Raw genomic sequence first — 68,803 nt, 5'->3', positions numbered from 1 at the left:
TTCCACCTATGTTGAGCAAGATGGCTGGAGATCATGGGAGCAGTTGCAAAGGTTGACCTGGAGCATTTGCTTTGAACCCAGAGAGAGCTCTGCTTTAAATCCTTACCTCTCCAAGAACCTTTGGTGGCTTGATTGTATTTTAAAGCTTGGCTTATTATTTTTGTGAAAGATTTGGCCTGCCGCTAGTCCTCATGGACGCCAAGGTGGGAGGCCACTAGGGAGGCAAGTAAGATGAGCCAGACTCAAAGATAAATCTGATAAAAGAGTTAAAAAAGAATCTGTTGTCAAGCCATTTAGTTTGGAGTAAAGTGTGACTGAATCAGTGTACCCAACGGAAATTGCCTGGGAGAACAGAAAATATTTTGGTCTCATGCTAAAATATTGTAATTTCAGCATTAGTCATTGCTCTGCTGGGAAAGTAAATCGGGTGCCCTCACGCAGAAGGCCCTCCAGGAAGCAAGTTTTGGCAACCATTCAAGGTGTTTATCCCGGGCCTGTGAATCGGCTCTCTCCCGGCTTCAAGCTGCAGACTCTGCAAAGCTGTTGAGCTGGTTTGAGAGGCCTTCCCCTCGTGACTGAAGCGCTTGAGATAAATATCTGCTCCATTGAGCCCGTTTTGGGGCTGCTCCGGAAGCTCCCAATCCCCCACCCGTTCCCTTTCTAATTCCAGAGGGTGCTGTTTGTGTCGGACCCCTGCAGCTTGGACATCAACGGGGTGGTTTTCGGCTTGACCTCTGCAGACCTGCTCTTCCACATGGGTGCCGAAGAAATCAGCAGGTATGTTACGAAAGCACCCGCCGTCGAGGGGCTGGGGGGAGTCCCTCTCGCCTCTCCCACCCCACAGAAGCTGGCGTCATGGGGGGTCCCATGACTGTGTGCTGGATGCTGACTTCCTGGTGATCGAGGTTGTGGCGCAAGCATTGCACAATCCCACTCGCTTTGCTTTTATCTCCTGCTAATCTCTAGATGGCAGACTGCATAAAACGGAGAATAGAATTTGTGTTGCAAAAGCAGAAACTGGGGATTGGGCAGGGGGAGCCCATGAAGAGCTAATGACTCACGCCTGACTCACGATCCCAAAGCGACAGTTTTTCACGGGAGGTAAATGTTCCCAGGGCTTTCCTGACGACAAGACAAACCCATTTCAACCCACTGCTGACTTTTGAGGCAGTCCGAAATTAGTCCTATTAGTCCTATTATTATTATCATTATTATCCCATTACTATTTTATTTATATTTCTAAACTGCCCAATAGCCAGAGCTCCCTGGGCAGCTTACAAAGGTCAAAACCTTAAAAAGACACTATAATGCAGAATATTAAAAAATGTATCCCAAACCAAAATAAAAGCATCAACAGGTTTTTATATATTGTTATCAGCTGGTATCAAAGGCCGAGGAATAGGGGAAAGTCTGAACTTGGCACCAAAATGTGGCAATGTTAGCCCCAGGTGAATTTCACAGCAGAGAAGGGTGAAGTACATTTGGGGGCTACCACCAAAAAGACCCTCTTCCTTCTTGCTGCTCGTTGACGCTCCCTCAAAGGGGAGGCCCTGGGCGGATCTTTTACGGATAGGCGCAGACTGGGAGAAGCTTTGGTCCCAACCTGGTCCTTTGCATTGTAAGCGCTTTGGGGCAAAGCACACGTTCTCTACCTTGTTGCTTCCGCAACCCTCAGATTTCTGCCCCGCATCACAGTAATCCAAATTCGACAACTCATGCTCCTTATGAAATGGGACATTTTTGGTATTGTACAAAATTTTCCCCCTTGTAAAGATGGGCAAGGAATTCTCAGCCCAATCACTGGAAAGGTTAGCCCAAGGTTCCTCTTGCTTGTGAAGCTTTGCCAAGTATCACACCCCCTGCACATGTTCAAAGAGATCTTTCACAGCCTTGAGGACTAGAATCTCAAGGTTTATTTTAATGGAAGAGGAGGATTCTTAGAACTTGGATTCTGGAACCGGTAGCATGCCAGCGTTTTTGCGCTACACTTACAAGCCTACATCTCTTGGGTGAAGCCCTTTGGCACACACAAAAAAAGTGGGAACTGCAGTGAAATGTTGCGGTGCAGCCTTGCTCGCGCTTCTTCAGACCTCCAGATTGTGTCGTTGTCCAGGCTGCTATAAATGGTAAGCAGTGTGAGCCGTTCCACATCCAGACTCAGTTTTCCATTTCCCCCCCGACTGATGCTCAGTATTCGGTGGGATCGGAGAGTTTTCGGTCCACGGGGTGCTGCTGCTTGTCATGGGGACCGTTGACCCCACGGATTTGAAAGGGTTTGTCTGCACGTCTGCAAATCGGCTCCAGCATGAAGGCACCTCTTGAAAAAGAAGGGAAAGGACCGTGCACGGCATCCCTTCCGAAGAACTCTGGGAAGGAAACGGCCTGTGATTTGGGGTCTTTGAGGCCAGCTGGTGCAAGCGGCTCGTGGCCTGTCACAAAACAATTAAGCTCGTTTCGGGTCTCGACAGGGATGCGTCACGTCCTCCGCCTTCCTCAGACACATCTGTCACTCCTTTCCTCTTTCACGGAGAGGCGGCTCCGCTTTGCCAGCCGCGGTCGTCACCTTTCCCCTCTCGCCGCAGGCAAAGGCTTTCACAGCTGCCCTTCCCTGCCCAGTTTCTTCCAACGGAGGGGCCGCTCTCCATCACCCTTCCCGTATCTGGAGCCTCCAGATGTGTGGGACTGCGAATCCCATCATCCCCAGCTGTGGCCTGACACATTTAATCCTTACGTTGGTGGGCCAGTTCTGGACTGCCATTCTTGCCTCTCCTGCCTTCTAATTTCATTTGTACAACGACCCTTTGAGGTAGGCCTGGAGGAAACCTGCTGGACTAACACGCCTGGGAAGAAAAGTGCAGGGGATGCGGCTTGCCCATTCCTCGTAAATTTAATTAATTAATCCTGTTTTAATTGATAAATGCCTTATGCGTTTTTCTAGTGGCTTTAATTATTCCCTTCAATTCCCCTCCTCCCCTTGGTATCTCTCCACCCAGTTCTTCCAGCGTCTTAGACCGCTTTTCCCGAATTCTCAAGCACATCTTGACCCAGAGGAGGTAAGCCGGTTGCTTAGGGCAGGGGAAGGGGCCACGCGGATGCCGACGTGCTCATTCGCACCTGTGCCTGCACTCTCCGAAAAGTCTTCACCAGGTGCGATTCATAGCCATGTTTCTTTTCCTCCCCTCGCCCCCAATTCTGAGTAGCTACTACCCGTTGTACCCTCCTGCAGAAGAGATGAACATTGATTTTGAACATTTCTACCAGTACACGCTACTCCCGGTCACGCCGGATATCTTGATCACGCCGTCGGACCTGAAATATTTCATCAAGGTGTGTGTGGACTGCGGGGGGGCGGAGGGTGAAGCTGCTTTGGAGCTGGCATGGGTTGTACACCCGAGCTGCATCCGCCCCCCACTGTGAATCAAGCCTCCATGTTTAGAGGCACTCTACCTCTGTGGGCTGGCATCCTGGCAAACCGATTAACTCTCTCGCCAGAGGCAGCTGCCTGTTGTGCGCTCCCCTCTGACAAAGCCGCAGTGTGTTGTTCACACGCTGCTGTTTTGTTCCTGCTTTTGGCGTGCTCAGCTTTTGTGCTTTTCTGTAGGACGTCCTTGGCTGTGTTTGTATCAACCCCGGCCGGCTAACCAAAGGCCAGGTAGGAGGCACCTACGGCCGTCTCTGCGTCCAGCGGAAGGTTTCCGACGGTGAGCGGAAAAGCCCCTGCGTCACTGCTGAGGTGGTCAAGATCTGAGCTGGAGCCCAGCCCCGGGCCGAATCACACCCTGGGGCTGGAGTGGGGAGGAATCCGCCCCAGTCTTTCCGGCTGCGGCTGTTTGGCATCTCGCCGTCCTCCTGGGCAGTCAGGACTGCTGGACACGCTTCTCCAAACATCTCTTGCAATTTGGGTGTGGGAGAAATGCATTTGCCGGTGTTAACGTTCTCATGGCAGCACACTTTGGTAAATAAAAAACCCCTTTGCTGCATCTTCATTCTTCTCTTAATCATTTTTGTGGGGTGGAGTAATCCCCCATCACTCCCAAGTTTTTAGTCTTCATGGGTTAAGAGATTCAAACGTGCATCTTCTGTTAATTGCATTGCACATAATTCTAATGATTAAATAAGTCTGCACAGTCCTGATTCGAGTACTATCGACAGTATTATTTGAAATTCCTGTGGAATCATTGCAATGAAGATACTGCGAACGCACAGGAGATCAGGTGTGGAAAGCTAAAACGTGCTTCCTTTTCCCTGAGGCAGCCTTGAAACCGGATCTGGCAGTGCGTGGGCTCCTGAGCAGCAAGATGCAATGATGGGCTCCCATTTGAATTGACTGGACAAGCTTATAGAGGAGAAGGCTCTCCATGGTACTAGTCCTCATGGCAATATACTACCTCCAGTCCCAGAGGCAGTACACCAATGCGTGGTTGCTGGCGAACATGGGTGAAAGGGTGCTGTTCCCCTCACGTCCTACTTGTCGGTTTCCTCGATAGCTGGTTGGTCTCGGTGTGGACGGAACGGGGACTGGATGGACATGGCCTGATCCTGCGGAGCTTTTCTCAAATTCTTAAAGTCACAATCCGGTGCACGGCTAGGCCAGAAAAATGCATATAAATCCTGGGAATGATGGGAATTGTAGGGACTTTTTTCTGCTCAAATGGGCATCGGGATTGTTATAAAGAATGGCACTGGGGTGCCTTAAGGAGGACGCGGCGTATCATGCTTCCTGCACATCTGTGCCGCGCCCAGCCCCTCTTCTTCCTTCCAGATGTTTTGCTGGGAACCGCAGGAAGGAATCGCCGCGCCCTTGCCCACACACGGGCTCCTGTGCAAGTTGATCTAAATTCCCCGCCCCGATGTTCAGCAAAGGGCCCACAAGGGTCAGGTTCTGCTGTCCAAGGGCCCCGAACCCCGCGTTGGCTGCCTCGCTCTGCTCAGCCATGGAACAAGTCTGTCTGTAGTTTTGTCCCCATATCCATGGGGCCAGAGAGAGCGAGATGCATGAGAAAGGCAAGATTTTCTCTGCTCGCTCGCTTGCAGAATCTAATTAGCATTCAAGGTCAAACTCTCCAGGCTGGAGAAAGCAGATGTCTAGGTTTTATTTTGTTTTTCCTTTAAACAAAGAACTACAGTTTGTGTTTTCTTCCTCGGGGAGAAAGAGACGGGTATTATCTGTGTTTATGTGTACGTTTCTGAATTATAATTATTATTAAATGCCTCAAAATGAGTCCTGTTGGCATTGCACAGACTAATTAAAAAGATGATACAATAATGTACCAATAAATCATGAAAACTCAGTACAGAATAAATCCCCAAATGGAGCATAGAAAAGTACAATATGGATTACAGAAGGTAATTTGTGGAATTGAAAGTCATTCTTTTTTAAATCTCTAGAGATCTTTTTGGGAGGGGAGTGAAGGTTCGTCTATTAACAAACCAGTTGCTTCTCTTTTAAAAACTAGAATGTTTTTCTCCTTCAGCCAAGGCTTCAGCAATTGCACCCTCTAAGGAAAGTAGGAGGGTGAGTGCCCAGCTCTGGCCAGGTTCACACCTAATGCCAAGCCATGCTTGGTAAACGATGGTTTATTGCAACTGCTGGGTACTCCCGTTTCAGGGTGGGCAGCAGCTCGAACAAGGCAGGGATAGGCCACGGTCCTGGGTTCAAGATGCCACAACAGGCCATCATTTAAACAAGCTGGACTTCGTAAGCCAGCAATAAACCATGGCTTCTATTTGCGGTCCGTAGCTGGTTAAGAAACAACGGTTTCTATTTGGCTTTCCAGGTCAGGCCAAGAGAGAACCTGGTCTGAAATAATAAACTGATTTGCTAAGCTTGCAGTGTTCCTACTAGGGTCAGCTCCTTCTGCAATGGACTAGAATCTTGCTTAGTTTGATGGGAAGGCCAACCTGAGGCTGACAGACCAACACACTCCACTGCCACCTCTCCGTGGTGCTGAACCTCATTTTGGCCTAGCCGTTCCACGCCGCGGATCTCCTTAAAAGTTCGAGTAGAAAGCGGGAGCGGCTGCACCACCCTGCTGGGACCAACAGCCTCCACTGAGACAGAATCGAAGCTCCGCAGGAGAACGCCTGCTTTCCGTGCACGGACTTGCACTTTAAATGCCCCGAAGGCTCTTTACGATTCCAAGGACTGCACCTGGAACGTTGTGCATGCAAAGTGAAACCATCTTTCAGAAGCCAGTCCAGCTCTTGCAAACGGTTCCCAGGGGAGTGGATCCAGGCATCTCCCACAGGGGTCAGTCCAAACCCCCTCGGACGTGAGAGTTGGAAAAACAGACCTTTCTGCATGAACAAACCCATTCCCTCTAGGGAATAGGCACGTGGAGCCATGTGGAGCCTCCACAGTTAAAGACAGTCTACCTTCACCCTGAGGGCACAAGGTGGGTGCTGTCAGTTGAATCTAGAAACACTTAATGGACATCTGCTCCGATCTCATTCTGTTAGATGAATCCACTCCTTTTTTCCTTCATCTTTTCCTTTATTCTAAAGGGACGGATTTCTTCGGGAAGGGAGATGGTGGGTTGGTAAAGAGTTGAAGAAAGATCTGCTGAAGATTGCTGCTACTTTCAGTTAAACCACAAACGTATCGCTTGAACCTGTTAAGACTGCGGGTGGAGAAGAGTGCTTGAAAGACGGCCCTCGGAGTTAATGGCACAATAAGCATCTATATAAAGTTTTCCTGCTGCATAAAACCAAAGTGCAAAACAAGTCTGATTGCTCTGCAGAAAACGTAATTGGGGCCCAGCCCTTTTCCTCTCCGTGTTTCTTTGGAAAGGAAGCTTTAAACATTTCTGTCTATTGTGCGAATCTGTGGGATTTCATTTTGCTGTGGGTGCAGGGTTCATCAGCATCTCAGTAGGCAGGGGTTTAAAGACGTTTAAAGTGTACAGACAGTGCTTGAGTTGGACATCTCGAGAGCTAAAACAGTCCGAAAGAATCTTGCCAGCCTCCAGGAAATACCCGAGTGGATCGCGCTTGGTCGCACTTCAGAGAAAGATATTCGCAAAAACCAGCACGCGGTTATATCTGGAAGGGGACTGACTTACTAAGCAGCTCCCCAAGATTGTTCTTTGGGGTGAGATGTGAGGCTAAATATGAGGGAATGACAAAGTTGGGCACCCCCTGTTGAACTTTCTGCAAACCCAGGACCCATCAACTGAACCCAAGTGCAAAACAGTGGATTAGAGCTTGGGGAGGCTCTTAAGATTTGTGAATCTCTGAGCACCTGCTCTGGTCAGGAATTCTGGGATCCCCACTCGACCTGGCGATGATGGGCACTGTAGTCCCTTGTGCCCAGAAGACTGCTTCGAGTCACCACAGCATTGCAAAGCTGGAAACTCAACTTTGGGTGTGCCTGGAGGTGCAGAAACCCATCTTGTTTTCCTTTAAAAGTGCACCTCTAGTCATGTTTAAAGAGGATAAACAGATTTTCTGTCTAAACCTGCATAGGATTGCACCAAGGACAACACATTGTCGGTGCCTCCGGTTCAGAAAACAAACCGAACAAGAAGCAATTCCTTTTACGAGGCAGACTGGGATCACAGCCCCAGGAATCTGGATGTTTGTTCATTAAAATGAGGCTAATTAAGGCCGTCTAATGAGCCAAGTGCAACTCCCCTGGTTGGTTTTGTAATTAAGGGCCCTCCTTTTCCTTGTTCCTTTTGGCTTTATTTCCTTGCCCTGTCCGGCATTGTGGAGTGTCTTGCAAATGTCCACCATTCAGGTACCTTTTTGGTATGCTGTGCCCCTGATGCACTGCAAAAAAGAGGGCAGAGAAATTTGCATGTGCTAATTGAGACGTTATCTGTGTGATTTTCAGAATAATTACTGTACTGAAAATAGAAATTCAGTACATCGCACCCTGGCGGGAGCATCGTGACTTGTATAATTATGGCTCAGGCTGTTGTCCAAGTTTGGCTAAGTCTGAAAAGCAAGTTGCCCAGTGTTGCTTCCCCTGTTATGTTAAGTCCTTGTGACATATCAGCCCTTTCCTCCAGGATGTCCAAGGCAGTCCAACTATTTTCTTTGTTCTCTCGTTTCCTTTCACAACGACCCTGCGAGGTAGGCTAGGCTGGGAATCCATGGCTGGTGCTACCCAATGAGGCTTGTGGCCAAGTGGGAATTAGAACCCAGGCCTCTGCAGACCAGCTGTCCAACCACTGTATCACACGGCTTGTTGGGAATCGACAGTGAACAAGGATTCTTGCTTTCTTGGCCTGCTCATGGCTTCCCAAGAAGAGCATCTCTTGGGCCATGGTGGGAAGAACAATACCGGACCAGGTGAGTTTTTGGTCCAAACCAGCATCCACCTGTGCTGTAAGAAACCCTCCCTTTTGCCCAATGATCCCTATTTATAATGGCCCCACTGGAACAAACGGTGGATCCCAAACTCTGGGCTTTATTTATGTATTTCTATACTGTCCCATTACAGACGTCTTGGGATGGTTTACAGCTCCATTAATGAAATAGAATAAAGAAAGAAAGAAGAATGGGAGTGGCACAGCATCTGATATTAAATATAAAGCCGCCAATTAAAACAAATTAACAATTAAAATATTGGGAGAATAAAAGGGGTTTTGCCTGACACCAAAAGGAAAGAAGCGTTGGTGCCAGGCGGACCTCTCTGGAGAGCATGTTCCGCTGTCGGGGTGCCACTGCAGAGAAGGCTGTTCTCTGGGTAATCACCCTCCCAATCTTTTTCAAGGAGGGCTCCCAGAGGAGGGCCTCTAAGCTCTGAGGGGCGGGCGCTCCTTCAGGAATCCAGGACCCAAGCCATTTAGGGCTTTAAACTAAAGAAAGAAACCAGGGGGAAAACAGCAGGAATTTTTCTGAGACCCACCAAGAGGATCTGGCAATCCAGAACCTCTCAATATCTCGCTCACTGCACACAGGCACTTCGCTGCCTCCACAGAAGCACATTTCCGTCCTGTTTCTCCACCGAGGCTACAGCGTTTAGGGTGCACCGAACTTCAGAACTGAGCAACGATGCGGCAGCATCCTTCCCCTTCGCTCTCTCTCTCCTCCTCCCCTCCCTGCCTTGGGGGTTTCTCTGAACTGCTGTCTCTGAAAGGCAGCCCTGAATTCCTTCGGCTGGACGTCATCCTTCCCTTTTAAGCCAGGGCTGCTTTGCATTAATTTCTGCAAGAGGCACTTGGGGCTGAAAACTCTGCCTGGATGATGCGCACCGCACCGCCAGGGGCTTCACGAGTGTTTGCAAGGTTTGGGCCCAGGTCTGTACAGATTAGGACACTGATCTGCATGTTCTCACTTATATCTGGACATACAAATATGGGAACTCCTGGTAGGATTGTGCTAAATGTTCCAGCACACACTTAGTTCATTGCGCAAACCATCTCAGATAAAACCAGATCTTCATTTAAGCTGACCCAGATTATCCCAAATTGACAGAATCAGAATTCTCCCTCCCTCTGAGTTGAAATGCCACGTGGGGGAATCCATTGGGAGCTGAAGCATGTGGGAAGGGGATAGCTAGGTCTTCTTCTCAAGCTGGAATCTCCTTTGAAAACTTCCTTCCAAGGCTGATAACTGACCGGAGCGCCTCACTTCCCCCCCTTGTTCAAACACACTGCATTGTTTTGTGCGTATTTGGCTGCACGATTGTGTTTGCTACAGCCAAGGGAGGGCTAGCACGAGGGGGAGCAAAGTGTTCCATGACGGATGGGCAGGAAAAGTGGGAGACAACTCAGATCCGCAGGCTGCGATCAGCAGGGTGTCTTCCCTGTGGGACAACTCAGATGCACCAGAACCAACCAGCCAATATCTCTTGTTCAGCACCAGAAAAGACCCCCTGCGGGTATTAAGGGGCAGGGGCAGGCAGCCATGTTGGATTCCCTGCCGCTCAAGTCCTTCGGCCCGGCCAGAAACGGCTCTGCTCAGCGGGATCGGAGGCCGACGTGTGTCCACACATGCAGCAGAGTGGACGCTTGTCACATTTTCTCCCTGGCTTGAGGGGACCCTTTCCCGTCATAAATGCCAAGCTGCTGAGATAACAGCAGAGACGTCAGAAGCCTGGCCCAAGACTAATCTGTCCGGCCCATCCCGAAGGTCAGCCCTTTCCCCCGCATCACCCAGACAGCCCCACCCCGGGGTAAAACTCTCCATCCCGGCCACAGCTGGATTCACAACAGGGGGAAAGGCAGTGCTTGGCCGCCAGCCAAAAGTCAGAGAGCGTAACATGAGTTTGTTTATTAATTAAACGGAACAACTCAGAAGAAAGAAAGTCTTTAGTCTTAAGACGTTTATCCTAACGTATGTACCCAGGGGCACAGAAATACCGACACTGCTGTGGGGGTTAAAGACCCCCTTATTCTTCCCACAAAATCATCCAAAGAGGGCTGGACTCCATACCCCTTTATTGGGGTGGGGGCCATGTTAAAGGATGCCTTGCGTTCTTTTTATTTTTTTATTTATTTTGAAAGCAAAACAACTATGATAAACAGAGCAAGCTGAAATAGACAAAACTGCCAAGGGAATTCGATACAGATCTAACCAGGACAACCAGCCCTCAGAATCTATCCATCAACACTCCATAAATATGTCACACACACACACACACACACACACAAAATCCTTAATCTATACAACAACAGATCCTCCAATCACTGCAGCTCCTGTGCAGCTTAAGGATTCTTTGCTACTGAGCAAGTCCAATGCTCATCTTTTCTCATCCAGTGAGTTTGGGCATTGTGACAACCCACCCTAGAAAGAAGCTGTGCATGATGGGTTGTTTGTGAAGCCACTGAGTGGATACCTGGAAGGACATTGCACAGGGGAGTGACATGTGCAAGTCCAACTAAAGAATTCATTGGAAAGAAAACAGGCATGGTGGGCATGTCATGAGAGGAGCCGGCTGGAGCCGGGGGGTCAGACTAGATGGCCCGGGAGACCCTTCTGACTCACTCTGTTCCCATGTTTCTGTGGGCTGTTGTTGAGACACAGGTTATCGTTTTATGGGACTTGAATGTGGCAGCTGCACCGAGAGCAACCGTGGTTGATTGTGGGTTGTTTGTGATTAACCAACCGTGGCTTGTTAGCACAACCGGGCTGGGCGAGGCCTGGTTAGCACAGCTGGTGAGGCCTCGCCAGGTGGGAGAAGTCCTCTCTCAGCCGCCCTGGCTGAGCCACACCTTGCAGGCCCTCCCTGGGCGTCTTCGGGGGAAAAGCTGCCGGCCAGCCCACAAGCCACTTGGAGGGGAGGCAGGTTCCCAAAGGGACCCCCACTCTCTTCCTGCCGCAACCCACAAGGACGATACTTCTTTACCTCCCAGGAAGCCGCCCTGCGTTTCCCACCCTCGTTTTTCAGACTTTCCTTAATCCATTCCTCCCTTCTCTAGCCTCTCAGATCTGGGATTTGGCCGTCATTCAAAAGAAGATCCGCTCCACTTTTCTTCGTCGTTGCTTTGTTTTGCTCCTCTTAAGCATCTCCTCCCTTTAGACCCTCACTTCTGTGTCCTTGACTCTAGGCCTTCTTATTCAAGGAGCCGGGCTCCGAGTGCCAGTCTCCTGGAGGACACAAGCGCTGGGTCTTCCAGGTCCCACAAAACTCTTCATCATCTTTTGCCATGGAAGGCTAACACCAGGGCCTCACGCCTGAGATAACTTGCCCAAAACGTTGCATTTGGTTCTTGCTGCAGGAGCACCAGCTCAGGAGTAGCTGCAGCTCTCTGTGTGTCTAAGCAACACAGATATTTTCCTTTTGTTGATCTACACCTAGAACTTTGCTTTCTAATTATCCTTTCTCTTCCCAGCCTCCCTGAACCGAAGCTGATAAAATCTACCTCACCTGAGGCGGGTTACATGTGTCTTACATCAAAAGGAGGAATCTTTGCTCTGAAGAGCATTTGTTTTTTCTTGGAAGAGTGGTGCCTCGCAGAGGACATTAATCAATATGGAGTCTCGCAGGATTCCATGTTGACAGATTATTAAAAATTATAGGCTTGGCTTGTTTTAGGCAGGGGAAAGACAAGGCCAAATAAGGATTTTGCATTTTTAAGTTGTGACTTGCACTCCTCTTACATTCAAAGGGAAACAGGATGGTGCATCCCGTTGTCTGCTTAAACTGGGCCAGAAACCCCAAAGAAAAAGTATTTCTCATTAATTTCTTTGCGGACATGATAGAAGTCAGATTAGAAGCACAGAATGAGTGATAACTGACCTCTGCCTTTAACAGAACAGATGACCAGTGAGGAGAAAATAGACTGAAGACTGAAGATAGACTGAAGTTTGTAGCAGTGTGCAAACTTTCAGACTTCACAGAAAGCCTCAGCAGGAGCCAGCACAAAAAGGGTGGTCGAAACTGCGTATGAATCAGTGCAACCGACTAACAGATGTTGTCCACCAGTGACTCCGTCAGCTTGTTTTTTGATGCTTCTCGGAGATTGCAAAATACGGAGGGGAAGGGGAAAACAGCCTCTTGGGAGTTTGCTTGTCGGAAACAGTGCAGGCTAGCAACTGAAAATGTTTGTATTGTTACTGTCAAGGGAGAATCTATTTCTGCGGCTAGCAAACCCTCCCAGATTGCAGATCTTAAGTTTGCAAACATGGACTGCAAATGACCCAAAATACTGAACATTCCTTCGGAGACACTGCGTGTGACAGCTCAGGCCGGACCGGACGGCAGCCTTGGAGGCTCGGAGAAGGAAATTCCCCTTGGATTGTCAGAGCTTGGGAAGTTCTAGGTTAAGAGAGGAACCTGGTGGGGCTGCAATATTTCACAGGAATCAGCCGCAGATGCCCGAGCTGGGGACCAAAACTGACTTTGGGGGAATTCTTGGGGGCTGCTTTCCATGGGTGGGTGGAGCCAAATGCAAAGGGGTGGGGCCAAGCCCTGCCTATTATAGCTTAAAGTTCTTACTGCTGTAAGTTACCTTTCGCAGAGGTATTTCATGTCTTGGGAAGGGTAAAAAACTGGGAAGGACTGGGGGGTGGTGCAGAGGGGATGGAGCTTTGTGGAAAAGCCCGAGATCAAACAAGGCACATGACTGAAGGCTCCCATCTCTGCCTTATGGGATGTCTTTCCCCATAAAGAGCATCTGGTCTATTTGAAAGGCTCCTGGTCTGTAGTTGATGGTATTATAAACAGTACATAAGTTACTTTTTTTCCTCATCTAATGAGATAAGCGAACAGACATTCCGAGGTCACCGGAGAGTTCCCTCAGATTAGCTTGGAGAAAGTTGAAAGTGCACTTAGAGGGGAAAAGACTAGTGTTAAAAACGCAGACGCAGCAATTCAAACGGCTAAAATTGGGCAGCCTTCTAGTTCCACTGATCTGTTTCTCAAATTGCTTGGGGAAAAGGCTCAGATGCGCCCACCTATATCTTTTATTCCATAAAAAAAAACAAAGGAAGCTGCAAAAAGTGTCAAAAGCAGTACCACCATAGTGCCTTTATTAGGACAAGGTTGCAAAATATTTTGCAAGGTTTTTGGTTCCCCAGAACGCTTCACCTAGCAAGACAGTGCGGGTGAGTGAGGTATAAGTCCCGGATTGGGTACAGTGTTAAGATAGAAAGTGGAGGAAGCTGCAGGCATTCAAACTGGGCTTGACCAGGTGCAGAGGGGGGGGTTCAGGTTGTGCTTGGGACCCTGCCGGGTGGGGGGGGGGCTGGGAAAAAGAAACAAAAACGCCCCCGATCTTCAAAAATCTCAAACTCCACAGTTCCCCATCTCCATCCTTAGAGGAAATGCATAGCACTGATCGCTGACTGAAACGGAGAACTGGAAGTGGAATTCAGTGGCTCCATGCTGCAACTTCTTGTGGCAGCTCTCCCTTGCTGCTTAACAGCTTGATCCTCCAAAGTCCGTAATCCGAAGCCAATACTCTGCAGGGAGGAAGTGATCCCCCAGAAAAGCAGTTGCCACACCTTGCCAGAGTGCTTCCTTGCTCTCCAAATGATATCATCCTTTCTAAATGAAGAAGTGTCTATATTAAACTTGCACGAGGGAGGGGCAGATAGCTGGCTTGTGGGCAGAAGCGGTATAAATTAGCAGATGCAATCCCGTGCATTTCTCCACTTTTTTTTTTTTTTTAGGCCTTTTTTTTCATTCCACTAGCGGCCATCGCCCCTGTTTGTGGGCCCTATTTTGTTTTTCTGTGCAACCCCAGCATCCATCCACTGGATGCAGCTGCAAAAATTTTGGAACAGTGCCCCAAAGCTCAGCACAGGAATTTGAGCAACAGAGCTCTCAGCTGCCTCCATCTCCCATCTCCGCAGCTGGATTTTTTTAAAAAGAGAGAGGGAGAGTTTGTGTCACTGTTGTTGCTTTAGAAATCAAAGGCTCGTGGGGTTCTACTGGAAATTGCCCAGAGAGTTACTGGGTTAATTCCACCCTCTGTGGAATTTGGATTTGCAGAGTTCTGCGCATTTCCAATTTCCTGTATCTTTTTTCTGGCTCTCCATCCTGACTGGTATTTCCTTGCTCCCTTGGCTCGGGGACTGCATGGAGATGCTACTTCCAGGCCATCAGAGAATGCTTAATATTGGATCCTTCTTTGTGTCTTGCTTGGTGGCCCTTTGTGACTTTATTGTTTTTCTTTTGACATGTTACTAGCAGGTTTTGACTTTTTTTTGGGAGGGGGGAGGAGGGAAGGAAAGTACAAACAAGGAAACGGAATGACATTCCACGGATGGAGCTGTCTTTCCCTGACAAGGGCAGGTAAAGATTCATATTCAGGTGGGTATACCTGTATCTGGTAATTCATAGTGAGGAATATACCAACGAACTGATCCATCCATTCACCAAATGTCCTAATGTGGGGTAAGAGACCCTCCCAGTCAGACCCGTTTACACGGCACTCCATTCCATTATACACCTCCAATGATCAATCATTTTTCTGCCCCTATTGGCCATCTTTAGGCCTTAAAAAAATTCTCACCTACATACTTTTATTTTCATTTTGGGTGGAGCTGCTCTTCTATGCACTTTGGATTCTCTGCAAGTCTGCTGACACCTTGCTCGGAGCAGGGGCCGTACCATTTGCAAGTTAATTTGGTAACATAAAGGATATTCCCATCATGCTCTCCTGTTGTGGGTCTTCTGCAGGAAGGCACAGTCGCCAAGCTAGAAGAGTGGAAATCCAACCCAGCAGGGCGAGGTTGGGCTCTTAAGTAAACAGCTTCTGGTATCAGGAAGGAAAATGTTGAAAGAATTTGCTCTGACCTTCTTTGTTGAAGGAGAGAGAGAGAGAGACTGAAACATGCAGGAATTAAAGGAGCCAGCCGAGATACATGGCTTGTGGTTTGGCCTGGCTTCTTTGCCGGACTCTGATGCCATTTCCCTCACCCTCCAGGCCCTTTCACTGCCCGGACTCTCTGTCGCACTTGGCTTGCTAACTCCGAGGAAAACGCAACACAGCTCGGTTTGGGGGGGGGGGGGAGGGAGATGCTTTCCCAGAGAAGCAAAATAGAGGGTCCACCATGGTTTAGTGTTATGCATTGGAGACTGTGGTTATTAGTACCTTGGTATGCCAAGAAGCGATGGCAACGGACAGCAATGGACAGCATCCACTGCAGATGTAAAATATGTGGCATTTTAATGAGAGCTGTTTCTTTCCCAGTGCAAAGAGAAGCTTAACACCTTCATAATCTCTTTTATGGGTCCGATGAAGGAGGCAGAAGAGGAATTGATCAAATACTCTTTTTACTGCAGTCTGGGACATGTTCAGGGAGAAATCCCACAGGCTTCAGTAGAATTGACTTACATGTAAGCAGGGACAGCCCCAGAAACTAATGCATCTTCCTCCCGTCTTCCTTCCCTCCCCACACCTTTCTTGATGGAAATGTCAACCCCCTGGGCTGTGCAACAATGCACATTCTGGATTTTAATTTGCACTATTTGTATTTATTATTTATTGCATGGAAGCCATCCCGAGGCTCTTGCCATGGGACGGGATACAAAAATTCTAAATAAATAAATAAATTCTGAGCTAAGCAGAATTAGGAAAGGAATTGGAAACAACACCTCTAGGATCCAACCTCCCTTATGCAAATATTTGGGGCATTGGCACTCACAATACTGGGTGGAGCTGGGCTCACTGCACCAAAACAGGATTTGTGCATGAGAATGCAGAAACGGGTGATGAAGGCACTGGGGCTCTGGAAGAGGGAAGACTCTGGTGTCTGACCCTGTCGCATAGGAAAAGGGGGATTTGGGGAGGCGTATGCAAAATGTGAAGAAAGTGGAGAGAGGGATTTTTCTCCCTCTGTCCTCACAGTAGAACTCAAAGGGGAGCCATGGGAGATTTGGGACAGAGAAAAGGCAAGAGGGACCCTCCATTTGGAAGGCTGAAAAGGGGACTGGGCAGACCTACGGCCAAAAGTTTATTTATCTATTTTAGACATTTTTATCCCATCTATATCCAAGATGGCTCTCAAGACTGCTTACAAAATCAAAGCGTAACAGCACATTAAAAATATATTTCCAATCTATAAAAATAAGCAGTAAAAACAATTCTATAACGGCATCATTCAACTGTTAAAATGCTGAGTAAATGGAAAGGTTTTGGCCTAGTGTCACCCCAACCCCCCCCTTTCTGGGGAGCAGAGCACACAACTGGGGTGTGAGGATAGAAACGGCCCCTTTCTGGGTAGGGAATCGCTGGGGAACATGGGCTGTCGCCCTCCTGTCCAGCATGTGGGTTTGCTGGTCGCCCACTGCGTGAACAGGATGCTGGACTTAATCAGTTCACTGATCACAGACTTGATGGACTCTGGTCATTCATGGCCGTCCTCATGCCAGCTCCCTTCCTAACTCGAAAGACAGATAGCGAGCAACTTGAGCTGCAAAACTGTAACTGCTGCTGCAGACATATTCTTTTGTGCATTTATTAAATTGGTGTGGAAGCCGCCTGACCTTCTGTACGGATGCCTCTTTCACACATGAGATCCCGAAAGCTCATAGCCTATCCCTTAATTGCCTTCACAACAACCCTGTGAGGGTGGTCTGGCCGAAAAAACCGCAGGGACTCGAAGGCCACCCAGGGTGCTGCCTGGCTGGGCTGCAACAGCTGAATCGGCGTTTCCCACTCCGGAATCCAAGGCCCCTTCGCTCCTCAGCTTATCACTTAAACGGATAATAACACAATGCGGCGCACACACACCTGCAAGAAAATAAGCCCCCGAAAACCGCGTAGCAGAAAGCATCATTCGAAAAAAATGCAGGCATTTAAGAACGGAAACAGTGCGCAGGGGCTGAACAGGAACAATCCAGCTTTACAATGTACAATGATTTATTGAAGCCAGAAAGCGTTTGGAATTGTACTACAAGGGACCCCTTTGGGAAGTGGAATGCCCCTTCTTTACATAGTGTAGTGGTTAAGAGTCTGGGATTGGGAGATCCGGGCTCAAGTCCCCCTCGCTGGGAGACTTTGGGCCAGTCACAGACTCTGGGCCTGGCCTGCCTCGCAGGGTTGTTGTGTGGAAAGGGGGAGAATGATGTAGGTTGTTGTGAGCTTCTTGCAGAAGGAAGGTGTGATGCAATACGTTAATATTTAACTTCCAAATGAGCAAACACCAGTAAAACAATACTCTGATCCCAAAAGCAACATTGTACATAATTGTTGTAAATATACAATTGCATATACAACATTTGTAAAGTAAATCCACGAATCCTTGGGTTTGCTTCTAGGAAAAAAGTGGGATAGAAATGCCACCTAATTATAATTTATTTGGGCAGGCATTTGGTGCCTGAAACGAAGTATCGTAACACAGGAGCAATGCCTTTTTCAAAGGAGACTTGTTAACACTGAAGTTTGTTTACTTCTGCCTTGCCAATATATTTACCGGAATGGGCTTTGGATTTTTCCAAAGGAGGTGTAGGAAATGCAATCTGTGCATGCACAGGGTTCCTTTACGGGATTATATATTGCCTAAAACGCACTTTCATGAGAAGAGCCGAACCCTGAGCCCCCTGCAGGAGGAATTCTTTGAATTAAGGTTTGAAAGGGCTTGCGGTGCAGCCGAAGTGGCTTGTGCCATAATCCATCAACTCGCAGCCTTATCTGAACCCAAGGCCAGCTTGGGGGTGCCAGTTTCAATGCGATCGCATTGATTCCCCCTTGCAAGAACAACCGGGGGGGGGGGAATCAGCAGGCAAAACCAGCATCTCCTCCAGAGGTGCAGGACAAGATCCTCCGGCTCCTGCCAAAGCCGGGGCAGGAACGGGCCGCACGCAGGACTTCCTCCAGGCTCTCTGCACACGCGCAGGAGCCTCCGCTCTCGATCCCAAGCTTGAGGCTCGCCCGCTTCGGGAAGTTGCGACGTGCCGGGCGGGGTGGGAGGGGCGGGGGGGGATAGACGCAGCTCGCGGGAGGGGAGGCGGGGCCTCGACGCCGTCGCCGCCTCGGATTGGCTAGCGAGGCGGGGGCGGGGCCCGGGGGCGAGGGTGGCTAGCGAGGCGAGGCTGCGGTGGCTCGTCAGTCGCCGCAGGGGAAGCAGCCGCGGATCCGGGCCGGGCCGGGCCGGGCGGCGCCGGGTGAGTCCCTGCCTTGCGAGGGGGAAGGCGCCTGCCGCGGGAATAACAGGCTCGGGGGCGCGCGGGAAGGCCCCCTCCTCGCTGGGGGGCCACGGCAGCCCTGGCGCGGGTGGGCTGCCGGGGCGCACGCCCCGAAGAGGTGCCGGGGCTCGGGGCTCCCTCCCCGTCCCCGTCCCCGTGGGTGCCGTTTCCTTGCGAAGGGAAGGACAGGGCAGGCGAGGGTGGGCGAAGCGCTTCGCACGTGCTCAGAAGCCCCGCCGAAGATCCAACTCCCTGCCTCGCGCTCCTGCCCCCTCCGGCGCTACAGCGACCTCTTCGCGTTCACACGCGCACCCGCGATCACGCTCCGCTCTGCATGCGTGGACCCTTCAGAAGGCGCCGGGGTGGAAAGGGGGGTGTTTGGGGCGACCCCGCCTGCGGCTCTTTGGAGACCTGGGGACTCGGGCTTTTCGCGAACAGTATGTTTATTTCCGTGCGTGTGTACCTGCTACTGGTGCGGGGAGGGGAGGATCAAGCGAAGCGTGCCCTAAGCTTGGCTTCCGAACCTGTTTTTGTGATTTCTCCTTCCCCGACGCCCCCTTGTGAAATGAGGGACCAACCCCTCTAGGTCTGCCATAACACTCGAGGGGTTTTGGGATTCAGTGCGCCCCCCACCCGAAAGCTCCTGGACCCCGATGTGCAGCAGGACAGGGTTGCCAACTGACCCCTCCCGGCCATGCTCTCGTGCCTCTCGCTAGCTGCTCGTTTTGCTGGGACCTGAGGCTGAGCACCATTCAGTTCAATGGGCTGTCCTTCCCGGGGAAGTGCCTGGAGGACTACAAATGGTGGCTGAAGGTAATCTTCGGAAGCTCATCCTGGCACACGGCGCTCGGGAGATAGACTGCTTTTGAATCTGGAGGTTCTACTTGGCAGAGCTTTCTTGCTGTGGTTTTAACATACTGGGGAGGCGGGAGGGATTGCAAAGAAGGAAATAGCCGGGGTAGGAAAAATGCTAACCTGGGCTGGACATGGAAAGGGGGGGGGGTCCCTGAAAGATCGTAAACCCAGGGTCTAAAATTACCCAGCTGGACAGGCCTCTCCCCCTGCAGGAATTTTAACTAGCCCTGCTCACGTCACAATGTCGGCACATCCTGGGACAGGGATAGCCATAAGTTAATGATTTGCTGTGTCCCCCCCCCCCCGAATCTGCTGCCAATCCCCTCTTTTCGGTGCAATTTCTGTTTACACATATATCACAATGTTGCCTCTTTCTGAACTACAAAAAGCCCCAAATGCGTTAATCTTTCCTTCTAGGGATGGCGCTTCAGGGATTTTTTGGGTCGTTCCACCTTCCTCCCCCCTTTCTGCACTTTCCTGGTGGTCCCCGTCCCTTGGGGTGCTTTGCTAGCGTGCCTGTTCTTGGGAGGGTGCAAGAGCAGGCCGGCCTGGGCCCCGGTGACTTGGCAACCTTTCCTTCTGGACTTGACCCCTGGATCCGCGCTGCTTTCGGGGCGGTGATGTCCAGGGATGAGTCCCTGGGCCGCCTGTTCAAGCCAAGCTCTCCCTGGGAAAACAAGCACCCAAACAAAGCGGCCATCCCGGAGAGATCAACCGGCCATCTGGTGACCAGACATGCCTTCTCCCATCTGTCGTGGGCTGCGTTTCCACACCCCCTATATATGGGGAGAGAAACCTGGCCGCGAGTCCGGGGTGGGGTGTGGATCTTGGACCTTTTACAAGCAGGGTGTGGAGGGCGGCGAGGCTGCATCCAGGCGCTCAGGCCAGCAATGATAAACTCTTGACTGCTCAAGTTAGAGACTGGCGTCACTGCACCGCTGCACGGGTGCCCCTCCCCAGCCGTCGCCGGCGGGCCTATATAAAGCTCCCCCCCCCCCGTGCCCCCCCTTCCTTCCCCCCCAGAGGTATTCTCTCGGGGCTGTGTATTCCTTGACCTGCCCAGCGCAAACGACACTGCCTTTTGGTTTGGACACTTTCCCTCTCGGCCCGGCATCGTGGCTTCAGGGTGGCTGGGGGATTTGGGGGGGGTGCTTATTAACTTTTGACAGACCCCCCCACCCCACCCCAGCCTTGGAGGGGAGCTATCTTTGGCTGTGAGGGTCTGTGAAATGGGATATGGAGAGCCTAGTGGAGGAAAAATGAGGCAGGCTGCTGAAATGGCACTGCTGGTGGGGAGGGGGCTGCCTCCCGACGTGTGGGCCGCGCTCTGGGAGATCTCAGTGTGCATGATGGCAACAGCAAATGGAGCATAAGCAGAGATCTGCTTCATCACGATGCATTTCTGCCTGCAAAAAGGGGCTCCTCCTCCACTGCCCTTCACAGATAGTTGGCCTACACGTCCCCGCATTCCCTGACCACTGGCCGGGAGGGGGGGGGCGCCACTGATGGGAATTGTAGGGCCAAGCATTTGGAGGGCCACAAGTCCCCCCCCATAGATCAAGTTGGGGTTTTTGTCACCATTTTTGCAAATGCGCGAGGGACCAAGGCAGATTGCTTTCTGGGAGGTTCTAGTCAGTTCCCGGAAGAGGCAGGATTCGAACCTGGACCCGTGAGTCATCTGTGTCCGACACCTGTGCCTGAGAGTGACCGGACAGTGTGTGTGGGTCCCAGCTTGCATGGGAAGGTCCCCCGTCCGATTCCTGGCACCTCCATTTTTAGAAGGCACTTACAGGAAAAGGGACAGCAGAGGCCTGCTCTCCAGAAGCACAGATTTTTGATCCATTTGTAATAAAATAACCCAGTGTGTCCTCGCGGGGAAACCCGGGTTCAAGTCTCTCCTCAGCCGTGAAGCACGGTGGGTGACTTTGGGGCAGTCACTGACTCTCAGCCTAACCAACCTCGCAGGGTTGTTGTGAGGATAAACCGGAGAGGAGGAGTTTGGAAGTCCAAAATATTTTGTGCTCCACTTCTAGTTTCACAAGGAATCTTTCCAGGATTAGTATGAATTGATTATATGCCTGCCCTGCCCTTTTCCCTTCCAACAAACCCAAGACAGCTCCACATAAACCTCTTCCTCCACTTCTCTATTTTATCCTCAGAACAACCCTGCAGGGTGGGCTCAGCCTGAGAGTCCAAAGCAACCCAGTGGCGGGGGGCATCGTGGCTGCGTCACACCGAGTCTCTAACTGGTCTATGTCTATTTAGGACTTTCTAGGAAGACCCCGCAGCGCTTTTTCCCCCGGAGGGTGTCCTGCCCTCTTTGGAGGAGGTCTGGGTCAAATCCTCAGCATGTGCCAGTGGCTCTGAGCCCGGAGGCCTCGCTTTCTGGAACGGGCCGTGCGCGAGCGTTGCCTTTTTGTGGCAGTTGCTAACAAGGCCGTTTCCCCTTCCAAATCCTTCCTTTCCTGCAACACACTCCGGCTGGCCCGCGCCCGTCGAGCGGCTGCTGGCGACACCTGCTCCGTCAGCAGGACACGGAGCCAAAGCCGCGGGGGCTCAGCACGCTCAGCGCCCAGACAAAGGCCGCTTCGTGCTCCAGCGTAGTGCTGGCAGGAGGGCCGCCCGCCCGGAATCCACTGCCAAGCGCTCGGCTGAGTCAGGCGGGGTTATTTATCGATTTTGTAATCGCGTGCGTGTCGCAACCTTGTTTTTCCACTTGCGAGGAGCCCGAGGTGGGTACGGAGCTTCCCTTCCGCCGCCTTTCCCTTTTATCCTCGCCACAATCCCACACGGAGGGCTGGATCTTCCCAGAATTCAGCCGGTGCTTTTCACGGGACTCAAGCCCGTTTCTCCCTCGCCTCAGCTCCAAATCTCAGCCACGATGGCACACTGGCCCTCCGGTGGGAATTGTTCCCGGCTCCAGGCTTGGGATCCCTTGAAGAAAACCTCATGCCCTGCTGGATACTCTTTGTAAGAGAAAGGAAATAGGACCCCTGACCACAGCAGTCATTAGAGGCCCTTGACCTTCATGTCCTGCATGAAGCAGGGGCCAGGACCCAAAGGTCTTATGGGCCCCTTCCAACTTTTCCAGTCCTCCTGGAGATCAAACCTGAGATTTTCTGCATGCAAAGCATGCCACTGAGCTTACGTCCTTCTCCCGCCTTAAAAAAAAGCAAGATTCTGGTCCTCGTGGTTCTGTATGGGGCTGATTTATATAAGAACACAGGACGCTCTCTTGTGACCTTGGTCCATCTGGCACAGTGGTGCTGGCACAGACTGGCAGTAACTTTTTAGGGTTTTAGGCAGATTTTCCAGCCCCACCAGGAGATGCCGGGAATCGAATGGGACCTTTTAGGAAGGGGCTGTATCCCCGGGCTGTGGTGCCTGCCAGTTGTGGCTGGACTGGGCTGTCGACTCACCCACATTTTGCTGGTGACATTACTTTTGCGAGCCAGTTCAGGTGACAGAGCGTGCTGTTTCTTGTCTTTTCTCCCTGGCAGCTGTCAGCAAGATGTCCACCACCAAAGTACCGATCTACCTGAAAAGGGGAAGCCGGCGAGGCAAGAAGGAAAAGCTCCGGGACATCCTCTCCTCGGACATGATCAGTCCGCCCCTGGGGGACTTCCGGCACACCATCCACATCGGGAACGGCGGAGAGAACGACATGTTTGGCGACATTTCTTTCCTGCAAGGGAAATTCCACCTGCTGCCTCGGTCGGAGAGCCAGCTGGACGCTCCCGGCGATGGACATTACGTAGTGCCCTTTGAGTTCTCGCGGACTTCCACCATCTCCGGCTATGAGGCGCCATCTTTGGATGTCCCCTCCCCTCTGCTCAAGAACGCCATCTCTTTGCCGGTCATTGGAGGGCTGCAGGCGCTGACCTTGCCTTCCGCCCAAGCCCCACCGAAACCTCCCCGGCTGCATCTTGATGACCGGGCCGCTGCCCAAGCGACAGACCCTGTGCGAGAGCTGGCCCCGGGCAGCCGGACGTTGGAGCCCCTCGGGGCCCCCAACGGCAAGTGTGCGGCCCCCCTGAATGGGTTCGCCAAGGAAGAGAACCAAGACGGGGCTTTCCTGTCGCACGCCGGCTCCCTGCTGTCCCTGCACGTGGACTTGGGGCCGTCGATCCTGGACGACGTCCTCCAGGTGATGGAGAAGCACCAAACCGGAGACGAGGCTGCTCCGTTGCAGGATTCCAGCCGGAGGCAACTACTGACGTGACGAGGCGGGTGCTTGGTGGACTTGGGAAGCACCGTGTTTTTTAGTTCGGAGTTCGTTGCTGTTCACTGGACCGCTTAAATTGGGTGATCATGGTCCAGGTGTGCGTAGGTTGGGCATCCTTGACGGCTGATTCCCAAATGATGTAATTCTTTCTGCATCTTCAAAAAGCAGGCTATGAACCGCAGTTTCTTCTCCCACTGGGCCAAGAATTCTTGACACTGGGGAGGGGTCCCCTCTCTCACGTTATTGGAAAGCTGTCCACTGTCCCCTTCCCGACCCGACTGAGCCTCGTATAGAAACCAAGCAAGAAATGCGAACACATCTGTGAGTTGCCGCTTGCTGATGGGAGTCTCAAGGTCGTGGACGGCACGGAAAGTTTGTGCGGGCATCCAGGACGAAGTGGATCCTCTGCACAAGCGGGATTTTGCTTCCGCCATGCAACTTCTGGGCTTTGCATATTTAGTGGGAGAACAGTTTAGTGCAAAGCTGCCCCAAGCCGAAAGCTTCAAAGCCATCCCGGGTTAGAAGAAACTGCCCCTCTGTGGGAACCCTGTCCGGACGTTGGATCATACAGAGAAGCGTGGCTAGGATGTCCATTTTTAAGCTTGTAACATGGCCGTAGTATTTATTGTTGTTGTTGTTGTTGTTGTTACTACATTTCATTTAATTAAGAGTAATTAATCAGAGAGAGTTACATGGGAAGAGGTTCCTAAAAGTCACCAGGGTGTCGGGCTGCAGGCAAACCTTGCCTTCCGGGGGTCCCAGTCTGCCTTTCCATAGGACACCAAATTCACACGCCTCCCCTCTTCCTGTCCACCAAACACCGGGTGGATTTCCGGCTTCCCCGGAACAGTTTCTCCTGCTCTAAATGGTTGAAATGTCTCTCCCAAGACTTGGACGCTGCTGCAGAAGCCTTGGTTGTGTGGCTCTTTTGCCCGTGGCTCTACCGGCACGTGGCCCCCAAGAGCCGACAAGGTTCTGCACCCCGGGGGGAGATGTTAGCTGTGGCGGCCACGGTTGCAGCCTAGGCTGGTATGCTTCGGAAGCCCCCTTTGCATAAATCCAGTTCTTTGTTCTCCTAGACCAGTACTGCCTGGCCTTCCAGCACCTGGCACCTGATCCCTGTTTAACTGCAGATTCCTGGGCCGTTCTCCCTTCAAGCGACGCTCTGGAGCATGGGAAGAGTGCCACGCAGAGGCGTCACCCAATAAATATTGCTCTTCGTAATGTGATTTCGTCGTCTTTCATTCACGGAATCCGGCAGGCCACCGAATGGGCAGCGTGAAAGGGGGAGCAGACGAAGGGGTGATGGGGGCCGGTTGCCTGCCGCGTGGCCTCCGGGACTGGTGGCAACATGCCAGGGGACTGGTGCGTGGTGGCTGGAATGGGGAGGCCCATGTCGGAATCCCCACTAGGCCACCGAGCTTGCTGGGAGACCAGGCCAGTCACTCACTCTGATCCCAACCCACCTCACAGGGCTGTTGTGCCAGTAAAGAGGCAAGGAAGGAGGGTTGTGGGCGCTTTGGGCTCCTGGGGGTGCAGGTAACAAGGACGCCCCAGTGACGCCGCTAATTTTAGGCTCTGGTTTAAATGATCTGATAGGGGACCCCTTTTAATGGCTGCAAATACTACTTCTGTTGTGAAGCCCCCAATTCACTCTTCTCTTCTTGCCCCTCCAACATGGCCACTCCGTATTATACAACAACTTTGATTTTCCTGGTATTTGTTCAAACCTCAGTAATACAACTGTTTGCTACATCATCACCACCACCACCACCACCACCTTCTCTTGAGCATGGACAGTCTTGCATTTAATACGCCCTGATATTTGAAGCACCATCATAACTTCAGGTGTGAAATGGTGCTTGTATCTGATCACCTGTTATTTGGGTTGGGGGGGTATTTGGGGGCCCTGGATTTTGGCCACTCCTGCCCCAGGATAGTTGCATCCTAAATTTAGATTGGAAGGGGATGGGCAGGAAAAGACAACGGGATGGAGGGAGAGGAAGAGGAGGAGGAATAAGCACAGCTATATGGGATTGACACCAGAGATCTGTTTTTTAAAAAACGTGTAACCGCTGCAGTGTGATCCAGCCTTAGTCCTATTTGGCTCCCCATCTGTTGGATGGCAAATGGGGTGACCTCTGGCCATTGGCCAGACTGGCTGGGGATGATGAGACATCTAGTTCAGCCACATTTATGGAACAAAACCTGAGAAAGACTAAGCCTTAAAAAAAAGGCACGGATTTCCCCAAATCTTCTCTGCTTTCACCCTTACGTTGGGAGGAAGACACAAGAGGAGCCAACTGTTTACTGAAAAAGCAGGTTTTGCGTGATTTCGTATGGGTATGGAGGTAGATAATGCTACAGTACTCGTTTGCAAAATTTCTTGTCCTGCAATCTTATTTTTGAAACCTTAAAGTCTGTCTGCTTTATAACCAGGAAGGACTAAGGAGCTCTACTTATGTAGTTCCAACTCTTAAAAAAAACCCCAAACTTGCATTTTACTTTTATTTTCAGCCAGTGTCGGCTCCCAAAGCAAAGCCTTGGGACCCCTCTGAAACCGAGTCTTTCCTTCCCATGTGCTTTTCTAGCCCCCTCGTTTTCCAGCCGCATTCAGCTCCCTGTTTCGATAGAACAAATGCAAGGCTCAATTCTGGAACAAGCAGCATTGTGTCGGAGGCAGAAACCGCTCTGTTACAGATCAGCATCTCTCTATAATCCTGTTCCAGCCTACGTGGCCATGGAGATGAAAAACGTTGGTTTCCACGGATTTGCTCCTTGTCAAAGTCAAACACACAAACGCATTTGAACTCCAGGAGAAATCCTGGGCCCCCCGTTCTCGCTTCCCTACAATGTTGATTACAAAGAAGCGGCGTTGTTTCTTTGTAACGGCCCGTTTTTCAGTTTCTCTCACATGCATTTTTTATGCCTCAAGTTCTTTTTGCCCCAAAAATCACAATGTTGCAAACTGCATACTTTCCTTTGTCCCTGTTTAATTAGTATTCCCCTTGTTTTAACTGGATGCTGTTTTACTTTTATTTTGTTGTTGTTATCGTGAACTGTCCCAAGACGTCTGTGATGGGACAGTTTCCAAAGTTTTAAGCAAATAAAATAAATAAATTATATTTCATTTCGATACCTCCCAACAACCAAAGTTCTTTGGCCAGTTTTAGCCGAATCCTAAATATATTTGCCAAGACTTAAGCACCACTTCACTTCCTCCTCTGGATTGCATTTATTTATTCATTTTTATTTATTAGCTTTATATCCCACTTTTTTTTTCTTTGAAAGTTTCAAGGCAGTTTATATCATCCTCTTTTTCCTGCTCTCAGTCTTATTCCCACAACAACCACCCTGTGAGGGAGGCTGGGCTGAGAGTCTGGGACTGGCCCAACCAGGGCCTCGAACTGGATTGCCCGAGTCTCAGCCTCTTAACCCCGGCACCACTCTGGCTGTCAAGGCTTGGCGTGGTCAGGACAAGAAAGAGCTTCTACACTGCCCCCTTCATGCTTCCCTAACTTTCTGCACATGCAAGGCCTCCCTGTCCTGACGCAGCTTGGGGTTTTGGGGAGTCCCCATGCCACCCCGTAGTCCATACCAGCTCTTGATTAATCCAACAACAAGCTCTCCGTGGGTCCCTCTCCCCGTGCCATGGCATTCACATTCTCAAAAAGCAGGTGAGCAGGCTTGCAGGCTAGGGGTTTGCTTTGCTTCAGCTCAGCAGGCATCTCCTAGCTAAATGGAACCTCCAGTCTGAGAGGCAGTCTACCTTCAAATATCAGTTTGAGAGTTTATGTCCTTGAGCACTGAGTGTGCATTGACACAGGTGGAAATGGCTTTTCTCGGCTGAATTGCCATGCAGGTAAGAGGCAAGGTAACTGGAAGGGGAAAGTCTGAATGCTCCTTTTCTTCAGCCAGAAACTGCACACATACGTCCACCCACCGTTCCCCTTGTTAATTAAGCTTGTGGCGGGGGGATCTGTTGGTTTGGGGTGATCTGAGTCAGAGTACAATTGAATGGAAGAATTTATTTAATCTGAAATGATCCGGGTGAAAAGTTAATTGGCCAGGTTTGCCTCCTGTGAAATTTAAAGAAATCTACACATGATTTCCAAATGTGCTAATGCAGAGATAAATAGGAAAATGCCGGTTTTATGAAGCTCGGTGTCCTGTGGACCAGGGCCCCAGATGTGATGTGCCACATCTGGACTTCCCAGGAACATCCATCTGGCTGTTGTCAGAGACTCAGCGAGTCTTTTCTAGCAGGGCAAATTATGGTTTCCAGATGTTTTGATCTACAACTCCCATCAGCCTTAACCAGTGGAGCCAAGGAGAAGAGATCATGTAAGTCACAGGCCAAAACATCTGGTGGTCCAGATGCTGCCAGCCCTTGCTGTAAAGGAAGTTATAAGAAAACAGAGCGAAGTGTTGCAGTGGGAAAAAAGGATTTTGCCTTCTTTTTCCTTTTCAAGATGCCAAAAAAGCATCCAGTTGCAGCTGGGCTGCAAGAAAACCTGTGCCATGGAATCTATCCCTAATGGAGCAATCCTCTCTTACCCAAAGAATTTTGCTCTTAACTAATGGACAGTTCCAGGAAATATCCAGAGCTAAATTAATGCACTTGGTTTCCACTCTCAAGCTGCTTTTTGGGTTTGCCAATATACTTCCCACATATATACACACAGCAGTTTAATGTTTCCCACCTACTCACCCTCCATTCAGGCAGACGTGACAATGCTAGATGAGTTTTTAATGCCCTCCCTGCAAAAGACGAAAAAAGAAAAACGACAGAAAGCCTTGAGGTTGCTGTAGGAATGAAAGCACTGGTACGCATTAATAGATGCTTTTTGGGAAGGACCTACTGGCTACTTTGCGAGGCTTTTGTGAAGACATAATAAGACAGGGACACGTGCATTGCAGGAATGCTGTATACATTAAGAGCCTATTTAGACGCCCTGAACCTGAGCACTGTTTCCTTGGTGCCAGCCCATATTGCCTTAGGTGGCTCTTTCCCAATTTGGAGAACTGTAGTGCGAAACATCTGGATGGCTGCTGTAAGTCTGCCAGATACTTTGGCTGGCATCTTCCCTTGAATCCAGCCAACATACGGTCAGGAATTCTGGGAGCTGATATGCCAACATGGAGGAGCTCAGAGAGCTGTCCTTGGTCCAGGACTTGAGAACTGTGTTTCCCTCCGATCCTCCGTTCACTTCACTTCACTATCGTGGCTTCAGTCCAGGACACTAGCCTCGCTCTTCCCCCTTGCCTTCAATCCAATCCTTCCTCCGTTCGCTGCCCCCAACCCTTTTCCCAGCCACAAAACATGTTGGGAATACGAGCCACCATGAACCTTTCTTTCCCCTGGCATCTCCATCACTCAGTTATCCACCTGCCCCCACAAAGCCTTTGCTAGTCCGTAAGCAAGTAGCTTTGGGACATGGAGCGCCAGTCCAAAAAAGTGTGCATGTCTATGTGGGTAGTAATAGGTAAATAAATCCTATTATTAATAATACAATTCCCCCAGACCATTTCTTCTCCCCTGTTCCTTGCATTCTCAGAACTCGAGTCTGAACATTTCAACATTCTGTTTTGACCTTTTTTTTAAAAAAGAGTTGTTATCCCCAGATGACTTAATTTGGGCTCCCAGACTTTGCTGGGATGACAACTTGAATATGTTTAATCAGACGGGGTTGGAGACACTGTCACACAGCAGCCCATTAAGGCTGGTGCCCCTAATCTCTAGGGAAGCCTCCGCGGCTGCGACAGATGGCTGACCAACTTCTGCCAGGGCTGCTCCAGAAGGGGAAAGCTGCCTGTCTCCCAAGCTGATCTCTGTCAGGGCTGGGAACTGTCTCCTGTCATTCCGCCAGAATCTGCTTCCCTGCCATTTCCACCCTGGGCAGCAATGAGGATGGGCCTGCTCTGTCTAACACTTTTCAGCCTTGCCTCCCCCCGCTCTTTTCTCTCCTGGGCTCTTGGCACCCAGACCTTTCGCCCATGGCTTCCAGACTCATCACCAGGTCAGGCCAAGGGTAGGCACGATCGGGCAACTGCAACGGCCCCAACCACCACCACCTGCTTTTCGCTGCCTCTCGCCCTGGTCCGGTGCTGGTGAGGAAGAGGAAACACGACCTGCTGCTTGCGCTCTGCCAGTCCAGCAAAGAAGCGGTGCAGTGATGCAGCAGCGGGGCGAGGGGCCTGTCCGGGGGGACAGGAGCCCTGAATCCCTGGGAAGCCCCTGCTCCAGCTGCATGCAAGACAAGTGCCCTTTCGGTCAGCTTTTGGGCTTCTCGGCTCTCTTTTCGCTGAGATCCAAGGCCCCTCATCGCCCGCGCCCCTACACCCCCTTTTGCAGATGGGGTGTCCTTTTGCAGGCGGGCGTCTTGCTGACTTCAGAGCGGTTGCCGATGAACACAAGTACCTTTGTCCGTTTTTGGTCCTCTGAGCCTGCAGCTGTGATCCTCCCACGCCCTTGCGCTGGCTTGCAAGTGCCAATGCGTTGTGAGTTCTGTTGTATGAGCGCTGTAAGCCGCCCGGAGTCGTGCAGTGTTTGGACGGGTTAGAAATACCCAGATACAATAAATAAAAATAAATAAAATAAATGTGCTGGTGCTTACTGTCTTGTAGACCTTTTGCTGCTGTTATGACTGGGTTTTCGAAGGATGCATTTTCTTGGGTGCATTTTGCTGCCCTATGCTGCTTTGAGAGAGGCCCTCTCTTGAAAGCCGGCCAATAAATATTTTAAATGAGGGAACAAACTTTACTAGACACAAAAATATCTGCATTTGCCACAGAAAGCGCGTCGCTTCGCCTTCGACCGTGTGCGCAACTTCCCCGCCAATACGAGCCAATACGACGCATGCGCACTTGGCTGCCTCGTTCCTCCACGCATGCGCAATATGAGTGCATGGCTCTCTCAAGCGGAGCCCCGCCTCTACCCCCTTTTTTTTTCCTCCTTCGCGCGTGCGCCGTTACGATGCTTGACCGCGGAGGTGGCGGGAAGCGCGTGGGAGCAACTGGTGTCGTTTCACTGCGCGTGAGCGGCGAGGGTGGCCGCGGTGCGCATGCGCCACGGCGTGGGCCAGCTCAGAATGTTTATGCAGACCAGACGCCCGGCTGAGCCCGAACCGGCTTTGCGGCGCATGCGCGATCGAGCCGTCCGCGGCCCCAGGCGGCAGAGGGGAAGATGGCGGCGGTGGTACAGAATGTGGTAAAGCTGTGAGTGGAACTCTACCTCTTTCCCCCCCTCCCCCCCGTTCGGTTCTAATGGTACAGCCCGAACCGCTGGGAAGCGCGCGCAGGAGGGTTGCCGGGGAGAGTCCATTCCGCTCGCGGGGGTGGTGGTAGTGGGGGAGAACAGAAGGCGAGGGGCGGCTATGAGGATCTTTCCTTCCTTCCTTTTTTTTCCTCTTCATTGTTCAGGAGTGAAGTTTTTTTTAAAAAACAAACAAAAATAGGAAAGCAGAAAACCGCGCTTCTCCACTGCCAGGGGCGGGGACAAGTGGGCTGGACGAGGGGGAGGAAAAGTGTCCCCCCCTTATTAAAGTTTCGAAAGTGGGGTCCGTGGGTGGGATTGCCCCCCCTCAAGAACCCCAAAGTGGGGGAAGAGAGGATGAAAAAGATGAAAGGCCACCCCCCCACACACAAAATTCAAAGATAAAGGGGAGGAGGGATGATAGATCCCAGCCCCAATTATGCGGGTCCTGGGGGGGAAGAGAAGCCCTCCTTCATAAAATACCAGAAACGGGGGGGGGGGACAATGTCAATAATGAAATTTTGCAGAGGAGGGGTGAGAAGAGAGAGATCAGGAAGGAAAATTGGGGGTGGGGGCAAGGACAGGAAGGAAAAATGCCCCTCCCTGCAAGCTAGAGATGTAATGGCAGGGGGGAGCGTGAGACCCCCAGTGATGTCCTCGGATAAAGCAAGTGGATGGATGGGTGGGGGTGAATTTTGCTCCCACTGGCTCAAAGAGAGGAGTGGAAAGAGACACCGTTTTCTTGTTCTTTATGGAGATCTATATATAGAGGGAAGGATGAAGTTAAGGAAATGGGGGGGGGACATGGGGAGGGGGAAGCCTGCCTTTGAAAAAGTAGGGATCGTCTAAGCAGGGGTGAGAATGACTCGCTGTACAATGTATTGCATCAGGACCCCAGAGAAAGCAAAGGCAAGAGAGTACGGATGAATTTCCCAGTTTACTTCCTAAATGATCTTTGGGGACTCTAGAAAGAGGAAAAACATCTCTGATCCACAGAATGGGATGGAGACAAAATATTCCAGTCCCCTCCTGCTTCCTCTGGGAAGAGGGAAGGCAGCAGAGAGACCCTGAGCAATGAAATGGGATTGATGGGGGTGGGTAGCTGGGACAGAGGAGCTAGAGAGAAACTTGAGATATTTTTCCTCCCTTCTCCCAGGATCTGGAAAAAATGGGGGCTGAAAAGGCATTGACCCCATCTTAAGTAGATGGGTGCGTTCAAGAGAGAATGAAAGGGCCTTTGAGCAGGGAACAGGATGGAGATGGGAGTGAGGAAGCCATTCCAGAAGGCTTTAACAGGAATTTGGGGCTGCGGGTGTGGGGAGAGAGAGAATGAGTCCAGTTTGAGCACAAAGGATGAAGATTGGAAAGATGCATGATGCCCCATACTGGTCAGGAGTGCTGCTGGAGGAGCTGGACAGAGAAGGGTGTTCGCCCTTACAGCTCCCACAGTGATGAAAAGGAGATGAGAGAGGCTGACTTTCCCGGGGTGAACAGGGTCTCATGCAGAACTGTAAAATTGTCCTCTCCTTCCTAGAGATCTCAGCAAGTGCGTGTGTTACAATATCAGGTTCTAATTGGAATGAGGAGTCATTGTCTATTATTTCAGGGTTCAAGGAAAAAGCTGATTAAGGGTTTGTTGGGGGGCAGACATTTCTTGCAATACCTCTTTACACTGACTGGTGGGTGGGTCATTTTCTTTCTGGATCACTGTTCTCTAAATTCCTTGTAGCTGTTTCAATGGATGATATAATGTCAAAATGAATATAAAACAGTGTAAACAAAGCAGGCTTCCAATTTAATTACCTAATTTTCTCCCCCTTGCCTTTTTTCTGGCAGCAGAGATAGAACATTATTTCCCTAAGCAAGCTGATGCCCACTAGTTACTGTCCCCCCCCCCGCTACTTTGTGTGGCAAGATTTAAACACTGAAATTACTGTAATTATAGCCTGTTCAATTAAGGAGACTTCATCGTTGCCGCACCACGGGTTTTTAAAGAACAAGAATAAAAATGCAAGCCACGTGTTTTTTCCCCTTTCCCCTCCACTCTGAGAACTTTGTATTTGAGTCTTTTTTAACTAATGGGATTATTAAATAGAATTTGATGTGTTCTTCATAGATTGAATGTAAAATGCCAGCTCCATGGATGCCCCTTTTGTTCCAGGAAGGAAAGCCTAAAACTAGATCTGTAACCAGGATTTCGAGACTGTCGCTTTAAAACGTTTCAATATGACAACAGCTTGGTATGGGGCTGGCGCTTAAATGCGCTGGAATACTTTCTGTAGCCCCAATTCAATTCAGCCCCATTTCCGAGCACTCACTGCTGTCTTTCTAAGCCTGAAAATTGCTGCTCGTGTCAATAAAAGAAAGCATTCCAGAGATGTGCTGCCCAGCAATTTGGTACAGAGAAAATGGGAGAAAGATGCTGCTGCATTCGTGTCCTGCTTGTGGATTTCCCTTCAGTATCTGCTTGGCCGCTGTGGGGGCAGAATGCTGGGTCTCGGCCTGATCGAGCGCGTCTTTTCTTACATGCTTGTGAGGCAGGCCCCCCGGCCTCCGAAATGCCTCTGTGCCGTGGTGAATCTGCACGATACAGAAGCCCGTGGGCTGTTGTGTACCAGAGGCTGGGTGCACTCCCTTCTGGATGCCCACCACTTCCACCTTTTCTCAGCGACCCACCGCCGACTCCTTAATAGGTTGCCATGTGTGTTGTCCAGACCCAGAGTGCTGGCCGTGTTTAAAGCGGGGCGGGGGGGGGGCATGACTTAGTGATTAATCCAGCACCAAGCCATTGGAAACTGCAGTGCTCTTTCTCACCCGTGTCTGACAACCCATGGGTTGTTTAACCCATGGGCTGTCATGTCATGTGAACCAGGTCGCTGGTTCTCCAAAAAATGGCCCCAGCAGGGCAAAGCCTTCCTCTGACACATGTCAATTGCAGTCGAGCGGACCTGATGTTCTCCTGGTGGGCGTACCCTTGAAAAGTGCCCTGACGCTGCAGCCACTGCACAGCGTCGTGTCCAAACCTCTCCAGCGCGGAGAGATTGCTAGTCATTTCCTCTGCTCATTTCAAGCTGCTTTCAGCTCTTAGGACCTGCCTACCAGAATGGTGGTTATTCCACTTCTGCGCCTGTTCCCGTATGAACCTGTTCTGTTATTAAGACCATCAGCAGGGGCCCTTTTAAAGCTGCCCTTGCTTGCTGCGGGTTGTGTGTGAGGCGTGTGCGAAAGGCGTTTGTGCTACACATTTCAGCTTGTTCCCACTCTGTATTCAGGGAGCAGATCAGGGCACCTCTTTCCAACTTGCCGTGCTAATCTGCTAGGGGTTTTAGTGTTATTTTTAATGTTTATCTACGTTTGTATTTTATTGTGGTTCTTTTCCCCAAACTTTTTCCAATCTATCATGTTTTGCCTTTTATGACTGTAGAAATACAGTCATAAAAATATTTCACCATCCTTCTCTCTCCCCTTCTATCTCCAGCCTTGGTGAACAGTACTATAAAGATGCGATGGAGCAGTGCCACAACTACAATGCCCGGCTGTGTGCCGAGAGGAGTGTTCGCTTGCCCTTCTTGGACTCGCAGACCGGAGTGGCCCAGAGTAACTGTTACATCTGGATGGAAAAGCGGCACCGGGGGCCAGGTGAGGTGCACACGCAGCTTCGGGAAACCAGGGGCTTCTGGAACACGGGTGGGTCTCCTTGTGTGGGGTTCGGTTTGCCGCAAGGGTCTTGAGTCGTGCATCCGTTTCTCTTGCTCTCGGCTCGCTCTCTAGTAGCTCTTCTGTGCACGAGGGAGGTGCCCAGAGGATGTATTAGTGGGTGCTCTGAAAACATCAGTTAGTAGAAAATACAGAGACAAGCGTATCGACTGGAATTGGCTGTCTTTGCGGGTGTGAAATGGTCTTCCTGGGCTTGTTTGAGAATGTTGGCTTTAACCAAGCAGTTCATGTTTTGGACAAGAATTCTCATTGTTTCTGGCCGGCCTGATCAGCGATGAGGGGTGAAGGAAGCTTCGGCCAAACCATCAGAATAGCCACAGCTTGTCTCCTCCTGGCTTAGGATCTCAGTGTTTGAAGGAGCACTTGGCCTGCACATTCCTACCTGTGCTCTGAAATTATCCCTGGTACACCTGCATATTGAGAATTGGCAGGTAGCTCCTTATGAAACGCCTTTTCCTTGGTAGCCCATCTCTGTCCCGTTCTGGAATGTCTTTTCTAGGGATGTTTGCCTGGGACCGAGCAAAGCTTTTAATTCTCTCAGGTTTTATAACTGCAATATTCACTCTGCTGCTTGAATGTAAAGCAAATGTTCCCTCCATGGGTAGCCCTTTTGAGCACTGTTGTTCAGTCTTGTTTATGTTTTAGTCAGTGCTGTTTGAAATTCTTTATCACAAAGATTTGTATACAACTTTACAGTAACATTTTTTAAGTGGTTAACGTAAGAATGTTCCAATTCAATACAATACTGTAAACACTATTTAACCAATGGAGTTTTCTGTGGTTGGCTGGCTCAGATCTCATGGAAGGCTTTCCCAAAGAGGGAAGCAGTCTGGAAGTCCAAACTTTCAATGCCAGCGTGCCCCGAGCAGGACTGAAAGGTGGGTTGTCCATTCCTCAACAGTTCTCTTTCTGAGGAGTGCAAAGTCTGGGCAGGGATGTGAGAGGCAAGGAAATCCTTACAACAAAATTAAGTCTGGGGCTGCTTTTGGTTTTTCTTAATTGATTTTATTCCGCTGGGTGTGTCACCCTCGGAATTCTGCTTATAAAGCGAGTCACAGGTTAAGTATCTTTGTTACATGGAGCCCTTTGCTCCGTGTACGAACCCCCCTCTCTGATGCTCTGCTGGACCGCCTGGCCATAGCGTGGACCGTAGGGACTAGAAATGTTCTTTCCCTCTCCAGACAAAGAGGAGTGGAGAAGTGCTCATTCTGAGCTGCAGTTATATTCCTGTTTCTCTGATGCTTTTTCTAACTGCTGCCCTGGTTTCCCTCCATCTCTTGGAAGGTTTGGCATCCGGTCAGCTCTACTCCTACCCAGCTCGGCGCTGGAGGAAAAAACGCCGTGCTCACCCACCTGAGGATCCGAGGCTTTCCTTCCCTTCCATTAAGCCAGGTAAGCGCTGCCTGTCTCTTGAGCGACGGGGAGTTCGGTCTGGGACGGTCTGGCCTGGCCTGGCCTCAGGGTTGCAGGGTGGACTGCACAGTGGCGCCGTTCGGAAGAGCATCTTCCGATCGGCTGAGGCGTTTGGCTGGCAGGTGCGAGTCCTGAGCCGCACGGTGCAGCCTCAGTAAATTTCCAGGCAAAGGCACCTGCTTTGCCTTGCAAACGCTGTAACACTTACGGTCCTAAATATTTCAAAAGCTGGCTCCTCACCTTCACCCCATTTCTCTGGCATGCACACAGAGGTCTGGTTTGCGCTGCACTGCACACCTGGCTCACAGTGTGTTGCTTGCCTAAGGGTTCTGTGGGGGTAGTTTTACCCCCAAAATACCCTTGCGGGCAGGGTTTGCACGGGTGCTGAATATTCCAGATGGTGCCTGGCACGCGTCACAGCCCGTTGGGGTTCAACAACCCACAGTGACCCTGGCATGTCATGCCTGCCATGTCACACACACGGTAATCAGGAGGGGAATTCTGCAGTTTGTTTGTTTGTTTGTTCATCGGTTTATATCCTGCCTTTTTCCTACAAAGGGCTCGGGGCAGCTTACATCGTTCTCCTCCTCCATCTTATCCCCACAATAACAACCCTGTGAGGTAGGCTGGGCTGAGAGTCTGTGACTGGCCCAGAGTCACCCAGTCGGCTCCATGGCTGAGCGGGGACTCGAACCCAGATCGCCTGAGTCCCAGTCCCACGCTCTTAACCACTGCACCACGCTGCCTTTCAGTTAAGATGCTCCGACTGCCTGGACTGGCAGGACAGTGTTATATAACGTTTTGCTTGGCAGTCACAGACTAGGGGACCTTCCGTGCGGCAAGTGAGTTGGCGGAAGAGGAAGGATGGACCTCTGAGTTTCCTCGCAAGCTGTGCGGAAAGGGACTTCCTGTGCAGCCAGCGTGGAAGCTCAGGGGGCTGTCGGGACGTTATCTAATGCACACTTCCCCAGTCAGTACGTGCTTGATTAGGTTCCCTTCCGTAATGGCACGGACCTGGGTTTTGTGAAGATGCTCATCAAACAAACAAACGTACATTAGGAAAAGAAGCACACAAAAAGGTTATCGCACAAGATCAAACCGCTCTCGAATTAAAGGCCGGTTAGGCAAAGGTGGGGTCCAACAGCACCTTGGCTCAGGAAATCCACGCAAGAATCTGCACCCGTGTAATGTGGCCTGGTGGGACGATTGCAAGCTGAAGGGGAAGTGTGGTGGAACACACGGACAGCTTGAGCAATGAGGCCTGGTAAAGGATGTGCCCCCACATGTCTCTGAGAGCTGGTCTTCCCCTCCTGGGCCCTCAGCCTCACATAGCAGGCGAGTAAACATGTGTGCAGGCGAGCTAGGGGGATCCGTGCAGAGAGCATCCCGTCCCTCGATTGGGTCGGGAAAGGAGCAGAGCAGGTGGCCCCGCACAGAACAGCACGCCTCGCGAAAGCCCGGGCGCCAGTAGGCCCTGCCTTGCGCTCGCTGCCGCAGCCATGCGTGGCTTCCCCTCCGGATTCTCCTCCTGCAGACACCGAGCAGACCCTAAAGAAGGAGGGCCTGATCTCTCAGGACGGCAGCAGTCTGGAGGCCCTCCTGTGGACGGACCCCCTTGAGAAGCGCAGCCTGCCCGACCCCCGCACGGACGAGGACAGCCTGGGCGAGTTCCCCGTCACCAACAGCCGAGCGCGGAAGGTATGGCGAGGGAAGCTGGTCTCCCCTGCAGTCGGAAGAGGGCGCTCTGTGGCGAAGCGTGCCCGGACCCTCTGCCGAGACGCCCATGCTGCGAACTCGCTGCTGCTCTACTCTGCTCCTGTGGCGGAGAGAAGTGGTCGATAATGTTTTGGACATCCCCCCGCCGTGTTGTTTTAATGCTAGGCATGCCCAGTTCATCCCACTGCTTCCCAGGTTGTTTGGGTTTCTGATCAGTTTCTTTAGCCTTCTTTCTTTCCTTCCCCATCTCACTTTTTAGCTGCAAACCATTGTTTTAGCTCTTGGCAACCTTCTTTCCCATCCGGGTGAAATGCAGTTGCTTTCCAACAGCCACAGGCGAGCAGAGAAGAAGTATAGCGACACTCTGGTTTCCATCATCACTTCTGGCTCAAACAGCTGCCGAATCTTGTCATGTGTGCCGGCCAACTTGCAGTGTCGATGCCAATAGCCTAGTAAGGCAGCTGAAGGAGGAACGCGGTTGGCTTGTTTTCCAGAATCCAGGAAAGCAGAATGCTGCGAGTGTGTCTGAGAAAGAAATGTTGCTTGAAGAGAGCGGGGGGGAGAGAGAGAACGACGGAGCGTGCTTCATATGGCATGTAGCTGAATCTTTTGAACTGGCTGTCCAGAGACGTGCTGGCTATCAGTGTAGGCAGCTTTATAAGGCAGTTGGCCAGGTTCCCGGAGGATCAGGCCCTCCACACCTCCTTGTCCTGAGTCCGTGTGGATGTGTTGAAATAGTGAACCTGTGAGGAAAGCATCTGGGATCGTTTATCTTGGAAGAAAAGCGAGAAAAGGAGGTATACAAATTATGCACAAGCTGGGGGAACCCTCACTGGGTTCTTGTGAGTCCTGGAACCCGGTGGGGTCATTCCATGAAGCTGGCCAGTGGGAGACTCGCAACAGATAAAAGAAAATACTACCGCACACAGTACACCATCAGAGTACGGAAGATGGAGTGAGGGTCGCCCATTTGGCCAGTGTTAAAAGAGTATGGGATAACTCAATGGGGAAGTCGCTAGTCCTCATGACTTTATGCTACCTCTAGTATCAGAGTCACTAGTCCTATGGACACCAGTTGCTGGGGAACATGGGCAGTGCAGTGGCACTTTAAATCCTTTGTAGCCTTGAGCTTTTCTAACTCTCCTTCTGACTGCCTTGTGGCTTGAGAGATCTGCAGGGAGAATCAAGATACAGTGACAGCTTGCCACTGATCTGCCACTGGGAATGCCCCCTATCCAAACCCTAATTTCCTTCTTCCCTAGTTTTCTGAACTGACTTGCTTTCTCTGCTCCCCCGCACCCCCGGTTTAGCGAATCCTGGAGCCCGAGGATTTCTTGGATGACCTGGATGATGAGGACTACGAAGAAGACACACCAAAGCGTCGGGGCAAAGGCAAGGCCAAGGTACCGTCTGCATCCCGGGGCTTAAAACCCCCCTGTTCTGTGTGCCCCCACTTTCGCCTCAAGGGTGCTCTGGGTGGCGTTTCCCCCCCCATGAGATTAGCGTGTTTGCTATTTGCCTTGTTGGCATGGGCGCCCTTCTCCTCCCCACTGTTAAGTCGACGGAGCATTCTCGCTCCCTTGATTTTAACAGAGGTATGGGAAAGCGAGCCACCTGGGGAGATGGGGGGCAGCGGAGGTGAGCAGATGGCATTCACCTTGGCAGATGGTAGCTCACCTGTGGGAAAGACCGTGCCGATTCCTCCCCCAGGCAACCGGCTCGTTGTTTGTTTGGTATGTTACCTCCAACAAGGTTCTTGTCTCGGTCTTTACAATCCAGGTTGGGTGAGACCAAATGTGCTTCATTGGGCTGTGTTATATATAGATGCAACCCAGGTACCCAAGGAAAGTGGTAATTCGATTATATATTTGGAAATAAAATACTGGTGCCATATCTGCCTGGCATAAAAAAATTGGTGTTTTATGAATAATAATGGAGGAATCTTCTGAGAAACTTGTTCATCTGTGTAAAATATTTTACCCCGCTTTTCAGTGAAAAGTCTCCCAGAATGGCTTGCAGAAATCAGTAATTAGACACACAAAATGATGACCGTCATCTTTCGCTGTGGGGCAGTATTGGACAGCTTTGTGATCTTTTTTAATCCTTGCTTGCAGAAGGAAGTAACCTCTGCACTTGACTAGTGAGAACTTCTTTGTAATGTACTTAAATCACTGTCACACACTATTTCAGTGGTGAAAATAGAAATGGCAGTTGTTGGTTTTGGCTGTGTCGGGTAGAAACAGCATATGCTGTTCTAGATATCACTAATGGTACATAGCGTAAACCACAACCACCAAGGGCTAGATATAAGACCCTGTCTGTGAATCATCCTGGGATAGGCTTGTCATTTAAACCAGCAAGGCAGGTTCACATGTGGCTTCACACGACCACACTTTTCCCAACTTCCTGCTTTCTGGGCTCTTAGGGGAAAGGAGTCGGGAGCGCCCGGAAAAAGCTGGATGCAGCCATTTTGGAAGAAAGAGACAAACCCTACGCCTGCGACAGTGAGTAAGAAGGAGAGCTTTGCTGTGGGACCGAGCTGCCGTGAGCAGAATATGTTTGCTTTTGCTACATGGGCAGGTGGGGGGGGGGGGGGGGTGAATTCCCAGGCCTCTGACGAGCCTTCCCGCAGTTTCTTTGTCCCTTCCTTTTTCTTGGAACTTCTTTGAGGCTGAGATGCTGCGGTCTGTTTTCAGAGGGAGAGTTGCCTGGTCATGAGATGCTAAGCAGATAAAATAATGCCTTTTCTTTACCCAGCTTAAAAGCATGCAGGCCTTTGAGTTTCACTGAGCTCTTAGTTCTCTCCGGTGAACAGCTCTGTGAAAGCACAAAAGCTTGCATGCTTCCACATCATGGTAAGATGTCCCTCGGAGAGAATAGTGCCAACTTTCTCATCTCCTGTGGGGCAAACAAACCTGGCGTCTTCACCCTGGCACCAGAGACCCTTTAACTGGAGAAGCTGGGGCTGTGATGTGTTTAAGGGGGTATCCTAGAGCAGAACTCCAGCCCTGCCTCGTACTTTGGCAGAGCCCGGAACTGGATGGGCGCACGCACACAGCACCGAAGGGGCAACTGCTTTGCCTGGATCTGGTTCTACGGATAGATGGCGAGGGCACCTTGCTCCACCTCCGATGCAGTGTGCCGCTTCCTTCTCCAGCTCCGCGTGAATGTCCTTCTTTTGGCCTCGGAGCTATTCCCTTTGTTCCAATCTGGACACTTAAAGCCCATGCAAACTCAGGAATCAGCAAAAAAAAAAAAAAGTTTGGGAGGACAATTGGCAAGAATTTTCAAAACAGCGAATAATGAGTTTTTGAAATTACTTTTCTTTCTCTTCTCCTTGACTGTCCTGCAAGAATTTTATTCTCCCCCTTTAATTTAAAATAACACCGATTAGCATTTTTCTTTTCTCCCTTTTAATCGCTCTATATAGCTGACCGTGTGCATGTTATGTGTGTGACCTATAGAGCGTGTTCACCTTTCTCTCATTATTCTCTTTCTGTATTTCAGATAGTTACAAACAAAAGCATACCTCGAAACCTCCTGACCGAGGTAGTCCATTCTCTCTGTCTGCTATTTTATTTCCTCCTGACTTTGTTCTTCTGAAATGTTAGTTTTAAAAACTCTTTTTGGGGAAAAAAAGTGGGTTTCCATGCAGGGCACAAAACACCCCTTCTCTCCTATGATATGCAGTTTGGGTTTTGAGTGTATGCACATGTGTTGTGTCTTGGGAATCTCAGTATATGGATTGGAACCACCTTTTGGACAGATTCTCTGAAGTTCTGTGGGGAAGGCGAAAATCAAAGGTTCCCCCTTTTTCAGGGCGAGAGGGGGCAGATTCTGAGGGGAGAATCTGCCCTCTCTAGCCCTGTCGCTTGGATGCTTACCTAGAGTTTTACAGATTTTGTTAAAGCGATTTAATAGGCACGGGTTCAGTTTCGTCATCTGCCCATCGACAGGAGCAGATTTCTCAGTTTCCTGGATTTGCCGTTGTGGTGGAAAGTGTTCATTTACATGATGGTGCACTTCTGAAAATGTGCAGATCCCTCCAAAACATTCGCACTTCAGTCTAGGAAGAAAATGTGCATTCTTGGTCTGTTTTTCTTCTACTTCGTGTTTTTGTACGATGAAGTTTGCACACTGTTCAGGAAAGTAGAAACTTGCCCAAGAGTTCACCGAATCCCTTGGACCCAGAAAAGGCTGTTCTATGGCAAAATCCCCTGGTTTTATTTATTTAGTTTATTTATTTAGGATATTTTTACCCGATACAGTCCAGTTGTCTCAGGACGGCTTACAATATAAACAAACAGTAAATACAAAGAATCAAGAATACTTGAATACAGAGGAACTCAAAATCCTTTGAAACTATCGCAGTTCTCTCATGCCTTCCTTACTCACCATGTCCAGAAATCGTCATCATTTACTTTCTCCAGCCTTTGGGGCAGAATGGGAGTGGGGTGCTACCATTCGCCGCCGTTCCAGACAGCCTCGCCTTCCTCCAAGTGATTCTGTCCCATCCCCTCCTGTGTTTCTCTCCCACCCACCCCTCGGCCAGCCACCTGCCATTCCATCTCCTCTGAGCATGTTCATTCTCACTGGTCCAGCTTTCGCGGGGGTCCTCAACTTAAAAAACGTTCTTCTTAAGACCTTGCTTCCCTGATCGTCTCCCAGCTTCGGAAACTAAAGGCCAGTTACATGTTCCCATCCTTTGCATCAGCAACAGGCAACGTAGAGCCCTGTTTTAACCAGTATCTCCCATCATCCTGCACCTTTGGCTCTGCTGGCTAAGGTGGATGGGGTTGTTTGTGAGGACTGGAGGGCTTCTGATGCCCAGAGGTTAACTGCTTCGCCTTCCTGGGCCCCGTTGCAGCGCTAGCCAAGGTGACTGGACATCAGGAGGGGGCTGGTATTGCCAGTCTCCTTGGACAGGAATGGAGGGGAGACCCCCGAGTTGCCTCCTTTCGCCTTCCTCCGCTGGGGTAATGTATTAACACAGCCCCTGAGTTCCAAAGGCCTTGGACCTTTGCAAGCTCTGTTAATAATAGGCCAAAGCCCACGTCTTCTGTTTTCTCTAGCCCTTGTACCATGCCTCTGAACTCTTTGCTCGAAACCTGCTTCTTCTCAGGCTCCCCTCGGCCAAGGGCAAATGCTGCACAACCTCAGTAAATCTTATTTCTCCTTATTTTTAACGCCTCTTCAAGCCAAGTCAGAGTGTCGAGAAAGGCCCTTCGCAAGTATCATTCCAGGCTCGTGGGCATTACGCCCAAAGAATGCTCCTTTTTGCCTGGGATGTTTCTGGGGAGAGAATACCAGGAGTGCTAGGCATCTGAAAGCGGCTGATGTTCCTTGTGCCGTATACGTAGCCTGTGTCGCTGCCCCAGCCACTACACAGCCAGAAAAGCAGGGGAACCGGAGAGGAGGGTGTTTCTCACAGCAGGAAGATTATTTTTTAAAACAACCTCCCCAAGCGTGGTTTGGACATCTCGGCCCTGGAATGTGGCCCCAGCTGCCCCTCCGAGCTCATCCTTGACCCATGTCTAGGCTAAACCCTGAGCCTGTTTCGTCCAAGTCATCCTCCCCTTCTGTTTTTCCGCAGCTCTTACTCTCTGGCTCTTCTGAAGCATCTTAGGCTTGCACGTTGACCTCAAAAGTCCTCTTGACCAACCTTCTGCTGGTGATCAGTTGTCACGGTATCCTTGCTAGGTGGCCAGCCGTATCCCCGTTCCGAAGTACGGCGATGTTCCTTCACATAGCTTACAAATGCCTAAATCAGTGCTTTTGAAAGAAAAGAATGCCAGTATCCAGTCAGAAGCTTCACATTAAATGGCTCCCTTTCTCCAGAAATCCAGATTTTGGCCCAGCCTGCGCACACGGTCCGCAGTGTCCCTCTCACAGATATTGTGGGCTTAATTTGTCTTAGGGATATATAATAACAATATAAAGGTTTTTGGAAAACGTTGCCTGCGGCATTTACGCGTGCTGATTCACAGCACCCTGTCCTACAATTAAATGTGAATATTCTTTGGAAGCGGGTCTGTTTTTGATCACTGTCTTGCCTTTGTCGTCTTCCACTGCCAAAGTCAGGAAAACCTTCCATATACTTGACAGTAATCTTCTGAACTTTCAGCAGCTCTTTGATTTCTCTTCCTTTGGATTGACAGCGCTGTTTTAAAATGTCGGCTTTGAAGTGAACTGGGCATCTTTTAAACACTCCTTCGTGGGGGAAGAGGCACGGTGCCTGGCTGTGCTCCGTTCGAGATACCGCAGGGCTGCACCTGCCCCCTGAAAGGGCCCTGAGGCAACCGTTGCAAAGGGACCAAGAAATTAGTTCAAGCGTCTCTGAGCGCCCCTTCCCCTCAAACTCAGATACTCCCAGTCCTGGAGGGACAGACGTGCTCCTCAGACAGGTGCCCTGGGATACCTGCTGTTGCAGCGGGTGGTTGTGCTGCCGAGTTGTCAGCTAGTAGGAGGTGATGCCTTAGGGAAATAGGAAGTAGCCCTTACGGCAAGCTGGGCTTCTGGTCATCCATACTAGCAGAAGCTGTCTGGGGTTTCAAGCAGCCCTCTTGTTCGTCACCCAGTGCCGTTGCTCTTTTTGACCGAAATGTGTCGTGGCGTTTTTGTCCCTGCCCTGAGCAGAGGCAGGACTGGAACCAGCGCCGTGAATTCGCCTTGGCGTTCTGCCCAGGCCTCCCCTGACAGCCGCCGTGCAACGCAGGGAGCCCCCCAGCCACATCTGGACTCCCCTCGGAAGTTTAACGTCTTGCAGGTGCTCGGCAGATGCAGCTGCTTCCTTGGTTTCCTCCTGGCCAGATAATTTCTGAGGGAGCAGAGCAGAGTACAGAGGGCAGCCTGCTTTGGAGGGAAGCTGAGATTCTTGCTGCATGTTGCCTTCTTTTATCCCAACGTTCCTGGCAGGCAGAGGAGGGTCTGTAGCCCTGGTGTCGTGAGACAGGGACCCAAGAAACCGCCTTGCGCTGGCTCAAAGCCCAGGCCACCGGTGGACTGCTTGGGGCAGGCTTTTCTCTAGCCCTACTTCGAAACGGAGCTTGAAAGGGCTTGAAAAACCTGGTAGTTCGAGGCATTTTCTACCCAAGATCTACCCAGCCCTGAGCCAGCGTAAGTTCTGAAATCGGGCGGGATCGTGTGCATTCAGGCTGGTGTGGCTGTAAAGACTAAATGTCGGACTTGGAAGGAGGCGTACGCTGTTGGGGCTCTCCCTTCGACCCCCAGGGATCTGGGGGCTGGCTGCGTGGCTAGGGACGAGAGGAAGGCTCTCCGTTCCCCACGAGAGGCACAGGGGAAAGGTTTTGGAGAACGGGGGGAAGGCTGGGTTCCCCGTCAGCCCTTTTCCACGGTGGGGGCTTCTTCGGAGTCGGTGCTTTCATCTTGCTCGGGGGCGCAAAGCTCCAAATAGTTTGGCCTGTCACTCGCATCTGCCCCAGTCAGCCTGGCCCGCGACAAGGCCTGATGGAAACCACTGCTGCCAGCACAGGCTTTGACTCCGTCAGTTGTGTTTACACGGCCCTTAAGGGAGACGTAACTTCTTTTCCTTGGCAAATTAGCTCTCTGGTTGCTGCGCAGAAACAAAACAAAACTCCTGCATGGCTTAATGGGCTTTAGGAAGGATTTGTGTCTCTTCCTCCTCCGTCGCAGCTGAGCCCAGCGTGTGCTGGATCCTCTACCAAAAAGCTCTGTGCGTTCGTGTGTGTGTCCGTGTCCGTGTGTCCTTCCAATACTGCTCCCCTTGGAACAAAGCCCACTTCCCCGTCTCCAGGTTCTGGCTGCTTCCAGGGTTGGGGCTCCCTCTTTGGTGCTTGAACTTGGGGTGCTTGAGCTGACAGTGGATGGGGGTTTATGGCTCCTGCCCGTGTATGTTGCCAGGCATTCTGAGCCCAAGCTGCTTTTGTTTGCCAAGGATTTAGGAGGAACAGAGTGTTACAGGGACTGGGAAAGGGTGGTCTTGTAGTAGCCAGGGGAAGGGTGGGGGGGTGAAGAGGTGCAGGAGAACGAGGCGCTGACCCACGGCTTTCCCCATCAGCCTTTCCCCTTCCCCTTCTAGGGATTCACTAACTCTGGCCATCTTTCTGTAGGCAAATAACCTTATCCTGTGCGCTGGAAAGACCCATCTTGTCCTTGAACCATCGGCCTAGTCGCCACAGGCGACCAGAAATGCCAGTCCTGAGCACAGAAGCCGTGCAGAGTCCCTCCCGGGACGGTCTGCTCGATGGAAGGCAGGGGGGTGTTTGCTTGCTTGCTTGACTGCTAAGAGACCCTCGCAGCCCACGCTTCCACGCTGGCTGACGAAGGGGGAACCTCCCTTTTCTGCAGAACCAGAGACTCTTAAGGAAATATCTGCAGATTCGTTGTACGAACTGTAGAGGAGGACAGAGAGCGGCGCAGCTCCCTGAAAAGCACCATACTTGGAATATCAGCTGTTCCATCTTCCCCACTAGACACGGCCCAAAGCGTTTCAAGCTTTTCCTTCCCGAGGACCAAAAACGAGTGTGTGTTGAGAGCCCAGATCGCGTGTTCTGCATGTGGGCTCGTCTGAGAATGCACAGAATAAAAGGCAGAATGGAAGAGCTGAAGGTGTGCTCAGAAATCCATTCTCGACATCCACGAGCAGGAAACGTTTCTGCCGTCATGGGTTGGGGAGCAGTGGCTCGGGCGCCTTCTGCTCCCGGACTTGGTCGGCGGGGCGGGCGGCGCGCTTGAGGAGGTGCGAAGGGGAGCTGAGCACGGGTTGGCAGCGGCGTTCGCCGGACGGAGGTGTGAGGCCGGACTTCCCGCCCGCTGGGAAATTCACGCCGTGACTGCTCTCCCCCTCCTCAAATCCTTTCCAGTCTGTGGGAAGCGTTACAAGAACCGTCCCGGGCTGAGCTACCACTACGCACACTCCCACCTGGCCGAGGAAGAGGGCGAGGACAAGGAGGACTCGCAGCCCCCCACTCCTGTCTCCCAGAGATCCGAGGAGCAAAAGTGTAAGTCTTCTGGCCCTCTTCTGGAACAGAATCTGGCCCACACGCGCCCCACAGTGCTGGCATTCATCCCTAGCGTAGAAATAGTGATGCACATCTGTGCGCCTGAGCACGTGCAGAGCGCTTTTAATTTCTGTGCAAGCACGCCATCTCCCTGGTGCTTGCCTAGGCGGCGTGGCTGCATTTCTCTCCCGCGGTGCATCGTCTAGGCAGGCGTTCCCTCCTTCCCCCCACGTCTCCTCCCCTTTTGGACACGAGCCCAGCAAGGCCCAGGAGGCACCGTGCGCCACCTCCCCTCTGCAGCCGGAGGAGCCTGCTCCGGTCTCGCGCGAGCCTTCCTCCTCCCCTTTTGCACCTCAGTCCCCCTCAGTCCAGCTCTCTTTTTCAGGGCGTGTCTCGCCTGGGCTCCTCCGCTTCTGCTGTAATCACGGTTCGCTCACAACTGCATTTGCCATGCATGTTTCGAACTGGCGCTGGTTTATTTTATTTTATTTTTATTTTATTTATTTTTATTTTATTTTATTTTATTTATTTAAAACATTTCTATGCCGCCCCCATCGCAACAAAGCCTCGGGGCGGCTCACAAAGGATACATAAATATATGAATACATAAATAATAACAATATAACAATTAAAAAAAGTTATTTAAAAATGGTTGCGGCGTTCACTTCAGAAGCAAGAGGCAGTTCTGTGGTTCAGTTTGTTTTTATGCGACCCAATGGCCAAAAGAGGGGAAGAAGTACGTGAGCTCAAGAGTCCCCCCCCCCCCGACTCTTACCTGTGCTACAGGCAGAGGTAGCATAGTTAACTCCGCCGAAGGTGAGCATTTCTCACCTGCAGTCGCACCTTTTCCTCAGGCATCAGGATCGGTGCAACCCCAGCAGAAGCAGCGTCTGGGTAGAGGGTGGGAATGTTTTCGGCTTCGAAACCTCACACCTCTCCTTTCCCACCAGCCAAGAAGGGCCCCGATGGCTTGGCCTTGCCCAACAATTACTGTGATTTCTGTCTTGGAGACTCCAAAATCAATAAGAAAACGGGGCAACCTGAAGAGCTGGTTTCCTGTTCTGACTGTGGGCGATCAGGTATGTGGGGGGGGGGCTGCACCCGCCAGGTGCTCTGCGTGCTTTGCTCCATGTCCCACTTCTCATCTGCCTGTTGGGTCGGCTCCCCAGCACCTTCCAGATCCCAGTCAATTTCACTGCGGCCTGGCTGGGTGGGAGCTGCGTCTGCCTCGCCTTTGGTCGAGAGAGCAGCTTTGCTGACCTGCCCAGAAGCAGCAGGTCGCATCAGGCCCCCTCTGCAGTCGGCGTGCGGCTGGCTCTGGAAGTCGCAGGGCCCGAGGGAGGGCCGAGGGAGTGCCTGTGTCTCGCTCACTCGCCCGCCTGCCAGGGTGTCCCAGTGGGAGAACGGCCTTATGCATGCTTCCCTCTTGCTCCCCCCCCCCACCTGCTAGGGCACCCTTCCTGCCTGCAGTTCACGCCGGTCATGATGGCGGCAGTGAAGACCTACCGCTGGCAGTGCATCGAGTGCAAGTGCTGCAACATCTGTGGGACCTCGGAGAACGACGTGAGTACCCCCCCACCCCTCGCCAGCCAGACCCTCTGCCTCCCTTCTGGGGGCACCCTCTCAGCAGCCCCTCTTTCGCTCTCCCCGTGCCCCAGGGTTCCCACCCCCTTGCCTTCCCCCGTGTTATTCCCCACGTGTGGATCGGCCTGCCTCTTTCTGCTCGGCCCTCCCTCTTTCCCCCTCTCGTATTGCCTCTTCCAAACACCTGGATGGTAGGCGCGGTTAGAAACAAAACCCGATTCTCCGCTAACTGGGATTTGCACCCCGAGAAGTCACCGCGCATTTTAAGAAGCGAGCAAGGCGTGTCCAGGCAGGCCGGTGCTGTACGGAACTGCTCTCCAGCTTTCCCTCTGCACCTGGCAACTGCTTTCACGATGCCCCATCCGTTCACTGGTGTAGCACAATTCACCCGTGGTGTCAGTAACAGGGAGCTGTTGAAGTGCCTGTGCCACAGCCAGCCCCCCGGTGTTCCCCAAAGGGCCCTGCCGGTTCCCCTTCGTCCCCAGCCATTCATTTGCTGGTTTCCCGGCCCTTGTCCGTCTTTCCGCCCGTCTTTGGAGTCTGTACGCCTCTCCCAGTCTGATGGCAGGGACTTAAGAGACAACGCATGGCTTTTGCCCTGCTCTGTTTTGTGATTTCGGGCCTGCCCGCTGCTCGAAGGCTGTCCCCGAGAGCATCTTGGAAATGAAAGCAGTTCCCCCGCTCCTGGGCTAGGCCCTGGTCCGGAGCCCACAACTTGGGGTGCCCACGAGCGCATCTCTGAGCTTGGAGGGAGGGCAGGTGTGCCTCAGCTAGACAGAGCCACTCACAGGTTGATCGAAAAACCCCTTTGGGGGGTAGGGAAGCCGGCATCTTCGGCGGCCAAATCGTGGTGCCCGTCCCCAGCACGGTGCTTAGCAGGCAGATTCTCCATTTGCCTTCCTCCTTCCCCCTCTTGCATAGGACCAGCTGCTCTTCTGTGACGACTGCGACCGCGGGTATCACATGTACTGCCTCACCCCGCCCATGTCGGAGCCGCCTGAGGGTAAGCGGGGTCCCTCGGGGAAGTGGGCCCCCCGGCCGGCCCAGTGCGGCCTCTTTGCCCCAGTGCTGCCCACTCCTCTTTCCTGCAGGCGGGCTGCCCGGGGGAGGACACTGGTTCTGGGGCTGCTCTCCCAGCCCGGTGCCCTCCATCAGCTGCGAGGGACGCCGCCTTCTGCAGGTCTATCGGGCCAGCTCGGACGGCCAGCAGCTCTGCCGCGTTCTGGGCTGGGATCTCTCTTAGCTCTGCCTGGAGAGGCTGGGATTTGAACTGGGAAGCTTCAGCAGGCAAAGCTGGGGCTCTGCCCCCCAGCCGTGGCCCTCTGAACCCCAAATGCACCTGCGGATGGTGGGTTTTGTAGTCCGGAAGGCACCGGGCTGAAGGAGGCTATTCTAGGGGCAGTTCTTCACCATCTCAGGTAGAAAGATAAGGTACCTGCCCGCCCCCTCCCTTTGCGATTTCAATTCTGCGTAAGGCTTGAAGTACAGATAAATGCGAGGGAGGGGGAAGTGGGGTCTATCCTGGGAGGACAAATGCTGCTGACTTAAGGCAGGCACTTGGGTGACTCATTTCCTGGGCAGGAGCTGACTCAGGGGCTTTGCGACTGCTTCAGGGCGCTAGACCCGTAGCCCATGTTAATCTTAAATCGCGGGTTAATGTTTTCCACTGCTTGACGAAGGAGTCTTGGTGGCACAGTTCAGGCGTGTGCCGTCCTGCCTGGACGGAAGGGTCATCTTTTCTGTAATTGCTCTGCTCCGGGAGCACGGATGACCCACAGATGGCGTGTCTGCTTAAGGCTGCGAAGTGGAGCTCTAGGCTGCTGGTAGAGGTAGTCTTGAATCATCGGCACGTCTTCTTGAAAAATACGTCAGGTATCAGGGATGAGAAGGAGGCCGGCCGCAGCATCCTGGCTTATTCTTCCTCAAGAGCACATTTTTTTACCTCGCTCCCCAGAGCAGCTTTAACCAGGCCAGCAGCAAGCAAGATGGCCTCTTCTAGCAGGCCTGCAACCAGGCAGCCTGACACGCAAGGCGGGGACTGGGGGCACGAGCCAGCTCAGCCCCCCCAAACCGAAACAAGGAGAGGCCGTTTCAGTGGCCACTCAGTCAGCTCCAGCCCTAAAGCTCCCCTCCTCCCCCCCCCCCGAAAGTTGCCCACGGTTGGGCCCAAGCATTTCCCGGGAGAGTGGCGCTTCTTTGTTTGCAGCCACGGTCGGGATAGCGTGGCGGAGACTTCGGTTTGTTAGCGTCCAGCACGTGGTCACTGGAGGGCTGGAACGAGGGAGGAGGCCGACGGCCACCCGGCAAGTCTGGGCAAGGAGGGATTTGGCTTTTCGATGCCTGAGAGGCCTGCGCTCTCCAGGATTTGAAGCCGCTCCTTGGCATTCCAGCCGTACCGACTCGGCCTCCGTTCTTGAGATTTCCCCCTGGAGCAGACAAAGCCCCTTTGTAAGAGCGCCCTTCTGCCGAGCTGCGATTCAGGCGTAGCTGCTTCCCTCTGCTTGCTGAGACCTCTTCTCTTCTCTTCCCTCCCTCCCTCCCTCCCTTTTCCTCCCGGGGGGTCTCTGCAGGAAGCTGGAGTTGCCACTTGTGTCTGGACTTGCTCAAGGAGAAAGCCTCGATCTATCAGAACCAGAACTCTTCCTGATGGGCCCTGGGGCTGTAGAGAAGAAAAGGGAGCTCTGAAGATGAGCCGTCCGTGTCCGCTTTGTTACAGGGCTCTTTTCCTTTCTTGGTTTGGTCCTTTCCTATACTGCCTCCTGCTCTTTGTCAGCATTTCCTTCACCAGTTGGATCGGGCCCCGCCGGCGCGCGCTGTCATCCTGGCCCAGCAGGGCAGGGGGACTTCTCCCTCCCTCAGCTGCCGCCCGGGGAGAGGAAGGGCTGCCCCTTCCTCGTGAGACCCCCTGCCCGCGGCTGGCTGAGAAACACCAAACAGAGATTGTCATATCTACGGCCTTAATAATCCAGGAGAGCCACGACCGAGCTGGGCACAGCCCTCCTCGCGCTTTCTCAGAGAAGAGCAGCCTCCTCTTGTCCGCTGCCCTGGTGCTGTCGGTTCGACAGCCGCTCCTCTGGCTTCCGGCGCCGAGCGGAGCTGGCAGCTTAAAGGAAGCCGCCTCGAATGCTCTCGCGCCTGGCTTTGGCACCTTGCTCTGCATCCCGGCACCAAGCCGGGGGCCTGGAAGACGTCGCAGAGGCCCCGGGGCTCTGCCGCCCAGGATGTCGTGCTTGTTGCTCCTCCTCCACCAGAAGGCGGGTTTCTCCCCACCCGGGGCCGGTCCCGAGCAGCTCCCCGGCCTCGAGGGGTCGCGGCCCCATGGAACCGAGCCTTGGCCTCCAGCACTGAGCGCTGGGGCAGGTGTGAAGACGGTGACTTTACCTCATCCGGGGGGCTCTTCTGAGGCTCGCTTCGTCTTGGCCAGGTCTGGACCCCGATCCAAAGATCCCGTTCTCTGTTGACACAAACGGCTGTCTTGTCCTTCCACATCGTTGCAAACACGCAGAATTAGGACATTTATTTTTAGCCGGGGCACTGCTTCGTGGGAGTTAGAGAAAGCCCAGTTTTCTTCCGAGCAGAGAGCCCTCTCCACCTCACTTGGGCAAGCCCCTGACCAGTGCCCAACCTGGCCTGTCTGTTGAGCGGTGGATAAAAACACGTTTTAATCCCTGGAGAGCTCGTCCCACCTCTCGCCAGCGTTTTAGATTTCCTTTTATTCCATCCCCCCTCCCATGGCATGAATTGCTCCCTCCAGTGTCTGGCCTCTCCCGGAACGTGTGAGGTGCTCCGGGGGGGCCGTGCCGGCGGCTCTTCGCTTCCCTGGGGCAGGGCGTGAGTCCACCCCCTTCTGCACGGCCACAGGCATTTGAACAGGCTCCCCAAGGTCATGCGCCCCCTGGCACCTTCCACGAGCTCCGTGCCTCCCTGGGGCTCTTGGGCACAGGGCTTGGGGCTGCCCCCTGTGGGCCTGGCCTTACCCGGACACCTGCCCGCCAAGCCCCGATCCTTCCACTGCGTGTGGGTGCAGGAGGAGGGCTGGGCCGGCGGTGGGAGGTGCCGTCGGCCAGCCGGAGCTCCTGCTCTTCCGGGAGGGAAGGCTCTCGCCCACGTCCATCGCCCTCCTGCCTTTTGCCCCCACGCCAGAGAACCCCGTTCTAATAACGCGCGACCTTTTAAATGCAGTCCTTCGAGTCCCATCCCTCCTTTCCCCCATTTTTAGACGGCAGAGATTTCTCCGGCATTCTCGCTGGGAAAGGGAGAGGAGGCATTTCTCTGGAAAAGGGTTCTGTGGAATATTATACTCCTGATGTGCCTCTCTTTTCTAAAATTGACCTCAGACCTACCTCCAAAGTCCCCCCGCACACATCCTCCCAAGCTCCCTCGAAATGCGTTCAACCCGGCCCCGTCCGCGTCCCTTTTTCTTTGGGGTGGGTGGCTCAAGAAGGCTCGGGGGCCTGCGGGAAGGGGGTGCTGGAGCACCGTCCCTCCCCGGGTGGCAGGGTCTCGCCCACCCTGCACGCAGAAGTGGGGTCTCGTGGGTTTGGGTTCCTCTGCGGCCTGAATGGCAAAGCCACCTTCGCTCTCGTTACCTCGCTAGGTGAAGCCCTGCTTAGCGACGCTGGAGGTTAGCCGTCAGAAAAGGGCAGGGGCGCTTTGCTGGCAGGATGGAAGCTTTCGCCCCTCCGCTGCCACTGCTGCGTCGGCCGCCTTCACAGGACTAGAGGCCTTCAGGTTTAAAAACACCCGCGTGACCCTGTGAAGTCCAGGTTTTGGGGGGACGCCGAGGAAGGCCTCCCTCCGCACGCTGGCGGGGAGCCCCAGCTCCCCTCCACCGCAGCCCCCGGAGGGAAGCCTCTGGTCTTCCTGCATTGGCAATGGACGCATTTCTCAGGGCTGGGCTGGGCGGGGAGACCGGTTTGGACGGATGCGCGCAAGGAGCGGGGAGGCCAGTGGCTGAAGACGCTCGCGCTGGCAGTGTTGCTTTCCCACCCCCGGCAGGGGCCCTCCTTGCTGCCCGTGTCCCCGAAAAAGAAAAAAGCTGCCCAGTGAAACGCCCAGGCGGGGCTCGGACCTTCGCTCTGTGGGACGGGGATGGTGGCACCTGGGTTTCTGCTCCGCTGCGGGATGTCCATGCTCAGGTTCTCCCGGTGCGCCGGCCAGGTGGGAAACAGGATCCCCGCGAGCGGATTCCTAGCCCTTGCATCGCCACCACGCGAGGCCCTCGCTGGAACAAGACATTCGGCTTCTCTGCCCCCCGTCCCCGCTGTTGCTGGGGTGCTCGGCCCTTCTGTGTTGTTCAGCCCCCCGGGCTCTCCGCCCTGTCCCCCCCCCACATCGTCATCCTCCTTTTCCCCAGTGTGCCAGCTGGTGGCTCGGCTTCTGAGCAGAACCGGAGTTGGAGGAGGCCCCTCAGCCCTCCAGCCCATGCCCATTTCGGGCACCCCTGGCAGACGGCTGCCCTGTCTCTCATATACCTCCAGCGACAGAGAGCTCGCCCCTCCCCAGGCGGTCGGTGCCCGCCATCGCTTTGACTGCTGCAGCTGCTAGCGCGTTTTTCTTGATGTTCAACCAAAATCGGCCTTCCTGTAACTTAAGCCCACTATTTTGTGTCTTACAGGCTTGGATGATGAATGGGTTTGCAGATGCTTTTATATGTTTGGAATTCATTGGGGGTTTTCTTAAAAGATTGACGTTCTTATTCTCCCCCTCTCAACCTTCCCCCCATCTTTTTATTGCAGTTGAAGCTAAAATGTGTTTCAACGTTTATTTTCAGCTACTGTAATAAGCATTAGTGAATAAATACCATTTTTACATGCAAGGTTCTCTAGTTTCTGTCCAGTAATCCGGGACGGTGAACCTCTCTCTGAGAACTGCTGTGAGGGAAATAGGGAGATGTCAGATTGAAAGCGATTTCCCACCGAGGTTTTGGTTCTTCTGCTTCCAGGCTAATCCAAGGTTCACGTGGGGTTTTTTGTCCCCTAAGCGTGTAACTTGCATTTCTAGGAACGTTCAGCAGTTGGAGTGAAAGATGCCTTTATTTGGCAGGTGAAGGGAGCTTTGGGAATTCACAGCAGCTTTGGGAATTCACAGCAGCGTTGGGCCAACTGTGCCAGTGTGATGAAAAGTAATGGGTGGGTTGATGATTTTTCGCATTCAGATTGTCGACACAGTGACTTGGGGAAAAAAGTTGGAGAAAACATTGGGAAACGACTTTGGGACTCGGAGACGCTGTGAGTGGAGAAACCGGTCTGGCGCTTCGGCCCTGTGATGAGGCCAGGGCCACGCAGTGGTCTGCGCTCAAAAGTTGCCGAAATCGCCCACAACTTGGGTGGTTGTGTTGGCCGCACCCAGCTGTGCTGGCACACCATGGTTGCTAACCTTGGGCACCCAGGGGCTGCGGCTGGGTCGGTGGCATGTTATCTTGGCTAAGTCCAGTCAGTGTTTCGAGGACAACTCATGGCTCAGTGACAACCCACACACAACCCATAACCTGGCGAATGTTGTCTGAACCCAGTTGGGCAGTCCTGCCTCCACCGTGCACAATCCCAGCCACCGGTTCTGCCACCCTCTGCTTTTCCTGGCATCCATCACCTGAGATGCCCCCCATCACTGCCCTAATGCTCGGGCCGGTGCTGCTCTTGGAAGTGGCTTGGATTCCCTTTGAAGCAAAAAGCAAAATCTGGACTTTGCAGGACTGAGCTGCAGCCACCAAGGGGCAGTGTAACCGCTTCTCATTTTCTGCTCTGGTTTTCTTTCTAATCCTTCGCTGAACTATCCGTATTCCATCCCTCACCTCCATTACAGATGTTTTCATGATTTATCCACTGATTTTGTATTTTAATTTTTGGCATCTTCATAACAGCCGGAGACCTCAAATGCCTTCAGTTTCGTGCCTGTACTCTTGGCCCTCATGAAGCCCTCGCCCGACTGAGGATTTTATTATTTTATTAAGCAATGGGATACAACTGGCTTCGTTACCCCGTATGTTGGAAGTGGAGGACAGGCTGTGCCCTGGTTTGGTCCACAGCTGTTCAGCTTCAAAGGCATTACGGCAGCAGATGCTTCCTTCAGTTTGTTGCAAATGTGCAAGAATTAGGAGAGAGAAGCAGGGATTGTTTATTCAGGAGAAGAGACCGAGACAGGATATGAATGTACTCTAGAAATAGATGGCCTCGGTTGTACATCAGGTGCAACGACTCCAGCCTGGGGCCCCAATCCAGTTTGCAGGGTTTCGCAGGGACCCGAGCCCTTCCCCTGCTCCCTGCCTCTGTCGCGGTTTTTTCTCACGCGAACAAGTCGAAGCACCTCTCCCAGGGCTTCGTCGCTGGCAGGACATGCTTTAACTTTAATACATGCTGGTCATCTTTGCATTTCCCCACTGCTCCTGTTTGTCTCTTGCCATCACAACGTTTCCTGCAAGCTGTTGGTTTCAGCCAGCGGGCCAAACCTTCCGCAGGCTAAACACCCTTTTAAAGAGGGGGTGAGGAGCTCACCTGCCAGCCAGGTAGATGGCAGCCCGCCATCCCCCCAGCCAGACCTGCCAAGTGTGACCACTTCGGAGTCCCAGGTTCCCCACTCATTTCCAAACTTCCCTTGCTTGGATTCTGAGCCCTGTCCCTCTCTTAAGGGGACATCCCGGGGTTTGCATTGAAAGAAATGGACAAACCTAACCAAAAGACCCCCCAGAGCTCCATAAAATAGCAAGCTGCCCTATAGTTGCCTGATTCTGACCTTAATCTCTGCCCCATAAGCAGGGTCCCTTCAAGACAGCCACAGAATTGCTTGGCTGTTGGGATCCTGTGAACTGGTGAGGATTTTTCCACTTCCTGATGCTCTGTTGGGATGAAGCTGGGCAAGGGTATGGGGAGAGACTTGCCGGGACTTCTGGTTCTCAAGGACCAGGGATTTATCCTTCCCGTACAGCAATGACTCCTCCAGAAAAACCCCCTTCACGCACAGTGGTTAGTCTTAAAACCTTAGCTCGTGGCATTCGCTTGTGCAATTATTAAATTGCATTTATATCCTGCCATTTTCATCTTGCGAAGAAAATTCCAGTGCCCTGTGTTGAGCTCAGTTGTGTAAGATGACCCACAACCTCTGCGGAGACCCTGGTTATTTTTTTAAGGTGGGAGGGGGGTGGAATGATTGGCACTGTAGTGCCTTGCAAACGAAAGAGGCTTCTGTCCCTGGAACTTATGTATGCAAAACACTTCTTCTGCCAAAGAGATCTGTCTTTCTCTTTATCCACCGGAAAAGTGGCAGGACAGGAAAACAGAGCTGCCCTAGAGCAGGTCAGGATGATTTATCCAACAAGTTCAGCATTGTCTATTTTCACCTGGAAAAAAAAAAACCTGGCATGTTGTGACACCTTAAAAGTGCACAAAGTTACTGCAGTACAAGCCTAATCGGTAGCAGCTCTCCAGGATTTTAGGCAGAGATCATATTTTATAATATATCAGGCCCGCCAGAGGTCCTGCATTGCTTTTTACCAGATACCTTTATTTTTTTTAAAGAGGAGAAGCCAGAAATTCAGTCTAGGACCCTCTGTATTGATGGAAGATGGGTTTAATAGCCACAGAAACTCGGTAGAACACCCATGTTCAGGAGCAGTCTACCTCTGAATAGCACTTGCTTGAGATAAATAACCAGGACAGGTGGTTGTCCTCATGCCCTGCCTCTGGACTTCCCAGAAAGTCTGGCTGGTCATTCTGGGAAGGGTGCGAAGTTGGCCAATGTTTTGATCCAGCAGGGCAGTTATGCACCCGTCCTTCATAAAACCATATTTTTGCAAGCCTGCCTTCCTCGTGCAGTAAGGTATTTTGCAGTACCAAGACCAGCCCAAATGTCACAAAAATGGTGCCATCTTGCAGCTTCTCCAGAACTCTTAATCAGGCCAGAAGCCAGGGACCAAGAGTTCTGCAGAACCTGGAAGCTCACGTAATTTGCTGGCACACAAGCTCTGGAGTTCGGCTTTTCTTCCCTCATATAGGTGGTCACCTATAGGTCCATTGGCCATGCATGGCCCAGCAGCTGTCCCAACTGACTTCTACTCCCGGTGGCTGGCTTGGGGTGTCACCAAGGACAGAGCAGATGGTATACACGGCTTTTACCGATCTGATCTGGAGGCTAGAATCGTGCCCAGATTTTGTGTTCAAGGGCTGCAATGCTTCAAGAAGCACCTCGTGACCTTTCTGGGGCACATGAGCTCCATTTCTTCACGGGACGTAAACGCAACCACACAGGAAGATGCCCGGTGCGAATCGTCGGGCCGCAGAGCTGCTCCAAGATCACTCCGTTGCAAAACTCCGTTCCGTCCCCGTCTTGGCAAGGCAAACAAAGCCACTTGCCGGCCTCTGGCCTAGAACGGGCTTGGGTTCGATCCAGCAGGGCCTTCCCTGCGCGCAAAGCCTTGCTCTCCTGCGCTTCAGAGGGAACGCGCCACCGCCCCAGAAGGCCTCGTGAAAGTCCTTTACGTCCTCCGCAGGGCCAGCATCCCCCGTAAATCGCGCCGGAGCCCCTCAGCAGCGCCTGCGCGCCTGCCGGCATTCCCGCGCAGCGGATCCGCCTCCCGGAGGCCCGGCGCTTCGGCACGCCGGTCCCAGCGGCACGTCAGCAGCCTGCGGAAGGTGCTGCGGAAGGAGCGGTTGCACAGGGCGTAGCAGAGGGGGTTGACGGTGCTGTTGATGTAGCAGAGCCAGTAGCCCAGCTTCCACAGGGCCTGGGGCACGCACCCCCCGCAGAAGGTCGACACCAGCACCATGATGTTGTACGGCGTCCAGGTGACGATGAAGGCCAGCAGGATGGCGCAGAGCGTCCTGGCGGCCTTCTTCTCCTTCATCAGCGAGAGCTTCTTCCGCTTGGAGAGCCGCCGGCGCCGCTGGAGCGCCAGCCGCGCGGCCATCGCCGGGGTCTTCTCCGTGACGGGGGGCGGCCCGGCCGCCTTCCGGAGCCCCTCGTCCCCGTGCAGGGGCTGCTTGGGGAAGGCCACCAGGACCTTCCCCTCCGCCCACTGCCTCCCCGCGGCTGCCCGGGGCTCGTGGCCCGGCGGGGGCCGGGGCGGCTGCAGGACGGAGTTGACCATGGGCAGGCGGATGACGGCGGAGCAAATGGTGTGGACCTCGAAGGGCCGGTCCTCTCCCTCCTCCGAGGACAGCGAGTCACTGGAGGCCGCCTCGCCCTCGTCCTCCTCGGTGGTGTTCCAGCTGCCGGTGCTGCCATGCTCGGCGCCGGCGTCCTCGGGCTCCCGCCGGGGGAAGCAGCAGCTGCGCAGGGGAGCGGGGGCCCGCGGGGGCGGGGAGGTGAGCGGGTGCGAGGGCTCTGAGCTGCTGCTGCCGCTGCCCCCGCTGCCCTCGGCTGGGGGCGCCCTGGGGGCCCCCCGGAGGTGGCCCGTGAACTCCGAGCCCTGGAGTCCGGAGAGCTCCTTGGCCCGCCTCTGGGTCTCCAGGTACACCTTCCAGTAGAGCACCACCATGATGGTCACGGGGAGGTAGAAGGCGGCGATGGCCGTCCCGAACGTGATGATGGGCACGGAGAGGAACTGGATGTAGCACTGGTCTTCGGCAACCGTCCGCTCCCCCACGAAGTTCTGCCAGAACAGGATGGCGGGCGCCCACAGGACGAAGGAGATCAGCCACGCCATGCCGATCATCACGGCCGCCCTCCGTGGGGTCCGCTTGGCCCGGTAGGTGAGCGGGCGGGTGACGGAGAAGTAGCGGTCAAAGCTGATGACCAGGAGGTTCATGACGGAGGCGTTGCTGGCCACGTAGTCGAGGGCCAGCCACAGGTCGCAGGCCAGACTGCCCATGACCCAGCGGCCCATGACGATGTAGGTGGTGTACAGGTTCATGGAGATGGCGCCGATGATGAGGTCCGCCCCGGCCAAGCTGAGCAGGAAGTAATTGTTGACGGTCTTCAGCTCCCGGTTGACCTTGAAAGAGATCATCACCAGCAGGTTCCCCACCACGGTGACCACGGAGAAGCCCCCCGTGACCAGAACGACTAAGGCTGCCTCCCAGAGGGAAAGGCCGCATTCTGGCAGAGGCGCTGAGGGATCCACGGTGCCATTGTGGCCTAGCGGGGCGCTCGAGAGGTTCATGGCATCACCAGGAGGGCTCTGCCAGCTGTCCCCAAGGAAGACCCCCAGCATGAGTTTCTGGGTGAGGCAAGGCCCTTCTTGAAGGTTGTCCAGGGTGAAGACTCGAAGGCCCGTGGAGACGGACTTTCAGCTCCGGAGTTCCACCTGCAAGAAGAAAGGACAGAGGCGTGAGCGCGCCACTAGAGCAGAGGCCCATCTAATCTAACCTTCTGTTTCCCGTCACAACTACCCAGATGTCTCTGCACGACCCACCAGCAGGACGCAGACACGGCAGCCTGGAGCGGGTTCCCCTTTTGAAAGCAGCCCAGAAATCACTGTGAACAGAAGCGAAAATGTGCATCAGATTCTGGTGAAGGACGAAGCCCTACCAGAACCGGGCTGTTCGTCCCAGTTCCGTCAGCAAAACGGGCTTCCACCTGGAGCCAAGAGAAGGAACCACGAAGACAGCTTCACGTTAGACCCGTGCGCCAACAGCCCCTTGGAGTTCTCCTTAATTGCGGACAGAGAAGGCGGGGGGACAGCTTGAGCATCTCTCGGTGCAAGGACGGGTGTTTGGCAAAGCGAGTCATCAGCAACGTCAGAGCTTGCTTAATATCTGGAACACACGGCCTGCCTGCAGTTTAACAGCCTGCGTGAGAAATCCTGCCACGGGTTGCTTGTGCAAAGAACATAGCTGTTGTTCTGCATTTACGACGGAGTTGTGGTGACCTTCACACCTTTTGTTCATCCCGAGGCCATCTTGTTGCATGTGCGCTGCTTAGAAACCCCTGCAATGTACGTGGTTCGTAAATGCCGCGAGGCATCGTTTGTCTGTTCTAGGGAGCACATCACAGACTTGGGAACATTCGAGGATCGTCAGCGCATTTTAAAAGGTAGCTCAGCTTCGTAATCTGATGGACACTATGCAAACTTCAGCCTTCCTCTCCTCCTGCTAATTTTGTTGGTTTGCCCATTTTCTTCCTTTTTCTCTCACGCATCTTCATCCGAGTTTTCCCAAGCCTGATGTCCTTTCCTGCCTAATCTTTCTCTAGGATTTGAGCGGCTAACTGGTGTGTGCCAAAATACTTTGCGGCCCGAGCAAAATTCTCCACTGCATGTGTGCGAGCGTGCAAAAGCGTGTGGCACACGCGGGCAGCCAAGGGATGTTGGCACCCGTAACGCAACACCCACCCCAGAGCTTTAAACAGAGAAAGGAGATCAGGAGCACCATCCAATTCAAATGCCCCTACGGCTTTGAAACAGAGAGGGGTCCAAGATAATCCTCCCTATTTCTCCTCACAACAACCCTGTAAGGTAGGCTATGCTGAGCGTCTGGCCCAGAGTTACTCTGTCAACGTCATGGCCAAGCAGGATTTAAAGCTTGTCCAACACCCCAGCAGCGCCTCCAGACCAGTTCTCACCACAGTTAAAGGAACATTTCTACCCACAGTGGCTTAATATCGTGGCCTTGAAACCAGCCAGGTCATTTTGGGTGCCAGATCCCATGGTCTTATGCTCCGCTCCACACACTTCGGACAACGACTGGTGTGCGGCGCTTTGTTTACTTCCAAGTGTGCTCAGCGAGGCCTCCCTCGTTCCACTGTGTGGCCCCGGACATTTGCCCGAAATTCCTCCCTGGCAGCACCAAGTACAACTTGAGGTGAGAAAAAACAGCTTTTCCAAGGGTGGCTTTTAAGGTCACCCTGCAAAATCCGACTTCAGCAAGGCAGAGCACTAAAACCAGGCTGCTCTCCAGATGGGAAAGCAGGCATCTCGGACTTGCAGAGACGCGAAGTTGCCGTGTCCCCCGCGGCGTCCCGCACAGCCTGGAAGTTTCCTCTCTGTCCATTATTTGGGTTCTCTTTTCCCACGCCTTCCCTGCCCCATGGGAAAAAGAGCGGGGCCGCGGCCACCGGGCTTTCCGAAGTGGACGGACCAGCCCGCCCGCTTGTCTGTTTGCCCTTGTGTCGATCTCAATCATGGCCGTTCAAACAACGTGTCCTTGGAGGCACCTTGCGGGGGGGGAAGGAGTCGCGGCGGCTTCGCGTTCCCCAAGCCGCTCGCGGGGCAGAGCGTGGGCTCCGCACACAGAAGGAGCCAGGATCGATCCTCAGCTGGGCACACAGAGAGCGCCACGGCCGCGGGCTGGGAAACGCAGCCTCCACCAGGGCCAAGGGTAGGCACGGCCAGGCAGCTGCAAGGGGCCCACCCCCAGCCGGGGGCCCTGCAAAGAGCCCCGTGGAGCTGCCTCGCCACCTGCTTTTCGCCGCCTCTCGCTCTGGCCTGGGGCTGGCGGGAAAGACGGGGACGACACACGAGCTGCCGCTTGCACTACCGGTCCTGAGGGCTCCGGGGCATTGTGGGAAATTTGAAACCGAGCCTTACAGTGCCCATGTTTGGGGTCTGTGCGGGAGGAGCTGGCAGGGAACCGAGGTGCGGACGCCTCTCCTGACAGTGTCCCTGGCACCATTCCGCTCTAGTATTGGGAGAGCCAAAACGATCGTCTGCTGAGCCTTCTCCAAACAGTTTATAGCTCATAAACGTCCTACCAACTCCAATAGTGGGGAAGGCTGCCAGGAGGGGGGGCGATGAGGGGTCCAGGTGTGCGCGGCTTGTGGGTCAGGCCAAGAACGGAGCGTGGCCGAGCACGCTCCCTCTTTCTTAGGCGTCCGACTGCGGGTGGAAAATATTTACACCAGCTTTGATGGATAGAGCTCTGGATGTCATCAGGAAGGTAAAGCAAGATTTACTCCTCTCCGTCACCCGCTCCCTTTGTCCGCATCCCGCGATATTTTGGAGGGTGAGTGGAGGACGCCGGAAGGTTCAGTCCGTGTGGGGTGCTCCAAGCGGAGGTGAAAGGTGCCCCCTGCAGCAGCAGGGTGGGGAATTGAGAGCTCCGAAAGGACCCCCTGTTCTCCTTCGGGATTTCCCCCCAAGCGAAAGGGAGCTTTCTGCCGTCCCCCAGTGGGAGAGGAATTGTGTCCCGGGCTCATTCCCATGGGGATGGTTGGAGACATTTCCCTTCGGCTTGTGGGCCTTGGGGAGGCCTGCCTGGTTCCCCCAGTCTGGGGCTGGATATCACAACCCACGCACAAGGCTGGATGTGGGTGGCGTGTGGTTTGCGGGTCCTGCGTGTCGAAATGTGGGTCGAGCGTGTTGTCTGAACCCAGCCAAGCAAGCAGTTCCTCTCTTGGGGAAGAGGCACCTGGTGGGATCGCGTTTCCTAATTCCCTTTCAAGCCACCAGCTTGGTGGCCGTCCCCGAATTCGGCGCTGGCAAATTCCAGAGCTTAGCAACGTGGTGCCCAAACTCTGCACTATTCTCCAGAAGAACGTGCGCTCTTGACTTCTATGGTTGCTCTTGAGACGGTTTATTTCCCCCGGCCTTTTATTGACAGCTGTGCTTGGAGGCTTCGTTCCCGATCCTTCGGGAAGGGGCGTAGGGTTGGGTCTCATTCTGTGCTCCTCCTGCGCCGCCTTCGGAGGGCAAGCTGTCCTCGGGGGAAGTGCTTTGATTAAACAAAGGCATCGGGCAGCCGCGGAGCCAAAGCCAATTTGGGGAGAAACTTGCTGTTCCAGAGTTGGTCCCATTTGAGGATGGGGTTGGTGGAGGGCCTCGTTTTAGGAAGCAAAGCGTGTAAGTCTCACTCTGAGGGGGGGACTTGTGTATTCCCGGCATGCCGCAGACCTCTCAGGGACTCCCCCACTCCGAAATCTGAGCCAGAAATGTGGCTTTTTTCTCCGAAGATCTGGAGGGAGCTCAAATCACAGAACTTGAGGGGAGAGCTGGGGTTCAGGTACCCGAAATATCGGCGGAAGCTACTGCCAAGGGTGGCAGATGGGGAAAAGATCTTTGGCCCAGGCCTCGCGCCAAGCTTTTCCCAAACATCCATCCGGACTCTTTTGCGGTTCCAGCCCCTTTCTAAATGGTTGGAATGTCTCCCCAGGCTGGAAGGGCTGAGGGGGCATTTTGGTGCCCCCTTCCACTGCTTCAGTGAAGCCCCTGGAGCTTTTTCAAAATAGAATTCTGCCTTGGGGCTGAACGAAGTTCCCTCACCCCGGGGAAGAAAAAGAGGAGGAGCCACCAGGTCCGATGAGCCGAGCCAGAGAGAGCCCAAAAGTGGGGTGGATTGGAGAGTGCAGGACAGCCTTCCTGGGTCGGATGAGGATGATGGGTGTTTTGGTGCGACACATCCAGAAAGCAGCAGGTCAGGCTTCTCTGGACTACCTGAGCTGGATGTATCCACAGTCTGACTTCAACGAAGGCACTGTTCTCAGTTCTTGCACCAGGCTTTTCTTGGAAACCATGAAGACCAGAATCTTAGTTTGTCCCAGGGTAAGGACCACAGTGAAGGGGTCACCCACCTGCTTGTGTCGCAAAGGCCACAGATTCAAGCTGTCAGGAAACTTATGCAAGCAGGACGGACTGATATGGGCCAGTCAACTTGGTATGTGTTGTTATTTTACGTCTTTTCGGTTATAAAATATATCCATCCTATTTGTGAAAAAGCCATTCAGACCAGTTCACCCCACACCGCTCAGCCTTTGTTGGAGTATAAGTAGAAGAGTACATTTGGATTTATGCTGCTCTGTGGATTAAAAATCCACCATTTTTAATGCCTGTTTTTCATGTTTCTGACTCACTTCGGGGAGATTCACAATAAAAATAACCGGAGAGGAAACAAAGCCTGCACCAGGTTCGTATGATGGGAAAGATAACGGGGACCAAATCGCGCCGTTCGTTAGCTTTGCGTTCAGATCCAAACGACGAACAAATTCAGCTCCTTTCGGTGAAGCAGGAATGTGGCACCTCTGTCAAGCTGCAAAACATTTCCCAAGTTGCAAAACATTTCTCTGCTCTGGACCTTCAGGAATCTACCGGAGTGTGTTCTTCCTCACCCGGTGTTTATGGAATAAAATTTCTGAGTGACACTTCATACGGCCTGCCTGCCCCCAATGCTCGTGTGCTGCTAAAAGCCAGAGAGTGCTTCTATTTTGGGGATTCGCAAGGTTGGCACAAGCCGGTGATGCCAACGGCTCCTGGAAGAACGGAGGATCCCGCTTATGATTGGCTCCGTTTGGAGGTGGTAACATTGTGCAGCTGGCGAGGTAATCCTTTCTTTGCAGAAATTGGTTGGTACAGCAAAATTGCTTTTCCTTCTTTGTTTTTAGGAACTCCGATCGATCGATCAATAGATCGATCCATCCATTGATTGGTTGGTATGGATTCAGCACAAAGATGCCCAACTTAATTCAAGACCATATGCAGTCTTATTAAATAACAATCGGGATTACAGAAATAAATTCAGAAATGCGAGAAATTAACACTTTACTATGCTTTGTTCCCCTTTAGTCCTTCCAACAGCTCTCAGCATCGTATCCCTTACAGCAAAGGAGTTTTTTAAAAAAGATGAAAACAGCTAACCCCTTCTCTATGTGTTTTGTGTGCTGTCAAATTTTTTAAAAATTCAAAATCGTACATGCATTTGGTGGTACAAAAATGTGGACGCAGGTTGCAAATTTTGGTGGGATTTGTAATTTTTCACTCGCATTAATTTGCCTTAACGAATGCTTTCCCAAGTTGGGGGAGGCTGGCTTTTGGCGCACCGGATGCAAGGTCCGTTTGCAGGGAATGACGCTCTTCTCCCGGCAGACAGATTTATTCTCATTTTGTCCAGAGCCAACGGCCGTCTGCTGACTTAGGGTTATTTGATTTCACTCAGCCTAAAACCCTATAATTTGAAACAGAAGATCTGCTCAAGCGATCTATCACAACTTCGCTTGGGAAGCCTGGGAAAGATGGCAGGTGCCTGGGCGAGGCACCTCCAGCAGGCCTACCACAACATTAATATTTTTGGGGGTGCTAGTTTTGGTCGAGCTCATAGGACTGCATAGTCCCCTCAAAATCAATCCATCCAGCAACCCTGACCCCTTTTAAAAGGACCCCAAGAAAGGGTAATTTTTATTTTTAAGTGAATAAAACGAACAAGCAAAACGCTCCATTAAGGTTGAGAGAACCTTGAATAAAAACTTGGAAAAATAAATAGGGAGGCAAGAGACACGAAGTGCTAAAGCTCAAACTTTAAAAGAATTTTGACAGCTAAAAAGGAAAAGTCATTTTCTTGGAAAAAAAATGGTGGGGGATTCGCTTTCTCAGGTACCCAGAGCCTTCCAGGAAATGTGACTCGGTTGTAAGCTGTCAGACAATACCAAGCAAAGAAGTTACAGGAACTGCGGGAAAGGCTACCTCAAAGGGGGAAGGCACTCTGCACATGCTTAGAGACACCCTCTCAGGAACTGCCTTCTGAGTTCGGCCCTGGCAAGCCAGAAGACAACTGCATTTCATGTGGCTTATGATTTCTCTTACCATTATATGGCTCGAAGGGAAAAAAAAGAAGCACACAGGTCTTCTGGAGGGCGTGTGAAGATGCCGAATTGATTCAGGTACTTGGGATTTGAGAAAAGGAGCAAAGGGACAGTTTGCCGCTGCCTGCGCTGCCAGGTGGTTAATGTTACTGTCGGAGCGAGGCCTCTGCCGCTGCAGAAGAAGCGGAAAGTTTGTGTTGCTATTTTCCCACTGGATGCTGGTCTGGCTTCCTCCCTCTCTCTCCTAAACCGCATGCCTGCAACGCTGCTCAGCGCACTTGCAATTTTACGCATGGCAGCTTTTAACCAGAGCGCTTGGCCAGGAAACCTGGAAGATGGCAAGAGTGCCTCTGAGCATGTCACCACCCCACCCGCATCTGGGATTAAGGAGATTGTTCTCCCGGGACATGACGACTGGATTAAGTAGGGATGGCGGAGGGTCAGGGACTGCTCTCCGTCCCGATAGAGCGTGTGTCTCCTTAAACAGTTAATGCGTGATGGAAGCGCTACTATATCGATTCTGGAATCTCTTAGCCAAAACCCGGCTTGGCCCAGCCCAGCCTCTGCCTGTATCGGGAGCAGACAGACCTCAACCCCCAGCAGCTCCGGCCAGCACAGCCAGTGCTTAGGAATGCCGGGAACTGAAGTCCACGACATCACCAGCTCTTCCTTGCGGCGGGGAAAAGATCACCAGATATGCTGGTCTCCTACTCCTGGCATCCTCAACCAGCACGACTTAAGGAACAGGAAAAGGGGCGACTGAAGCCCCAAAGGCCGACTCAACGTCAGTAAAGAAAGGGACCCCACCACTGTCCTCTCTAAAGAACAGTGGCAGGCGAGATAATTTTAACCTCTGGATTTGGCCACTGAATGCCAAAATGGGGTCATTTCCGAGGTGCATAACCTCCCCTGCTGTTTATTCCCCCTGTGGGATTTTGCAAAATACGATGTTTTCCTTTGGGGAGCGGAAAGCCTCTTCCAGCCCCTTCAGTTTAACCTTTCTTTTCCCTCCCTTTCACCATCTCTTTCTTTCTTAATTCAGATCTGGACGATGCTATGCATCAGCGGCACAGCAAAATAAAACCTGGCATTTACGAAACTCATTCGCAGGATACAGCTTGGGGCATTGGTCCTTATGGGGGTGTCCAGCTGTCCTCCTCCGCCTGGAAGAGGCGAGGGGCACAATCTGGGAATCGCCCCATATCTGGGATGCATCAGATCACATTTTCCGGAGCACGACTTGAGCCTTAGGCTGCGTTTCTAATTGGATTGACTTGGAATTAAATCTGACTGAGAAACCAGTTGGACTTGCTTCTGAGTAAACACGGTTAAAATCAGGCCGTGTTTTGCCAGCGTTCTCTTGCTTAGAAGTGCCATGATAGTGTTATCCTACGGGACAACCTGTACTTGGGCTCCTTAAATGCATTTAAGCCCCTGCTTTCCTCTTTCTGCCGCTCCAGGGAGAGCAGGCCATAGTTCGAATCAGTTTGGCTTTTCATAGGATCCTAGAGTTGGAAGGGGCCAAGAAGGCCAACAGGTCCAACCTGCAATCAGTATTTTCTTTTAAATCCACTTTCTTTCCCCCCTGAAGATGACAAGCTTTGCACCTTGCATTAACTCCTCTCAGAAACAAATGTCTCACCTATTTGTCCTGGCTAAGCTCAAGGGTGTGGCTATTCCCAGCCACATCTGGTTTGTTTTGTTTTCAATCTCAAATTCGTTTTGCCCTGAATATGCAAAACATAGTAAATTGCAGTGCATCCCACTCAAAACCAGACCGAACTGACATTCCCACCCATCCCTGTGGCCGGTTTTCCTATTCCCTGAGCCGGAGTATTTGAAAAGGCGGCCGTGATGGAAAGGTGGCCCTCTGTACTGTCCGTTTGTTAACGGAAAGTCCTTTTGACGCTCCAATTTTCTTCCGAAATTCGGCACATCCTGTCCTTAGACGTGTTGCTTTCTGCTGAATGCAGCTGATACAAAATGCAAAGATCCATCCCGGAGGGGGAACCATGTGCCGGTAAACACACACATGCAAACACGCCCGCAGCGAACGACATGGCTAAGGCACGCAACGCGACTGCTTCCCCCAAACTGTCAGAGATTTAATTTCATCAGGAATAAAAGAGGCACAGGAGCAGCTGTTTTTCTCCCTCTGCCGCCTTCCAGATGTCCGGGGCTGTAAATTCGCAGGGCCAGTGCTGAATGACGTTGACAGTGCACCCCAAAATATCTCGAGGAAGCAGGCTGGGGGCCTGCGCTAGAGGGTGTCGAAGGGCGCCGTTCCACACCAGACTGCTGCCCCTCTGGGAATCGCCGGGCAGCTTCCCCTTGGACAGAGAGAAAGGCAGTCCTCAGTTCCACACTTACCTGCCTCGGTCCAAGCTCGGGGCTGCTCCTTCCACGGCCCATCCGGGCGAGATGCCGGCGGACGCGGGCTCCTTGGCGGCCCGAGCTGCTCCTTCTCTCCGGCCAGGGGTTCTGCCTGTCCTGGAAAAGGCTGCTCAGTAGGAGCAAAGGCAGAACACCCGCCTCTCCTGACAGCGCCTCCGTCCTCCGCTCCCTCTGCTGGAAACGATGCTTAGACGCCGGGCTTTGTGCGACGATTCGGGGGAAGGCCACGGAGCCAGGCAAGGTGAGACGGGTCCGTGCTCCTTCCTGGCAGGTGGCAAGGTGGCACCCGCGTCTCAGCACTGCAGGCCGGAAACGGGGCCGCGGACTCTGCCTCTCGAAGGCTGGGTCCGCCATCGCCACCTCGCCACCCTGCACAGAGCTTATCTCCCGGCCTTATTTGTGCAGGCTGGAAACGTCCCGCCGACCAGGTGCACACACAGAAATGGCTCTGGTGGCTTTTGCACGTGTGGCGAAAAGGGAGTTTTGGCAGGTTGCACCGTGTGATGTGCCAGCGCGGAAATTCCCCCGTTTCATTTCCAGAAAAGCCACCATATTTATTAACTTTAATAATATTATATAATGTTGATGATCATAATAAATCACAATATTATATAATTGTATATATTATATATAATATAAATAATATTAAATAATATATATTATATATGACAAAATATATCATTATTATATGATTATTT

The 68,803-nt window shown here is 52.4% G+C and overlaps 4 protein-coding genes across 7 annotated transcripts in view; 3 read left to right on the top strand and 1 right to left on the bottom strand.

Annotated features, from left to right (window-relative positions):
* Nucleotides 1-4,003, top strand: part of POLA2 (DNA polymerase alpha 2, accessory subunit) — a 17,189-nt gene extending 13,186 nt beyond the window's left edge. Inside the window, exons 15-18 of the mRNA XM_044448821.1 lie at nt 671-777; nt 2,994-3,053; nt 3,201-3,327; nt 3,602-4,003. Coding sequence (XP_044304756.1) covers nt 671-777; nt 2,994-3,053; nt 3,201-3,327; nt 3,602-3,748 — 441 coding nt within the window. The 3' untranslated portion in view covers nt 3,749-4,003. The remainder of the gene's footprint in view (nt 1-670; nt 778-2,993; nt 3,054-3,200; nt 3,328-3,601) is intronic.
* A 13,493-nt stretch (nt 4,004-17,496) lies between these two features.
* CDC42EP2 (CDC42 effector protein 2) lies at nt 17,497-24,830 on the top strand. 3 transcript variants are annotated; one of them, XM_044448581.1, is made up of 2 exons: nt 17,497-17,500; nt 21,174-24,830. In XM_044448581.1, exon 2 carries the CDS (start codon nt 22,893-22,895, stop codon nt 23,601-23,603), a length of 711 nt encoding a protein of 236 aa, XP_044304516.1. In that variant the 5' UTR covers nt 17,497-17,500; nt 21,174-22,892; the 3' UTR covers nt 23,604-24,830. The 3 variants fall into 3 exon arrangements, with proteins under 3 accessions (XP_044304516.1, XP_044304515.1, XP_044304514.1); XM_044448580.1 differs by lacking the exon at nt 17,497-17,500 and adding an exon at nt 18,444-18,505 and having other exon boundaries at nt 22,882-24,830; XM_044448579.1 differs by lacking the exon at nt 17,497-17,500 and adding an exon at nt 18,783-19,339 and having other exon boundaries at nt 22,882-24,830.
* A 5,837-nt stretch (nt 24,831-30,667) lies between these two features.
* On the top strand, nt 30,668-54,090 carry DPF2 (double PHD fingers 2). 2 transcript variants are annotated; one of them, XM_044448577.1, is made up of 12 exons: nt 30,668-30,824; nt 34,340-34,500; nt 35,863-35,970; nt 37,526-37,689; nt 39,018-39,110; nt 40,133-40,211; nt 41,215-41,256; nt 46,551-46,688; nt 47,639-47,767; nt 48,139-48,251; nt 49,194-49,275; nt 50,843-54,090. In XM_044448577.1, exons 1-12 carry the CDS (start codon nt 30,793-30,795, stop codon nt 50,917-50,919), a joined length of 1,218 nt encoding a protein of 405 aa, XP_044304512.1. In that variant the 5' UTR covers nt 30,668-30,792; the 3' UTR covers nt 50,920-54,090. The 2 variants fall into 2 exon arrangements, with proteins under 2 accessions (XP_044304512.1, XP_044304513.1); XM_044448578.1 differs by lacking the exon at nt 41,215-41,256.
* Nucleotides 54,091-57,741: 3,651 nt separating this feature from the next.
* LOC123032478 (muscarinic acetylcholine receptor M1-like) lies at nt 57,742-59,286 on the bottom strand. Its single transcript, XM_044448373.1, has one exon. It carries the CDS (start codon nt 59,212-59,214, stop codon nt 57,742-57,744), a length of 1,473 nt encoding a protein of 490 aa, XP_044304308.1. The 5' UTR covers nt 59,215-59,286.
* Nucleotides 59,287-68,803: the final 9,517 nt, after the last annotated feature.

Source organism: Varanus komodoensis, unplaced genomic scaffold (assembly GCF_004798865.1).
Source record: "Varanus komodoensis strain SLA01 unplaced genomic scaffold, ASM479886v1 scaffold55, whole genome shotgun sequence".
NCBI classification, from domain to species: Eukaryota; Metazoa; Chordata; class Lepidosauria; order Squamata; family Varanidae; genus Varanus; species Varanus komodoensis.
Note: the sequence above shows the minus strand (reverse complement) of the source record. Positions and strands in the feature narration are given on the sequence as shown.

Excerpts from the sequence above, each read along its gene's own strand:
- DPF2 (XM_044448577.1), top strand. The coding sequence starts at position 30,793 with ATGGCGGCGGTGGTACAGAATGTGGTAAAGCT. Across the intron at positions 46,689-47,638 it reads GAGATCCGAGGAGCAAAAGT|CCAAGAAGGGCCCCGATGGC; the intron begins GTAAGTCTTCTG and ends CTTTCCCACCAG. Across the intron at positions 48,252-49,193 it reads GTGGGACCTCGGAGAACGAC|GACCAGCTGCTCTTCTGTGA; the intron begins GTGAGTACCCCC and ends CCTCTTGCATAG.
- LOC123032478 (XM_044448373.1), bottom strand. The coding sequence starts at position 59,214 with ATGATCTCTTTCAAGGTCAACCGGGAGCTGAAGACCGTCAACAATTAC.